Raw genomic sequence first — 72,089 nt, 5'->3', positions numbered from 1 at the left:
CGGCGTTGCCAGACTCTCTCTCTGCCATCTGCTGATGAGATACAGTGACGGCTCTCGTCTGAGAAGAGGATTCTCCTCCAATGCTGTCGGCGCCAATGCTGGTGCTGTGTTGCCCACTGAAGACTGTGACAGTGGAGGTGTCTGCTCGTCAATCGTCGATGCACTAATGTGTCACTGGTGTGTCCCCATGGTCTGTCGAGCAGTTTCAGCAGCAGTAACAAAGCGATCTTGAAGATGCTGTCACACAATCTGACGATCCTGACGTCGGTTGGTGAACCTTGGTCTTCCACTACGTGGTCGGTCATCTGTGGTGTTGGTGGTCTAGTACCGTTTCTGGAGCCTGTATATGGTCCTTATGTGGACTTGAAATGCGTTGGCTACTTGCCGGCCCGTTTGTCCAGCTTGCAATCGTCCAAGGGCTTGGTGTCGCTGATTTCTTGCCAATCTTGGCACGTGGTAGCAATTCAATAACGAATGAATGTTATCTGATCTGGGTGGATTTTTATAGGGCAAGAACTGGGGAACGCATGTGTATTTCAATTTGCACGGAACTCACGTGCATCGGATTACCATGGCCGTTGCCGTGATGCGTATGGGCGATCGGTGTTATTGTCATCTGCTCTGTTATTTTATCATCAAATTTATTTTTTCCGCACAAGGTAATGTTAATTTTTAGAAACTTTGACAAAAATAACCTAGATATTTAAATGACAACTTTTCATGCAATGTTACATGGGGTGACGAATCTTTTGTGGGTGAGTATATAATATTCAGCTCACATTAATAGTGCTTTGCTGCTTTTTAAAAATATTTTGACACTTGTTTAAGTTAGCCTTACACTAAGCTAGGTAACGTTGCTCACTGGTCGTGTTTGATTTAAAGGGCTTATATAATTATATATGCATTGCTTAGCAAACTGTCAATGAGTAGATCACACAAACACAAATATTAAATTAAGTTCATTATTACAAACATATACTCATACATCGAAGGGGGTCACATATTCTCACGATATTACGACAGTGTGCTATCCAGAAATTACTCAAATGTGTCCAAAGTCTCATGAAACAAGCACTTAGGTTGATGCATGTGATCGTATCCCAATTGCGTAGACCGATGCTCATGGACGTCAATCACTTGATTGTCTGGTCCAGACCCGATTATTTACAGAACGTCATCATCTGGATGGCACATTGCTGAGTGCGGCGTTAAACATTAAACAACCAAATACACTTATAAATTAACCTCTTCGGCGAGATCGAGAACGATTTCGTGCTGAAAACCCCACCATCATGATAAAAGACACCATTTGGCGGAGCCTCAGACGAGTGCTTGTGTTACCCAGCGCCACCAAAAGGATTAAGACATCAGGCAAACAGTTTCTCAAAATTCTTTGAATGAAGACATCATTTCGTAACTGTATGATAAAGGTTGCTTCACAAAGAATAAAAAAATGGTACAATTGGCGAGTACTGGCCAATCAATACGATGAAGTAATTTCAGCAATATTTATGTCCCTGATCAGTACATAGTTTCTATATTACATTAGATTCATTAAATGTAAATGCGAGACCATGTGAGCTGCAGTACACTCATAACGTTGACACACATAACCACAATAGACCCGTATATTGTGCAGGGTCTGAAAACAGTGCGCCCTGTGGGCTGGTAAAATAAGTTCAAACTAAGCCAAATAATGGCGGAGCACAGCCACAAACTACATGATCCCCCTGGTAATCAGACCAGTACTCCGAAAAAAAAACCTGATGAACAGAGACAATTGGAACTATAAAAGAGAAAGATCGATTCAACCAACCTAGCGGACGACGACCAGCATGGCCCAGACACTGGCTCTGACGACATTATGCTGAAAACAAGAGTCCTGAGGGTACAGAAAAAATCAGTGAATTGAAGTCCCGCGAGTACAACGAAATGAAAAAAATCTGTCGAGTTGATTCATAATTCCATAACTGAAATCAGAACACAGGTCCTCCTCGAAGAGGCGTCAACTCTACATAAGGAAAACTTGCAGTAATGGAAACTCGATTAACCAGACTAGAAAATGAGGTTCTGGGGCACGAACGATATCAGTTACCATTAATCTACTCTTCTATGGTCTTGACGAAAAGCGAGGTGAACAATTGAAAGAAATCGTACAGTCTTAATATCTACTAACTTGAAATTGAAAACAACAAAAAAAAGAAAACTTAAACAGATTGGGTAAGCCAGTCTCTCTCGTCGACAAGACACAAAGACAGAGAGCGATTATTTAAAATATAACCATTTCGAACTTTTTGAAGTTACAACAACCTTGGTTTGGGTAAACAGCATATAGTTGAAACAGTTATTCTCCTTGTTCCCACATGCTGAATGGCAATGAATAAAGTATAACATAATGCAAATTTCAATGACTTAATCTAAAGAGAAAATAAAAGCTAGACATTGGAATGAAAGGGAAGTGACTAAACAACTGTCAGTTCATGACACCGAACAGGTACATGTACGAAGTAAAGATGAAACACTACAGCAGCAATATGTAAAAGCACAAAATGAATCGGAAGACATTTATTATTTAAAGGCAAAAGTCTCTTTTATTAGAACGAGAAGTAATTGATTTAAGAAGGTGAAAAGTGTAAAAAAATATATTTTAATAATTTAGAAGGATGTCACAAAGAAAAAGTAAATATACCACAAATAAAAACTCAAAAGCGGATGAAATATCAATTGAACGAAATGCCCCACCAACTTCATATATTCTATAAAGATGAACATTCACATCAGAAACTGAATTGGCAAATGACTGAGGTGCAAAAGGAATGTTTGGAATTTAATCTAACAGAAAAGGATTTACGACATTCATTGTGTAACATTAAAAGTAACAAGTCCCCAGGATGACAAGGCTTGTGTACAGTGTTTTCTCAATTTTTTTGTTGAAATGTCAAAAAGCCTTTCTTGAATTATGTCAACCATTCCTTCCAAACATGTAAGTTAACAATATCTCATAAAGTGGAATTAATACACTTTTAGATAAACACGGAAAACACGTTACTGATTGATAACAAGAGACCAATTACATTGTAAAATGTATATTATACAATAATTGCAAAGCTCTTACAAATAGACTAAAGTCTGTCATGCCAGTTCATCCTCTCAAATTTGGTTTATTAAAGGCAGATATATTAGGGAGGATACTAGATGTTTGTCAGATCTGTTGGAAATGTACGATGATTCTGAAGAAGGTATTATTGTGTCTTCAGATTTTCCAAAGGCTTTTGATTTTAGGGAAAAATGTTTTGAAAAGTTCAAATTGGATCGAAGATGTGTAATTTGGTTTTCTATATGTTATTTTCCCCCAGAAAGTTGTTTTATTAATAAAGGTAGATCTACACAATTGATTCTTTCAGTTGCAGGAGTTAGGCAAGGCTGTACCTCAAGCCCATATATTTTTTATTACATGACTAGAAGCCTTCAATATAAAATTATCGAACATTAACGATATACGAGGATTTGTATAGGTAACAAAGAAATAAAAGGATCTTTTTTGCTGACGATACCAACTTAACTCTTAGATATATGAAATCAGTTGAAAAAAGCTTTTGAATATTATAATCAAATTTGAAAGGTAACTGGTTTCAAAATCGATCCCCCCAAAAGTAGTATCATGCTAATTCAGAATCTCCCACAAGAAATATGTATTAGTGGAAGTAGTATATAATGGATTTAAGTGTGTCAGTATTCGAAATAATAATACCTTGGCTGCAGAAAATCTAAGACCGCAAATATGGCCATCTAGAAATCTAACAATATATGGAGGGCTTTACTTTCTAAAGGAAAAGGTTTCTCTTGATTAATGTATTGAAGTAGTAGGATGCAAGTACTATACTCAATAAGAAAGAAAATTAATGCTGAATCACTTAAGATAACTTGGAATTATAAACGAGAAAGGGTTGAAATAACTACTAAAATAAACTCGAGTGATAATGGAGAAGCATCAATATTTAAATTGGATAATATGTGTAAATCCCTATGTCTTGCATGGATTCCAAGACCTTTTTCAATAAAAGGTTGTTGGAAAATTATTCTTGATTTGCCTTTCAAAAGAGTAGAGGGATTAAACTACAGGTATTGGTTCCATCATCTTATGAATATTCAAAATCAGAAGTCCTTGACCACGCGCATATGGATGGTTTGTTGTAAAAGCGAGGTTAGTATCCATGGTAATGAAACCAAACAAAAGAAAAAATGCTTTCAAGATGCCCATACTACACTATTAAAGCTGGAGAAAGAAAAAAAGAAAGTCAGTAATTCTATTGCTTTAGTATGCACCAAGTTGACATACTGAGACAAAGTTTGTAACGTTGTTTTTTCTTACCCTGTGATTGAGTTTCATCAATTTATTAAAACAGGAACTGCTCAACACATTCGCCAGCAAGTGCTTACATCATGGTATTCCTATATTTGTCATTGAATCATCCGTTCTGCGGCACCTGTTGTGTGAAAATGAGTCGGAACCTGGCTGTATCCTGTGCTCGGCTGGAGATGTCATCTCACTGGGGGTGTTTGGAGCAGACTGGGACAAAGGGGTATGTTAAAACCATAACACATTGCTAAATTTATTGAGGGCAAAGACACTTTTCTCCATCAATATTACCGGCCCATGTAAATTGTCAAGTTGGACACCAGAGCCTTCGTAGCTCATCCAAAATGGTTCATGCCCAGAGCTCGGACTTTGTAACATGTTACCATGTTGTCTGGTCCATCTACACTGAATTATCTTGCCGAATAGTTAATTGCTGGAATATCTTCTCATACTCAGGTGATCTTTCCATACCACCCTTTGATAATTTGATTGAGTGAGTGAGCGAGTTAAACGTTAACGTCACATCAATATTTCAGTCATATCGTGACGATATATGTATATATCCTCATTTAAAAGAAGAAGGTATTTTTTTATTAAAAACACAAAATAAAATTGGCTATAGATCGCCAGCAACCAAAGTCAGGCCACCATACTAGGGACCGTGGGGACTTACGAAACCTCCTCGTCCTGCTCGGTTCCGCAGCAGGATTTATATCATTCCTTCAGCTGCTGGTGATGTATGCAGTTTTAGCCATCAATGTAAAATGACAAATATACTACTTCTATAAGTTGGGGGGACACCAACAATCTAAGTTACTATTAAGCAGCTCCAATAAATATAATAACACACTTTGTACATCAACATTTATGAATCAATTTCATTTCTCTTAAAAAGCACAATATAAATGAGAAATAACATTACTGGAAAGGTTCGTGGACGTTTTATAATGAAATATGTATCCCTTGTGATGGAAAAAAATCAATACAGTCAAGCAGGACATGCTTGACCGTGATTCTTTAGTCATAAGTTTACAGACAACCAAATGTTTTCCCATAGACTTCTAAAGTAAAGTTATAATTTTTTTTAAAAATAACTAAGCATTCAACAGCTATTACCTGTACGTGTGTGCACAGTTTGGCTTTAGAGCAGCAATAAAAACATAAAAAATAAACAGCTTAGCCAGCTCCTTTTCCGAGTACAGGAAGCTAAACACACCACCCCCAGTTTTGCACCAAATGTCACCTACTTGAAAATAGCTGTGGTCACATTCAGCATAAGTCATCATGTTGAAAAAGACAGTACTAAATATAGAAAAACATGGTCAGTTTTAATAACTGGATGGATGTACATTTAAAAGACATGAAAATCTTACAGAATATCCTCCAATCACAGCCTGCGGATATATCTCGATCTGCACAAAAGCCGCACTGTCCTAACTGGTTCTGATTTGGTGTAGTAGAACCATGAGGGGTACACAACGGAGGATCCCCATCTTTCAATAAATATTCATGTTTATATCTGCAATGACCATCATCACATTATGACGTCTTGAACTCTTGACTGACAGCCCAAGTGAGTGTAACCCAGTAGAGGGTTTAATTCCATGGAATGTCTTAATATCCATGTGGGTGCCCCACTTCTTTTGTACTACAATGTAGATATCTCATGATTACAGATGTATAGCCAATGTATGGGATCAGAAGTGATATCACAGATTTGTTGAGTGCTGCTTTTGCAGAAGCATTAGCCATTGTGTTACCATTGATTCCAACATGACTAGGTAACCAACAAAAGACGATGTCATATTGGCCAGTAACAAGATCGTTAAATATATATTGTTTTTAAATCAAATAAAAGAGGATTTTTACTGGACATATTTTTAATAGCATAAGGCACGGAAGAGAATCTGAAAATATTATGCACTGTTTATGTTTAGATTGGTTATTGATATATTTTAGAGCTCTTAAGAATAGCATTTGCTTCTGCTGTGAATATGGGGCTATTATCTGGTAATCTTGAAGATATTGAATCTCATTAAAATCAGATGAGAGTTTTCACTGCCGCTAAGCAAAGATCTGAGGACATACCATTATTGGTCACGTCAGAACGACCTTTCGCGAACTTTGACCGACCATTGAAACGAATAACAAGAAGTCGACATCTGCCAATGAGAAAGCAACTTTCTCGAGCTTTACGGCACTCATATCAACCTGGCGACTTCTGACTACGCTTGAAAAATATGTTGACACAGTTCTCGATTAAAATTTTGAAAACAGAACAAACGAACAATCCGGAATGTCTTATATATGGTTGCGATTGTATGGCAGGGCTTTCCTCGTACTTTGCAACGCCTCCTCGATTCAAATGTTTATCCCACAGAAGCGAGAGTCATTTTACAGAATCATTCGTACGGGCCGTAACTGTCGTTCGGAATATCCTGTGCTTACATTTTTTAGGTTGCATGATTCGAAAACGCATTCCGACTGTCACTTTCATGATCTGGTAAGCAACGCTTTGATTGGTCGGATGAAAGGTCGTTCTGACGTGACCCGTAATGGGAGGTCCTCAGATCCTTGTTTAGGGATACCGAGAACTAAGATCTGATTTAAATGAGATTGGAAAATATTATTCCGGACCCAATGACAGTGGCACTAGCAACTGTGCCACCATCCTTGGATCCTCCTGTAAATGTAGTGTCACATGTGTTTCTTAATTGATGGTATTCTTGTTGATAAATTAGTCGGTTTGTTTCTAATTTCTAAAGTTTGGTTAATGTCAAACCTCCTTTTGACTCTACTAAATGGCCAAGGAGGCGATGGCAAAAGCTGAATGGGGGCTATATCTTGAAGGTTAATATGCGCAAATGAAATGTCTTTTTTATTCTGATTCCGAGTGTTGGGATAAGAGATGATTTGTTAATGTAAATATCTGCGTAAAGAGGATTAAATACTCAAAAGCTGGATATGACTGGTTTGAATATAATTTAGTGATGTTTTGTAAAGATAACTTCAGACGGCTTTGGTCAATGAGTAGTTCCTCTGCTGCCTATGAATGGGAGAAGATCTAAAGGTTCCAAAGCAAAGCCTAAGGCCTTGATGATGAAGAGTATCTAGTTTTTTTGTAAATTACTTTTACATGCTCCACTATAGACGATGGAGCCGTAATCAAGTTTTGAACGAATCAGTGACATGTACAAGTGTAAGAGGGTTAGGTCTTTGAAAGGCATTTAGTAGTGATATACATAAGGAAGAGAATTATATGGATGTCAACTTCGTAATTATGAGGAACATGATAAAGTAGTTGACATTAATATATTCTCTTCCTTATGTAAGAGTGTTTTCTGATCCCTTACCCACTCTAAATTAGAAACTTCTTTCAACAAATCACCTTCAGGCATTTGCTTTAAGGTATTCTATATAAGGAAGTTAAATGGCTGTCAAAAATAGGTTCCAATAACTTGGCCTCCTTTACAACTTTGATAGGGGTGTCATTGGAAAATAGTTCAGGGTCCTTATGCAGCTTACATTGTCTTCAGGATTGTATAAAATTATTTTTCTATTTCGAAAATCTGTTTCTAAAGAAACCACTTGTGAATTTTAGACAGATTTGTAACTGCCTCTCTATTGTATGCATATATTTTTTACCACGACAAGAAATATTAAGATCATCCAAGAACAGTGATCCATCTACTGAATCAGTAAACACCTTTGAAAGACTAAACATTTTAATATTAAACAATCTGACAGACAGAATTGTGGGACGCTCAGATACTGATAATAATGGCCAGACAAGGTTGAACCCTCTCGGACTTGTAATTGCCTATCCGCAAAAACTGTGACATAAGATGAGGTAAACAACCACAATAATAAAAAATCCTTTAAATTGCCATTCTTCCAGGTAATATAGCATACTTTCGCAAGATCAAAGAAAATTTATATTGATACATTTACTACAGCATTTTAACAAAGGATTCTACTCATACAATGATCAGTTTTGTACCATTTGTAGCTCATGTAATGAAGATACTTCACTTCAATCTCCACCGTTTGAATCAAAATTAACTTTTTTTTTATTTTCCTGCTGTTTCTGATATCTCTCAGGGACGTAATTTGATGATGAAGAATATTTGGCTAAGGTTTTGCCAAATTTATTTGCATTATCAGATTTATCAGTTGTTAATTTGCCACCTTCTTTAGGATGGTGTACATATGTTTTTTAAGCTTGATTTTTTTATTTTTCAACCATGTTCCACATCTTGGACGTAGTTGTAGTTTTGGAGACATAGTTCCTGCAAGAATGCCGCTTATTGTGTTGATATGCACCTCATGCCTTGGCACTAGTAGTAATCTTAACTTCATCAAAGTTCTTGGATGTGTATATTCATTATTAAACCATGGTTTACGAATGTAAGGATTTGCAGAGGACTTAGGAATTGTAAGGTCAGTAAATTCATTCAGTTCAGCCGAAAAGAAGTGTATGGGATCTGATACATTTCTGAAATTATCGAATCTGGACCAGACAATCCAGTGATTAATATCATGAGCATCGATCAACACAATTGGGATCAATGACATGCATCAACCAAGTCAGCAAGCCTGACCACCCGATCCCGTTAGTCGCCAAATAGAATAGGTCTTCAGCAACCCATGCTTGCCGTAAAAGGGGACTTTGATAGTCGTAAAAGAAGACTAACCGGATCGGGTTGTCAGGCTTGCTGTATTGGTTAATGCATGTCATCTATCCCAATTGCGTGAATCTATGTTCATGATGTAAATCACTGGATTGTCTGGTCAAGACATGATTATTTACAGACCGCCCTCATACAGCTGGAATATTGCTGAGTGCGGCGTTAAACAAACCAAACCAAACCAAACCCAATAGAGGGTTATGCCAATATAAATCTCCCTTGATGATGCAAGGCTAATCATATAGATTCGGAAGATCAGAATGCCAAAGAGCAGATGACAGGGGGGATATACAATGAGCACAAAGTTAATACAGTGTGCAAGGCGGGTAGCAACAGCTTGAAGATTAGTATTTAAATAAATAGCACTATGAATAATGTCCTACTTGATAAAATAGTGGAGCCTCCGGTCGCTTATCACCTGGAATTCACATAGTTGGAAACTGATAACAGCGTTTCAATATTCCTGAAAGTCAGGGTTCTTGAGCATTGTGGTTGCTCGTGTTACAGGTACAGCTTCAACACTATATGAACTGTGGTCAAGGTTGTATCACTGCGAACATTCCCAATCACACTATTTTAAGAAGCAATTACATGTATGTATCGATTATCAAGCTAAACGTTTTAGGCTGAAGATATAATTTTCGTCACAGGAATCACTCCTTCTAGAACTCAATGACCTTGATATTGTACTGAATGAAGTGACCGCTCCTGATCCCCGCCTGTTGTCCTTGGAGCGGACCACTGTCCCCAGTGTTCCTACACATTACCTCGTCCGCCAGTCGGGAAGCCTTCCTCTGCATCTGGTGGTATTCTACGAACGGGACGACAACTACTGGTGGCACAGTTCGCTTGAGCCCTCGAATACCAGGAACAGTCAGATCTTTCAAGGATTCAACACGACGTTTGGAAACAGCGCAGGAGCATATGACAGGTACAAGACGTGACCTTTACCACCTGGGCACATTGCATCGGACAACTCATGTGTTGTATTTATAGTATGACTCGTGCTACAAACGGGAGCTTATTACGTCGAATACTGTATGTTTTCTTCTGATTCTTGCTGTCTTTTCTTCATATTAAAGTTTTGTTATAGAAACTGTTATGTAACTATTTTGGGAAAGGGTTGTTTAAGTTGTGAAAACTTGTGCCCAATCCTTTTCCTTGTGAATAACATATGTTTAAATCATAACTAGATTCGATGTCCGACTGACGACGGTGGACGGCATATGGCTCTACCTCCCGCACCCAGTAGGGGAGTTCCTGGTCCAGATGCCGAGGTCCAAGTTCATTGAGTGTGACTATCAAGGGGCGCAGACATATCTCAGTAAAAACCCTCCAGAAAGAGGTCTACTAACATTACATGGGGTAGAAGTCCTGTCTCAAGCGAAGAGGGCTCTGGGTCACCTTGGCGTTCCTTTCTGGCTCAGTTGTGGGACGTGTCTTGGTGAGAGCATCTATATGGCATTATGTTACGTCACCCACCACCAGTAAGGGTCCCGTTGTTTCTCAATCTGTGTGTGTGTGTGTGTGTGTGTGTGTGTGTATGTGTGTGTGTGTGTGTGTGTGCAAACAAACAAATCAAACACTCGGTTCTGGTCACTTTCACCAAAATATACAGCTATACAGATAAAAGTCTAATAACAAAGCTTCTGGACGCTTACATAGGAACTCGATAAAAGTATCAATATCTTGTGTGACATTCTCCGGTGGTCAGACAGGCCTGGGCCCCTTCCACAAAGCGATCGGAGCTCCCATACTTTAACATAGACTTACGACAGTCTCAGCGCTAAGATTGCTTTGTGGAACGGGGCCCTTGGCACGACGCTTTATGGATAATGTTAGCCGCCCGATGGCGTCATTGGAAACGCGATCGCACTCCTCCAATAACGAACGTTCCAACTGAGAACCTTGTTTTATCTGTCTCCAAAAATGATCCCAAATGTATTCTAAAGGTGAGAGGTCTGATGAGCGTGACAGCCAGCATCATGAGGGTACATTATTTATATTAAGAAAGCCCTGCATTATTCGAGCAGTGTGAGTTCTGACATATTAATTTTGAAACACTATCGCCCGTGGTTATCTTCTGACACAGGAAGTGAATAAGTGAGTGGTTTGGGTTTAACACCGCTTTTATCACTATTCCAGTTATAACACGGCGTGTCAGCTTAATGTGGGAGGAAAGCACGAAGTGATGCAGGTCTCAGACGTTTACCACTTCGGTGAAACCCACGAGCACTGGTATGGTGCTTACAAACCTAGAAACATAATCGGGGCGAACTGGGATTCGAACCAACAGTCATAGGTTTCTGGCGAGCCCAAGGGACGCAACTCCGCAAATAGCTTCGCCTAAGACGGCTAGGCCACCCGTGTCCCACTGACATGGAAGGACTCCTCGAAGGACAGAGACCACTGATGTTTATTATGCAGATGTTGACAGGTTTCTTGCTGCAAGTCATCGCCTTGATATTTGTGTTTTATGGTGCGGCGTCACAGTCCCGTCAACGCCAATGATGTCACCGTCAGGAAGCGGTTGACCAATTGCCACACCTTACTCTGTACGGTCACACGTCGTCAACGGCACTGTGGCTTGTCCCTCCTTTTCGGATCAACCGGATCCACAAATCAAAAGATGTTGAGTGTCTTTGTACAAACGTTTTCAGCCTGACTTCAGTTTGCCTTACTTGAGGTTTTAAACCTATTCACAATCTAACATTATGTGGATCGATAATATGATATCAATCACTGGATTGTCTTGTCCAGACTCGATTATTTACAGACCGTCGTCATATAGCTGGAATAGTGCTAAGTTAAGCAAGAAACAACAACAATATAACAATATATACTTTCTTTTGATCGACAGTTTATTTCATATATATAATCAAGATGTGACCAGGCTACACTATAAGAAACATACATATAATGAGTTTTAAGCTGAATTTCTAATACACAGATGTATGTTTTTCCTTTTCTTTCCGAAAAGCTAGTCAGTTAAAACAGCACCAATCAGATATAACAACTTGTATCTTACTGGACTTCTGTTATGCATAAGATATTGACAGTGAACCGGACGTTGACATTGTGCCAAAATACATACTCCAAACATTGTATTTATCAGGTTGGTATCGACAGTGTGGTTTCATTCCCTATGCCGGTGACATAGACATAGAGATTCCCATTCAGAACTACAGTACAGGCATCCTGCAGGCGTTTTTGATAGCTGGATTTCAACTCCTGCATGTCAAGGGGAAGGTGAGCCTTATGGTCCTTTATTAAACTCTTCTTTATGGTATTCGGGTTTTAACTGTTCTTTATTGTATTTTATGGTATAAGGGTTTCAACCTGTTCTTTGCCTTATTTTACGGCATTTGGGTTCAGCTCATCCTTACGGTGCCTTTGCCTGTGTTTGTGACGGGTGCCACCAGTGGGGCAGGATAGGCTCCCCATTTCGGGAATACCTGGTATCATTACTATTTGATAGCGATTCATATACACATCTTCATGGTATCGATTATACAATTCCATTGGATATGGAAAGGGTTTTGTCGCTTTATTTACAGTGTTCGCGCTTCAACTCTTTCTTTACGCTATTTCATGGTGTTTGGTTTTTAACTCTTCTTTACTTTATTTGAGTATTTAAGTATTCTTTGTGGTATTTTACGGTATTTGGGTTTAATTTTTTCTTGATGATAATTTATGTTGGTATTCCATTTCTGACTCTTCTTTACGGTATTTTGAGGTATTCAACTTATAGCTCTTCTACACGGCATTCGGGTTTCAACTCTTCCCTGTGGTATTTTATGGTATTCGGGTCTCAACTCTTCTTTGCGGTATTCGGGTTTCAACTCTTCTTTATGGAGTGAGTGAGTGAGTATGGTTTTACGCCGCTTTTAGCAATATTCCAGCAATATCACGGCAGGGGACACCAGAAATGGGCTTCACACATTGTACCCATGTCGGGAATCGAACCCGGGTGTTCGGCGTGACGAGCGAACGCTATAACCACTAGGCTACCCGACCGCCCCTCTTCTTTATGGCATTGTATGGTATTCAGGTTTTAACTCCTCTTTGCGGTAATTTATTGTATTTGGATTTCAACTCTACTTTACGCTATTTTATGGTATTCAGGTCTTAACTCTTCTTTGTGGTATTCGGGTTTCAACTCTTCTCTTTGGCATTGTATGGTATTCGGGTTTCAACTCTTCTTTATGGTATTGTGTGGAATTCGGGGGTCAACTCTTCTTTGCGGTATTGTATGGTATTCAGGTCTCAACTCTTCTTTGCGGTAATTTATTGTATTTGGACTTCCACTCTACTTTACGCTATTTTATTGTATTTAGGTTTCAACTCTTTTTTGTGGTAGTTGAACGTATTCGGGTCTCAATTTTTTTATGGTATGTTGAGGTAATCGGATTTCAACCCTTTCTTCAGGGTATGTTATGCTTTTCGGATTTCAACTCTTTCTTCAGGGTATGTTATGGTATTCGGCTTTCAAATCTTTCTTTACAGTATTTAGAGGTATTCAACTTATAGCTCTTCTACACGGCATTCGGGTATCAACTCTTCTCTGCGGTATTTTATGGTATTCGGGTCTCAATTTTTTTATCGTATTTTAAGGTAATCGGATTTCAGTCCTTTCTTTAGGGTATGTTATGGTATTCGGATTTCAACTTTTTCTTTAGGGTATGTTATGGTATTCGGCTTTCAACACTTTTTAACACAATACAAGGGAGAGGAACGTCCAAACACCGCCATCCTAAAACCAAAGATGAAATAAAAAAAACAAAAACATGTTGACACTACGGAGTCTCTGAACTGTTAATAAACCTATTCTGTCTAAGTCAGCTGTCATCCAAAGTCTGGCTGTCCTACATTAAAAGTATGTAGTTCTTCCCACTGACAAGGCCTCAAATAACAGCCATTGTATGTAGCATCACTATATTAATTGTTTGATCAAAGAACTTGATATGACTGACATGAAAAATGCCATTTATGAAGTCAGGGTGTTAATTGAGGAAGAAATCTGCTAAACTCAAGCATCATGACTTTCAACTTTTTGCTTGACGCTAAAATCTGAAGACATATCCATTCCTCATTTGTACTGGATGCTAAAGCTCTATAAACATTATGGCCAGGCACGACTTGAAGAAGGAGAAGAAGAAGAAGAAGTCTTTTATTTGTATCAAGGCCACTGGCCCATATACAATCCATACATTTGAAATAGTGTGGTGCATGAAAAAAGGTAAAGTCAGGTATAAATTGACAGATTTACGTAATCTAAGTAAAATATTATTCAATTAGTAAGGAATGTTAACATTTGAAATATCCGTGCAAGTAGTAGATTCTTTTCTCACTCCATTGTAGATGTCTGATAGTATCATAATGGCTTTTAAAGCTCATGGCATCAAGATCAATATGTGCTTCGTGTATGAGGAGAAGACCCATCTATGGCTAGGAGCAACCGACGCCCTCAATGGCCAGAAGTATAAGTGAGTGATAATAATACGAATCTCCTACCCCATCCTGCATAATTCCATTTGTGCTTTTTCAAAACGTGTTTCCTTTGCAGTTGGACTAGCTTCTAGCCTAACTATTTAAGAACAGACTTCAGTATGTTTGCTTGTGTATTGTAATGCGTTAATCTGCGTGTGCACATCTGGGTTTGTGTTCATACATGAACGCAAAATAATAATATGAATATAATATGCAGTACAAGCCCCACCCACTCTATTATCAGCCACTCATGAAACAGTAGTCTTCTAGTGGGCGTGGCCTATTTTTCAGGTTCATGAATACATAACGCACAAACAATGCTTGGTTAACCAATCAAATGCCATGGAATCACTTCCAATTATATGTATGTGCACATGACGCTTTGCTCTGTGGTTCACTGGCCTTCATTGGTAGCTTCTTAAAGATTACGGGGCGGTCGGGTAGCCTAGTGGTTACATCGTTCGCTTGTCACGCCGAGGACCTATGTTCGATTCCCGACATGGGTACAATGTGTGAAGCCCATGTCTGGTGTCCCCCGCCGTGATAATGCTGGAACATTGCTAAAAGCGTCGAAAACCATACTCACTCACTCTGAAAGATGACAGTTTGCAGGCAACACTTATGGCTGAGATGAGGCTGATGTCATATGTTGACCTTTTTACGTCACTAACTCACACATGATGCTCATCACTGCATGCTACTGGGGCCTCATGCCTATTGAGCGGCCCTGCTTTGGTTGCTGGTGGTCTTTAGTCCGTTCTGCTGGTAATTAATGTTGATAGTATTTAAATACGTTATACATCTAATAATAACACTCAGGTAGAAGGATATAAGCATGACTATTATTCCAGATACATTCTTCCAAAGTTTGACACTTGCTGGACTGACTTCATGGGTTGCCGACTGCGCATCCCCTGCCCTACTCTGCCCTACATCACTGCCGCCTATGGCAAGAACTGGAACACTTCAGTGAAGCATTGGGACTGGAGGGGAAGCGCGGGTAACGTGCAGAAGAACGGGGTCTGACCGAAGGAAGAATGGCAAACTGTGATACAGATCACATACTAGTGGGTCAATATCAGTAAATCAGAGCTACTGTACTGGAGGTCAGCTCATCATTAAAATGGGCAAACGTGTCGGCATGCCTTCATGAATATATCTTACACGTGTACCGTGTCTTCAATTCAGTCTGGAAACACGACAGACCGACGATGTTCACTTATTTAGATATTACACTTCAGTGAAGTAGTGGGACTGGAGGGGAAGCGCGGGTAACGTACAGAAGAACGGGGTCTGGCCAAAGGAAGAATGGAAAATTGTGATACAGAGGTGGTGAGGTGAAATGGGGTTTAACGTCGCGTCCAAGATTATGCACTTATATAGCGACGTGCATGCACGTGTATGTGTGTGTGTGGCTGCCTCTACTAGATACCTACCGCAGTTTAACATGAATATCCCACTCAGACACAGTATACTGCCTCCGAGCAGACCAGTCCTTGTTTAAGCCCCTTAATGCCGAGCGTCAGACAGGGTAACAACAAGTACCATCTTTTAACGTCTTTGGTTTGACGCAGCTGGGGATCGAACCCCGGATCGAACCACGGAGGCTATCTTTGTGATACAGAGGACATACCAGTTGGTCAATCAAAGCTACTGTACTGGAGGTCAGCTCACCATTAAAAAGGGCAAACTAGTCTGCATGCCTTCATAAAAATATCTTACACACGTTCCGTGTCTTCAATTCAATCTGGAAACACGACACATCGACGAAGTTCACTTATTTAGATATAACAAGCCAAGGCAGGAAAATAACAAATGACACATTAACGGAACAGACAAGTATATGAGATAAATAAGTATTCGCTTCCAGACGCCATGCCACAAGGGATATCACAAGCTTATTTGTCATTTTATTTTATTTTATTTGTGTAACATTCATCAATGAGTTTAAGAGATTAACATTGATGGAAATCAGTTACTTTTTGTATATTTGTCCTCAATTTGTGCAAAAAGCGTATGAAATAAATCTGTCTTTATTTCACGCTTGCAGATAAAGTACTGTGACACTTTAAAATGTTGAAACAAATTGCAGACTTTTATCATTTTTGTGACAAAAAATGGAACATTTATTTGTCCATCGGGTTGTAATAAATAAAGTGACACAGAGAGCAGGGGGTGGCGGTTCGATGCCCGCCCTCGTCATACCAGAAGATGTTACTTGTTGTTACCCTGTCTGCCGCTCGGCAATAAAGGAATAAAACAAAGACTGATCTGTTTGGAGTTGGTATACTGTGTCTGGGTATTCATGTTTAAATGCGGCATGGTATTTCAGTGGACTAGCAATACTCTGTACAAGAACAATGACCACACACGCACGCACGCACGCACACAATCATCTTTAACGCAAAAAATACAATTTTACTCCTCTGCATATAATTACATGAACAGGAGTTCGAGATGACACTTAAGACTTGTGTCATCTTGACCTTCTCTTCACGTCGAGCAAATGTTTAGTGAAGCAGAAAACCATAAAAAAAAGAATTCCTGAAGTTTAGAGACATACTCCAACCCCGAAATATACTATATTGTTCCACTCACTAGTAACAGCACTGCCGAGTTCCTATAGAGTTGCCGGAGGGAGGGGGTGGAGGGTGGGGATGGGGGTATGCATTTATTTCCACATGTTAGTTCTGGTGGCCAGTCTCCATGCAGACAATAGTCTCCTCTCCTGCTCTATGTAGACATCAACGACCCTGGTTCGATGAGGCCGTACGGTATCGTCCATGAGGAAGTCCGATCCGATTGCACCAGCATAGGTTCTCACGAACACAACCCTAATGTGGTCCCTGTAGAACGCACCTGTCATCGCTGTAGGACATGGAGACCAGATCTGCTGATCCTACCCAGAAATCATGACTGAGCCACCCCCGAAGCGGCTATGTTCGGCTACGTTGGAGTTCTGGAATCTGCTTGTCTATGCAACACTCGGACACGACGATCTGTGAAGTATGACACTAGCTCGATTCTTCAGTGAAATGTACTGGAACCCAGTCCTGGGCCCACTTGCACAAAGCGATCTTAGCGCTAAGCCTATGTTAAAGTATGGGAGTTACGATCATCTTAGCGCTAAGATCGCTTTGTGCAAGTGGGCCCTGGTCTATCCAACTGACGTAATCTTCAGCACAATCAAAACGTGTCTGCCTACGGGTCATTGGGATTCGAATGCACGCCCTTCGTGATCAGCCTCACGGAGACGACTATGCACTCTCTGAGTAGGAACGTTAAAGTCACATGCGTTACACAGGTCGTTTCTGAGTGTGGTGGCAGTCACGAAGTGATGACGTTTTGCTGCAATCAGGAGAAACCCGTCTTCCCTCTATCTGGTGGGGCGCTGTCAACCACGTGCATGTCGCTGGATGGCTGATCCAAACGTCTGGTATTGATTCCATTCCCTGATTACACTTTGGATGAAGCAAAAGACGTTTGCAACGTGACGTTTGTTGACCAAGTTTCAAGTATGCCAAGTTTCATCTGCTTAAATATTCGGTTATTGAGGGGGCACACGTGCATTCAATTCTTGCTGTCCTCAGTAGCAAGTGTTACTGTGCTCTCTGATATTGATGTGCAACATCTGTCACCATACATCCAAACACACTCATGTTTACAAGCACCTCGTGCATATCGTGTCCATGACCACATGCCTCTGTCCATTCGATTTGAAACTGAGGTGTTACCAATCATTATGTACCAGCATATTCTAATCTTTGTGTATTGGGGGGGTCGGGTAGCCTAGTGGTTAAACCGTTCGCTCCTCACGCCGAAGACACTGGTTGCCGTGATATTGCTGGAATATTGCCTACAGCGGCTTAATACCAAACTAACTTCCTCACTCCCTTTTCGGTCATAGCCCATATCGTCAGATAAACCCGGTTGTCAGCTCCGCCGTTCGTCATATACCCCATTAGTCAGAACCGCCTCCGTGGTCTAGTGGTAGAGCGTCCGCCCGGAGAGCGGAAGGTTCGGGGTTCGATCCCCGGCCGCGTCATACCAAAAGACGTAAAAAGATGGTACTTGTTGTTACCCTGTCTGACGCTCGGCATTAAGGGGCTAAAACAAGGACTGGTCGGCTCGGAGTCAGTATACTGTGTCTGAGTGGGGTATTCATGTTAACTGCGGCATGATATCTCAGTGAGCTAGCACTATAAATCGGCATCAGTCCGGACTAGTACAAGCAGCCACACAAACACACACACGTACATGCACGTCGCTATATAAGTGCAATAATCTTGGACGCGACGTTAAACCCAATTTCACCTCACCTCACCATTAGTCAGATACTCAAGTTGTCAGATACCGCAGTTGCAGGTATCCCAGTTGTTACACAGTGGATAAGAGATGGCTTGTATATGAGTATATGAGATTTACCTTTTGTGGTAAAGGACCAGTCCTAAAAGACTTAGCTTAATCCTGAGGTTGGGATGACAAGACTGCGACAGTATACTGTTCAAAGATCAGTTCATGTATCATCTTGACGGCTCTGACTGTCGTGCATCGGTTGGCCGGCGTCCAGAACGTTTTAGCGGGCGTTACTCAACGTCGTCAATGTGGAGGTGGAAGTGTAATGGTATGGGGTGGCACCACAACTCAAGGGAGAACATACCTCATCATTGTTAATGGCAAGTTAAATGGTACAGGCTACAGGGCAACATTTTCGAGATCATGTTCTATCCTTTGCTGCAGCAGGATAATACCCGCCAACGTGTTGTACTGTTGTAAAGCCGTCCGAATTTCCCCGTCTCCCGCCAGACCCGATATTCATTCTGACGTGAAATAATAAAATGTTTTCCTCGCCGCAGTGTAAAACTATGGTGCGATGTGATAACAAAAATACAAATAAATAATACTACCATTGCACAAAAACCCTGGCGAGCTTGATCTTTCTTCAGCTATGTTTATTAAAAATTCGCTTCCGAAGCAAAGCGACTTGATCAAAGTGATAAATTAATTTGAAGACTTGTAACAAATAACAACTTTAAAATGTCAAGAAATAAGTTACACAATTAGAAAATTAGTTTATGCTCATGTTGCTATTATTTGTTTTACATGTTATTTCGCACGCTCGACCTCTTCCTGATTGAGGCTGGAGATGAAAGAAAACATAAAAAATATGGACGGCCAAACAGACGTTTTAAGGCGACATAAGATTGTTGATTGTTTCTCTAGGCCCCTTCCCTGTAGAACATGGCTGGGATGAGACGCCTACGACAGGCCCAGAACCAGCCGGTAATGCTATTCAGTTTTTCCAATCTTTGGTTGATATTTGGAAGAACATCCCACGGGCTCATGTGGAGTCTCCAATGCGCCGCCGCTGCCTGGCCCGTATCAACGCAAATGGTGGTCACACCTGACACTGACATTGTTGTAAGACATTCCCCAGGGACGGGGTCATGGACGACAACTCATGGCAGAAACAGATATAAACATAGCCCTCTAAAAGTCTAACACCAGCCCACCAAGATACAGATATATTCAATGTATTCATAGATTTGTAAAGTAGCGGAAGTTTCCGGAGAATAGGGTTCCACTGCAACATTATTTCGCAACCTACCACGAATATATCAAAGCATTCGCGGACCTTGTCAACAACGATGTTATATGTAAATGAAGTGTAAGTGATGTACATGAATTATTTACAGCCTGTTACAGAGAGGACACGTATCTTGGATCAGCTGCTGTTGTGCCATCCTCACATACCATCCGGTGCTCCAAACATTACCCTCGTTATCACTTCAGGATGTGGTCATTGAGGTGATTTACCGTACAAGGTAGTGACATAGCACTGGTGTAAAAATATACCTTCATTAGTCATTAGTGTGAAGCTAGGTTGTTAGGTCACTGCTGTTTTATGTGGCGCGGACAGACCACGTGTATGTGATTAAGGAACTTTAATTTAGAAACACTATTTATAATTTACTTCAGTGTGAAAGACTGAGTATTCTGAAGTTGAGAAAAGTGATATTTTCACTGATGTGAAAATAACACTTTGAGGGAACTATTGTCATTCAAGAGTGACCTCCCCTACACAAACTATTGACGTCCGTTTTACGTTAATTCCACATTGACGAGGCAAAATAATTGACAGATGGTCATTTATGAAGTTAAAATCGTTTCATGGCGTTTGTTATTCTTTTGAAAATGTTCCGATACAAACTGTACATTTCTCACTTAACTCGTCAATCAAGACCTTTCGTTTCACAAAACGCCATTTTTCTTATTTGACCAGTGTGTATTCTTTCGCTTGCAACAGCGGTCTCCAAGTTTTCAAGAATATTTTCTGTTAATGTTGATTTTGTATATAGAGATATCTATATGTATGATACAGAATTTTTGTGCTACTAAATATTTTTTGTACCTTTTGTTTATGTTATTTTAAGATTTTGCAAACATGAAACTACCTTTTTAGTCTCAAATACAAGGGGTGGTAACCGTCCTTGTGTGTTAGGTAGGGAGAATTTACGTTTCAAGGTTTCACATTTGTAATGGAATAATAAAAGTTCCGATAGACAACTTCACGAAAAGTATATAATAAAGAGGATATTTCATGTGTGGAGTGAAATGCCATGTTTCTCTCATCTCGTGACGGGTGAAAAGCAGATTTTTCACAAGTGGCTACGTCATTCGTGAGCATATCTCCTCCCCTACCCCGTCACGAGATGAGAGAAACATGGTATTTCACTCGACACATAAAAGATCCTCCATATATTTTTACCGATTAGATGTTGCCTTTTGAAAGAGTGGTGTTAGTTGCGCAGGCGTTTAACATCATTGCGATACTCTTACAATATGTACAATCAATGCAATATCATTGCTTCATTGTGACGAGTACTTCGTAGGTCCAGCAATGTAGATTTTCACTGGAGCAGGATCTGCACATCTTTTCCCGAACACCTTGTGTCGTCACTACTGGATTATTGATAAATAAACACCTGCTCTTGAAAGTCGGAATCGTAAAATCGATTTTTTTTATGAATATGAAAATGGCTTGGTCGCTTTGATTAACATTATGAAAGCTGAAGTCGTAGGTACCAAAGCCAAGATTCAACAGAGTCTTTGGGGCACTCTTGTGAAATCGGGAGTTGCCCTTGATCGTTTTCTGACAGATAATATGAACACTACGTTGACAGTGTGAGGGGCGTTATCCATGCAGTCAACACATAGTAAAACATAATGTGTCCACAGGTTAAATCTCCCAATAGTAATAGTCCGTAGGGCATGCTCAACGTCCTGTAGAATCTGTCTTGTCAGCAAAATACCAATGTTCGGTTCCTTCTTTCAAAGCTGCATGTTCAGAAACAGTTTTGAAATAACCTGGCATATGAAAGTATACCGAGTTTGTTTTTATGTAATTAATTGTAACTGTTGTTAATTTTGACTCATTGTGTATAAATAAATTGGTTCAAGAAAGACTTGGTTAGAAATAAATTTGCAACCACACGTGTTTGAAATGAAGGGCCAGTGCAGTTAATTTAAATATCTAATAAAATCAGCTGAGACGTATAATTTTGTTTGCCCCCCGGTTTATCATGTCTCATGATCAGTCACAATAATCTGGGTGCATGGGTTGCCCTGTCTCCTAAGGCGCCGCGATTCGCTGTGCAGAGTTGCGTTCCTTGGGCACGCCAGAAATCTATGATTGTGGGTTCGAATCCCGGTTCGCCCCGATTATGTTTCTAGATTTGTCAGCACCATACCAGTGTTCCTGGGTTTCACCGAAGTGGTAAACGTCCGAGATCTGCATCACTTCGGGCTTTCCTCCCACATTAAGCTGACACCCGCGATATAACTGGAATACTGTAAAAAGCGACGTTAAACCCAACCCACTCACTCACTCTAATTAATGAAAGGTGATAATATTTGTTTGGTCCTTATGTAGATACTGATCCTCACAACAGAACAAGAGAGGTACACAGTACGACTGTGAAATGTTTGGTCTTAAAAAATGACTTCATGTTGGCTTTGAATAATATTTACTGAGGCAGTTTTCCAGAATTTCACGCAAATGTACACGCATTTCCAAGGGTACATGTAAGTACTTGTGTACAGTACTTCAGTACAGTACCGTACCAAGATGGCGGCACTTCCGGTCACGTGACAGTGCATGATGGGTCCATCGTGCGCATCCATGATGGCGGCACCTCCGTTTCCGGTGGCGCACGCATCCAAGATGGCGTCGCATCCGTTTCCAGTGGCCTGCGCACCTCCAAGAGGGCGTCGCATCCGTTTTTTCCGGTGGCGTACGCCTCCAAGAGGGCGTTGCATCCGTTTCCGGGGAGGAGGGGAAAACCCGGAGAAGCGCACGTAAAAGGTGAACAGGATCGACATTGAAAGAAGGGCGTCAAAAATCTTTTGTTGTTGTTGTTGTTCTAAACATAGAAAAGGTGGTGGTGATGGTGAAGGGAGGGTGGTGGTTACACAACTACTGTCAATACTTCACAGATCGTCGTGTCCGAGTGTGGCGTAGACAAGTAGATTTCAGGACTCCAACGTAGCCGAACATGGCTGCTCTGGGGGTGGCTCGATCATAATTACTTGGTGGGATTAGCAGATCTGGTGTCTATGTCCTACAGTGGGGCACGATGACAGGTGTGTTCTACAGGGATCACATTGGGGATGTGTACGTTAGACCGTATACTGGTGCAATCGGACCGGACTTGATCCTCATGGACGATAACACACGACCTCATCGTGCCAGGGTCGTTGATGTCTACATAGAGCAGGAGACCATTGTCCGCATGGAGTGGACAGTCTGGCCATCAGACCTTAGCCCTGTCTAACACATGTGGAACTAAATGCATACGGTCATGTAATAAAGAAATAATCACTTATATTATCCACAAGAAAACGCCATGTCCTTCTTTCGAACATTTAAGTTTGAATTAAATTATGAGTGAGTGAGGTTTTTCACTGCTTTTGTCAATATTCAAGTCATATCGTGGCAAGGGGCACCAAGAACTGTTTTATTCATGTTGGTAGCTGTGAATTTCTATAGAACAATGTGATGACGCGGTTGGCCCCGTCGTCTAAGGCGCCGCAATTCTCTTTGCAGAGTTGCGTCCCTTGTGCACGCCAGAAACCTATGATTGTGGGTTCGTGTCACGGTTCGCCCCAACTACTCTTAGGTTAATCAGCACCATACCCTTGCTCACTGCATCACTTCAGGTTTTCCTCCCACATCAAGCTGACACGCCTTGACATAACAGGAATACCGTTTAAAGTGGCATCAAATCCAAGCCACTCACTCACTCAGTCATAAAGGATTGCTATTATTTCCCTGTATGAGTTCCTAGTTAAGTAAAGTCAACTATTTTTACCCTTGTTTTCGAGTGAGTGAATTGGTTTGCCTTCGTGTCATCGCATCGTGCCTTCGTACTCTCACCCTCATTAGGTTACGCAGGATGGAGGATTAGGATAGAACAAAATCACTCGATAATACGAAGATACGAAATGACAGCTATCAGCCACCCACCCGTGAAGATGCGTGTTAGAATAGGTCTTCAGCTTGTCGTATAAAGACGACTAGGTTTGTTGTGAGAGGATTGACAGGTTCGGGCGGTCAGGCTCGCTCACTTGGCCGATGCATGTCATCGTATCCCAATTGCGTGGATCGATGTTCATGATATCAATCACTGAATTGTCTGTCGCGATTCGACGATTATTGCTGAACGTAATCATCCACCATGTATAAATGAGGAAGGACCATACCGATAAACCCAACCTTCATGTGAATGTTTATGCTTGTAGGTAGTTTCAATGCATCATTTACACAATCATAACCTTCCGCAATGGATATCGTGCGAATGCAGTAAACATGTGTTTCTTTTTTTATTAGAACCAGATGGACCAAATAAATATCAGGGTTTTTTTTCATCAACATGAGAAAAGTCTGCGATTTGTTTCAACATTTTAAAGTGTCACAGTACTTTATCTGCAAGCATGAAATATAGCCAAAAACAGATTTGTTTCATACGCTTCCCGCACAAATTAACAATTATGAAACAAGTAACTGATTTTCAGCAATTTTAATCTCTTAAACTCATTAATGAATATTAAAAAAATAAAATGACAAATAAGCTTGTGATATCCCTTGCGGCCTCCATCGCCAGGCGGGAGTACTACTGTGCGGCGTCAGGAAACGAATACTTATTCATCTCATGTACTTGTCTGTTCCGAACCTGTGTCATTTGTTATTTTCCTGCCTTGGCGTGTAATATCTAAATAGTCAACATCGTCGGTCTGTCGTGTTTCCGGATTGAATTGAAGACACGGTATTCGTGTAAGATATATTCATGAAGGCATGCCGACACGTTTGCCCATTTTAATGATGAGCTGACCTCCAGTACAGTAGCTCTGATTTACTGATATTGACCCACTAGTATGTGATCTGTATCACAGTTTGCCATTCTTTCTTTGGCCAGACCCCGTTCTTCTGCACGTTACTGCTGCTTCCCTTCCAGTCCCACTGCTTCACTGAAGTGTTCCAGTTCTTGCCGTAGGCGGCAGTGATGTAGGGCAGAGTAGGACAGGGGATGCGCAGTCGGCAACCCATGAAGTCAGTCCAGCAAGTGTCAAACTTTGGAAAAATGTATCTGGAATAATAGTCATGCTTATATCCTTCTACCCAAGTGTTATTATTAGAAGTAAAACGTATCTAAATACTATCAACATTAATTACCAGCAGAACGGACTAAAGACCACTAGCAACCAAAGCAGGGCCGCCCAATAGGCATGAGGCCCCAGTAGCATGCAGTGATGAGCATCATGTGTGAGTTAGTGAGGTAAAAAGGTCAACATGACACCAGCCTCATCTCAGCCATAATTTTGGCCTGCAAACTGTAATCTTTCAGAGTGTGTGAGTATGGTTTTACGCCGCTTTTAGCAATATTCCAGCAATATCACGGCGGGGGACACCAGAAATTGGCTTCACACATTGTACCCATGTCGGGAATCAAACATAGGTCTTCGGCATGACAAGCGAACGCTTTTACCACTAGGCTACCCGACCGCCCCCGTAATCTTTAAGAAGCTACAAATGAAGGCCAGTGAACCACAGAGCAAAGCGTCATGTACACATACATATAATTGGAAGTGATTCCATGGCATTTGATTGGTTAACCAAGAATTGTTTTTGCTTTATGTATTCATAAACCTGAAAAATAGGCCACGCCCACTAGAAGACTACTGTTTCACGAGTGGCTGATAATAGAGTGGGTGGGGCTTGTGCTGCATATCATATTTATATTATTATTTTGCGTTCATGTATGAACACAAACCCAGATGTGCACAAGCAGATTAACACAGTACAATACACAGTACACAAGCAAAACATACTGAAGTCAGTTTTTAAATAGTTAGGCTAGAAGCTAGGAAACACGTTTTGAAAAAAGCACAGATTGGATTATGAAGGATTTGGTAGGAGATTCGTATTTTTAACACTCACTTATACTTCTGGCCACTGAAGGCGTCGGTTGATCCTAGCCATAGATATGTCTTCTCTTCATAAACGAAGTATACATCGATGTGAATGTGATGAGCTTTAAAAGCCATTTGGAAACTATCAGATATCTACAATGGAGTGAGAAAAGAATCTACTACTTGCAAGGATATTTTAAATACTAACATTCCTTACCAATTGAAGGGTATTTTACTTATACTTACGAAAATCTGTAAATTTGTACCTGATTTTACCTTTTGTCAAGCACCACACTATTTCAAATGTACAAATGAGGAATGGGTATCTCTTCAGATTTTAGCGTCAAGCAAAAAGTTGAAAGTAATGATGCTTGAGTTTGGCAGATTTCTTCCTCAGTTAACAACCTGACTTCATGAATGGCATTTTTCTTGTCACTCGTATCAAGTTCTTTGATCAAACAATTAATATAGTGATGCTACATACAATGGCTGTTATTTGAGACCTTGTCAGTGGGAAGAACTACACACATTTAATGTAGGACAGCCAGACTTTGGATGACAGCTGGCTTAGACAGAATAGGTTTATTAACAGTTCAGAGATTTCGTAGTATCAACATGTTTTATTTTGTTTATTTCTACTGTAATTTTTAGGAAGGCTCCGCCCCCATGTATTGTGTTGTGAACTTTTCTTGCAATTTGAACTGCGTTTACATTGAAAACATGTATACCATAAAATACAGAAAACAAAGCGTTGAAACCCAAATACCATAAAATACAGCAAAGAAAGTGTTGAAACTCGAATACCATAAAATACTGTAAAGAAAGAGTTAAAACCCGAATATCATTTAATACCCAAAAGAAAGAGTTGAAACCTGAATACCATAAAATACCGCAAAGAAAGAGTTGAAACCTGAATACCATAAAATACCGCAAAGGAAGAGTTGAAACCCAAATACCATAAAATACCACAAAGAAAGAGTTGAAACCTGAATACCATAAAATACGGCAAAGAAAGAGTTGAAACCCGTATAACATAAAATACCTCAAAGAAGAAATGAAATCCGAATACCATAAAATACCGCAGAGAAGAGTTGAAATCCGAATACTATAAAATACCTTAAAGGAGAGTTGAGACCCAAATACCATAAATATACCATAAAGAAGAGTTGAAATCCAAATTCCATAAAATACCGTAAAGAAGAGTTGAGACACAAATACCATAAAATACCATAAAGAAGAGTTGAAACCCAGATACCTATACATACGAAAGAATTATAATACCCCGTACCGTAAAGAAGATCTAAATTCTGAATACTTTCATAAAGATGAGTTAAAACCCAAATACTGTAAAGAAGAGCTATAAGTTGAATACCTTAAAATGCAATAAAGAAATGGAATTCCAAAATAAAATATCATAAACAAGAAATGAAACACATATACCGTAAAATACCGTAAAGAAGACTTAAAAACTCAAATATTGTAAAGAAGAGTTATAAATCGAACACCATAAAGTAGCGTAAAGAAAGAGTTGAAACGCAAATACCAAAAAACAGAAACAAATTCCTTTCCATATACAATAGAATTGTATAATCGATTATACAATCCCGACTATATCACGAGCATGTGTTTATGAATCACTATGAAACAGTAATGATACCAGGTATTCCCGAAATGGTCAGCGTATCCTGCCCCACCCGTGGCACCCGTCACAATCACATGCAAAGGCACCGTAAGAAAGAGTTGAACCCCGAATATAGTAAAATACTGTGAAAAAGAGTTAAAACCCGATTGCCATAAAATAAGGCAAAGAACGAGTTGAAACCCTAATACCATAAAATACAGTAAAGAACAGTTAAAACCCGAATTCCATAAAGAAGAGTTAAAAAAAAAGAACATACAGGCTCACCTTCCCCTTGACATGCAGGAGTTGAAACCCAACTTTCAAAAACGCCGGCAGGATGCCTGCACTGTAGCGCTGAATGGGAATCTCTATGTCTATATCACCGGTATAGGGAATGAAACCACACTGTCGATACCAACCTGATAAACACATTGTTTGAGAATAAAGTTTGGCACAATGTCAACGTCCGGTTCACTGTCAATCTCTTATGCATATCAGAAGTCCAGTAAGATACAATTTATTATATTAGATTGGTGCTGTTTCAACTGAGTAGCTTTTAGGAAAGGAAAAACATAAAGCTGTGTATTAGAAATTAAGTTTAAAACTCATTATTTGTATGTTTCGTATAAGAGGAGCCTGGTCACATCTTGATTATATATACTGATGGAAATGACTAAGGGAACACTTATTTTCAGAGTAAATGAGTAAATGATATGCTATCGTGGGTTCCCAGGCTTGTCTACCAAATACACATTGGCAACAAGGCACACAAATACATCTCAACATTTGATTCTGACTTGTTCTGAATTTGTATGCGCGCTATTTCAAATGTACTGAAAGTAAAGCTTATTCCCTATATTTGTCATTGTTCCCTTATTCGTTTCCATCAGTATATAAGAAATAAACAGCCGATAAAAGGAAAGTATGCATAGTTATATAGTTGTTGTTATTGTTTGTTGTTTTAGCACTATTCCAGCTATATGACGGCGGTCTGTAAATAATCGAGTCTGGACCAGAAAAAAACTTGAAATTTATTTGGTCCATCTGTTTCTAAAACATAAAGTAACACATGTTTCCTGCATTCGCACGATATCGATAAGGTAATGATTGTGTAAATGATGCATTGAAAGTGCCTACAAGCATAATCATTCGCATGAAGGTTGGCCTTTCTGGGTATGGCCCTTCCTCTTTTATACATGATGGATGATTACGTTCAGCAATATTCCAGCTACACGACGACGTTCTGTAAATAATCGAATCAGGACCAAACAATCCAGTGATTGATATCATATCATCGATCCACGTAATGTTAGATTGTGAATAGGGTAAAAAAAACTTGGGTAAAGCAGGCTGAAAACGTTTGTACAACATCTTTTGACTGTAAAAAGGTCTGAGGCGCCGCGATTCACCCTATGATTGTGGGTTCGAATCCCGGTTCGCCCCGATTATGTTTCTAGGTTTGTCAGCACCGAAGAGGTAAACGTCTGAGACCTGCATCACGTTGTGCTTCCTCCCACATTAAGCTGACACGCCGTAATATAACTGGAATACTGTTAAAAGAGGCATTAAACACAACTCACTCAGTTACTTACTCCCTATATCAGAAGATAACCACCGGCGATAATGTTTCAAAATTACAATGTCAGACCCACACTGCTCGAATAATACAGGGCCTTCTTAACATAAATAATGTACCCTAGTGACGCTGGTTGTCATGAGACCTCTCACCGATAGAATATATTTGGGATCATCTTGGTAGACAGACAAGACAAGGTCCACAGTTGGAACGTGCGTTATTGCCGGAGTGCGATCGAATTTCCAATGACGCCATCGGGCGGCTTACATTATCCATAAAGTTTCGTGCCAAGTGCCCCGTTCCACAAAGTGATCTTAGCGCTAAGACTGCCGTAAGTCTATATTAAAGTATGGGAGCTCCGATCGCTTTGTGGAACTGTCTGACCACTGGAGAATGTCATACAAGATATTGATACTTTTATCGAGTTCCTATGGAAGCATCCAGAAGCTTTCTTATTTGACTTTCATCTGTAAAGCTGTATATTGTGGTGAAAGTGACTAGACCCCAGTGTTTGATTTGCTTGCTTGCTTGCTTGCACACACACACACACATACACACACACACACACACACACACACACACACACACACACATGATTATCTAAAGAAACGACGGGACCCTTAACGGTCGTTGGTGACGTAACATAATGCCATACAGGTGCTCTCACCAAAACACGTGCCAAAACTGAGCCAGAAAGGAACGCCAAGAGGATCCAGAGCCCTCTTCGCTTGGTACAGGACTTCTGCCCCATGTGATGTTATTCCACTTCTTTTTGGAGGGTTTTTACTGAGATATGTCTGCGCCCCTTGATAGTCACACTCAATGAACTTGGACCTCGGCATCTGGACCAGGAACTCCCCTACTGGGTGCGGGAGGTAGAGCCATATGCCGTCCACCGTCGTCAGTCGGACATCGAATCTAGTTATGATTTAAATATATTTTATTCACAAGGAAAACGATTGGGCACAAGTTTTCACAACTTCGATGGCCCTCTCCCAAAATATACTCAACAACAAAAGTTCCTGTGACACCAATATTTTAGTGTATTTTTCAAACAAGTTAAGTTTGGTTTTCAATATTGTAGTACATGTATGGAATCAAGTCACAAAAACGCAACTGCTACAGAAAAGAATGCATTCCATGCAAAAGTTGACTTTTATGCAAGCCCCATGCATTTCACTACCAAAGAATGGGAATAAAAACATGTGCGTTAACGGGATTCCATATGCATTGTTTAGCATCGTGCTGACAACCACTCGGAAAAACAACAAAATTACGCAATTATTCAACATTACGCAATGCCACGCCTGCCCGGCTCGCATCCCTGATCTCTCACCATTCGAGCACATGTGGGATGAGGTGGATCGGTGCCTTCGACGTCAACCACGTGTTCCACAGACACTCCAGGAACTTCGAAACATGCTCCAGCAGATATGGACAGATATCACACAGGACTTTGTGTGACGCCTGGTCCATTCCATGGGAAGAGGTGTGTTGCTTGCATCGCAACCAGAGGTGGACACACACGCTATTGATTTGTAAATTCACATTTTGGCATGTTCATGTTTTTTTTATGAAAACACACCTTTTCTGAAGTCAGTATGGAACATTCAACCATTTTAACACTTACAGGAGTCTTTTATCTGTTGCAAACCGAACTTGTTTCAGATTTGGTAAAAAACAGAACTTTTCATTAAATCTTATTCAATGTCACAGGAACTTTTGTTGTTCAGTTTAGTTACATGATAAGGTTTTCTATAACAAAACAATTTTAATATGACGAAAAGACAGTGTATATACAGCAAGAAGCAGAAGGGAACATAGTTCCTGTCCTAGCTGATGAAGGAGTAAGCATATACTCCGAAACGTTGTGTTCCTCAATATCAGAAGTTGACATCCATATATTCTTGATATTCATGTGTATCACTTCTAAATGCCAGTATGGGGCTTTGATTCTGTCTCTCCATTGGAGGACAATAAATATCAAATGTTTCAGGGCATTATTTTTAAGAAATATTCAACGACAAATAAATCGCAAATGCCAAACATTATAAAGATAAATGTTAGTACATGTGTTGTTTACAAATCAGTCAAATAGCCAAAAAGTGCAACGTCTTCCCCTTCATGTCGAGCAATATTCCCGCAGCAACATAAACCTTCCCCTCGGGTGAAATACGTTTAAAATGAATGAGTTGCTGGTAGATATTTGTTCTTTATAAACTGGGGAGCTGAAGGAACTACAAAACCCAGTTAATTTCATCATATGTTTGATTTTCAAAGGAAAATATCGTTATTGATATCATGTAACACATTTAACTATACTTTGGCTTAATCAGCACTCGAAGAATACTTCTACATGCTTTTATTTATTAACATATAATTTCCTGTGTAATTGACTATATTATAGCCTCTTCTCCATTATTTGACAATGTTGCAGACTTTGGTGTAGAATCTCGCGCAGATTCAGTTCACCTTCCAGTTACTATGACATTAAGAGTTCCTGAAACACACCAACCCTCAAAAGAAAGGAATGATCAGGCTACTAAATCTTCTAAGTTTGTCTGGGATAATGACAAATCACAAAATTTTAGAATCAACTCTTTGCTGACCAAGTTCAAGTTTTACTTGATAAATCAGTAAATACAGCATTGTCCAATATTGATGTAAGTATTAATTACTTAGTGGATGCCTTGAAATTAGCGGGCTCAGACATGCAAAAAAAGGTTAGAAACCCAAAGCTAAATCAATTGTGTAAATGGTATGATGCAGAATGTGAGGGTCTTAAAAAAAGAAGATGTAGGGCACTCAATAAATTCAGGAGATGTAAAGATAAGGACTCATTTAGAGAATATAATAACATAAGAAACAAATATATAGCTGTGTGCAAAGAAAAGAAACAAGAATATTTTCATGATAAGCAACAATCCTTAGAAAATAACATTCATGACCCTAAACTATTTTGGTCAGAACTGAAAAGTCTAAGCAAACATCAAAAGGCAAATAATATCAACATTAGGGATTGGTACATCTACTTTAAAGAATTATTTACTTTCACAGATATTGATCAGAGCCCTGAAAATCAGTTCCAGGAGTCACAAGATAATACTCAGACTCAAACAGATACTCAGTTTGCAAATGATATATACCCTTTTCATCAACAATCAAAGGACTGCAGTGTCAAATTAATGAACTTGAACGTTACTGCAATAAATGGAAGCTAACAGTAAACATGAGTAAAGCAAAAGTTTTGGTATTTAAGAATGGAGGTCATTCAGCAAGTAAAGAATATTGGTCCTTTAAAGGACAAAAAATAGAAACTACAGGATTTTATAAATATCTTGGTGTTTACTTCAGTAGAAACTTGTCATGGCATAAACATTTGTATCAAGCTGCCTTACAAGCAAGAAAGGCCTTTGTAAGTATCCATAAGAGTTTGAAAGATTTAGAAACCATTTCTCATAAATCATTCTTTAAAATATTTGATATAAAGATACTCCTCATTTTGTTGTATGGGCCAGAAGTCTCGGGTTTACAGCACTTTGATGCCATACAAAAGATTCATTTATATGTTTGCAAAAAGTATCTAGGTGTTAAAATAAACACTTCCAGCTTGGTGGTGTATGGAGAATGTGGAAGATTCCCTCTCTATGTATATTCAAATATAAAAGTTATTAAATACTGGCTGAGACTTATTGACATGCCCTCATGTAGATTGCCAAAAAAAGTGTTATAATATGATGATAGTTTATGATAATAATGGGAAAAGAAACTGGGTTACAGGTGTTAGAGAATTACTTTTCAGTTGTGGCTTTGGTGATATTTGGCAAAACCAAAATGTGTATTCCAAATCAATGTTTATACTTTCATTAACCCAGAGATTAAAGGATATTTATTTACAATCTTGGACTGCATCATTGACTCTAACAAACAAGTGCTCTTATTACAAAATGTTCAAATCAGAAATAATTATGGAAGATTATTTATCAAAAGTTAATGTTAAAAAATTTCGAACGGCTCTTTCACGTTTTAGATGTTCTTCTCACGACCTTTTAATAGAAACAGGGCGCTATGCAAACATTCCTCGTGAAGGAAGAATCTGTAATCTATGTAGTTTAAACTCAGTAGAAGATGAATTTCATTTCTTACTTGTATGTCCAGTGTATTTACACCTTAGAGAAAAATACCTGCAAGCTTATTATTACAGGTACCCTAATATTATTAAATTTGTTACACTGCTGTCAAACACAAAAAGAAGTAGCTTACAAAATGTTTCCATGTACATATATCATGCCTCTTTTTACCGACAGAATCTTATGAAAGAATAATCTTAGCTGCTTGGTATTAGGAAACTATAGTGTATATACATTAAGTACACTTTTATAGATATTTGCCATATGAATAAACTACAAACAAAAGAGTTAGAAATGGTATTTAACTATTAGGCTGTCATATGATATTGTTGGATGTGATATTACAAATGGTTTATTATAGTTATATGTATATGAAATGATATGATGTGACATGACATGATGTGATATGATATGATAAGTGTTGTGGTGTGATATGATACATGAGGGGATGTGATGCAATATGTTATGTGTATGATAGAAATTGGGTAAAAACTGTTTCTTTAATTGTACATATTATATGGCTTGCGGTCTTCCAGTGTTGAATAAATATTGATTGATTGATATGATATAAATTGGCATGGAATGACATGGAATTATATGGTATGATATGATAAGATATGATGGGACAAGCTATGAAATTGCTAATGTGTTGTGTGATATGACATGTTGAAATGTGATATACTATAGGTGTGATATATGGTACGATGGTATGTATGGTATGTTATGATGTGATAATGGTATATGAAATAATACTATATAGTATGATCTTATAATAATGATACAATGTGATATGATGTTATAGAATATGTTGTATGATGTAACAAGTTGCGGTATGTTAAAATAGAAATTATGAAATTACAGTGTATGGTATTGTACTGTATGTGTGAAATTATGTGACTGTGTTGAGATGGGATGTGGAATGACGTGAGGTGTTTTGTTGAGATATGTACATACATTGTATAAAATTGTATATTCTACAAATTGTACTATAGGCCTGTGGCCTCTTCAGTACTTGAAATAAAAGATTGAACATATAATTTCATTTGAAACATTTGATCAATAAAAAGAAGCTGCACGATACACAAGTGCTGATGGGTATCTTACACATACAGTCTTTTCGGCGCTTCACGCTTCTCTCCCATTAAGCTGACACGCCGTGACATCGTTCAAAGCGGCGTTAAACCCAACTCACACACTCACTCAAAATGTAATACTTGATTTTGAAATGTGTTTGTAGCACGAGTCATACTATAAATACAACACATGAGTTGACCGATGCAATGTGCCCAGGTGGTAAAAGACACCTGTCGTGTACCTGTCATATGCTCCTGCGCTGTTTCCAAACGTCGTGTTGAATCCGTGAAAGATCTGACTGTTCGAGGTAGTTGAGGGTTCAAGCGAACTGTGCCACCAGTAGTTGTTTTCCCGTTCGTAGAATACCACCAGATGCAGAGGAAGGCTTCCCGACTGGCGGATGAGGTAATGTGTAGGAACACTGGGGACAGTGATCCACTCCAAGGACAACAGGCGGGGATCAGGGGCGGTCACTTCATTCAGTACAATACCAAGGTCAGGAGAGATTCCTGCGACCAAAAATATATCTTCAGCCTAAAATGTGTAGCTTGATAATCAATACACACATGTAATTGCTTCATAAAATAGAATGTTCGCAGTGATACAACCTTGACCACAGTTTATATAGTGTTGAAGCTGTACCTGTAACATGAGCAACCACAATGCTAAAGAATCCTGACTTTCAGAAATATTGAAACGCTGTTATCAGTTTCCAACGATGTGAATTCCAGGTGATAAGCGACTGGAGGCTCCACTATTTTATAAGGTAGGACATTATTCATCATCCTATTTATTTAAATACTAATGTTCAAGCTGTTGCTATCTGCCTTGCACGCTGTGTTTACTTTGTGCTCATTGTATATCCCCCCTGTCATCTGCTCTTCGACACTCTGATCTTCAGAATCTATATGATCAGCCCTGCATGATCATGGGACATTTAAATGGGCATAACGCTCTATTGGGTTTGGTTTGGTTTGGTTTGATTTGTTGTTTAACGCCGCACTCAGCAATATTCCAGCTATATGACGGCGGTCTGTATATAATCGAGTCTTGAGCCGACAATCCAGTGATTCACATCATGAACATCGATCCCAGCAATTGGAATAGATGACATGCATCAGCCTGACCACTCGATCCCGTTTGTCTCCTTTTACGACAAGCAAAGTGGCCTTTTACAGCAAGCATGGGTTGCTGAAGACCTATTCTACCCCGGATCTTCATGGGCCAGGATGGTTTGATGAAGACCTGTTGTATCCCGGATCTTCACAGATCCCCTCTATTTGGAGCAATAAGGGCAAAGCCATTGAAGATTTGGTCTGTGCCTGATGACCTTTGAGGAAGAGATCACTTCCCTATTGTCCTCAAAACTGTAAAACCAGATGATAACACCCTTCATCATGGTGGAATTTTACAAAGGGGAATTTGTCCGTGTACGAAATAGCATGTGACAAAAAAGTAAAACCTGACAATTTCAGTAACGTATCAGATCCCATACAGTTGTTTTTGGCTGAACTGAATGAAATTGCTGACCTTACAATTCCTAAGTCCTCTGCAAATCCTTATATTCGTAAACCATGGTTTAATAATGAATGCAAACAAGCAAAAACTAAGATGAAGTTAAGATTACTACTGGTGCCAAAGCACGACGTGCATATAACCACAATAAGCGGCATTCTTGCAGGAACTATGTCTCCAAATTAATTTTACGCACAACTGCGTACAAGGTGTGGAACAAGGTTGAAAAATATAAGGCAAAGGTTATAAAAATCATCTGTACACCATATTAAAGAAGGTGATAAATTAACAACTGATAAATCTGACAATGCAAATAAACTTACGTCCCTGAGTTCGAGAGATATCAGAAAAAGCAGGAAAATATAAAAGTTAATTTTGATTCAAACGGAGAAGATTGCAGTGAAGTATGTTCATTATATGAGCTACAAATAGAAGTACAAAACTGATCATTTCGTACGATTAGAACCCTTTGTTAAAATGCTGTAGTAAATAAACAAGTAGTATCAATATAAATTTTCTTTGATCTTGCAAAACTATGCTCTACTACCTGGAAGCATGGCAGTTTAAAGGATTTTATATTTTTGTGGTCATTTACCTCATCTTATGTCACAGTTTTTACAGATAGGCAATTACAAGTCCGAGAGGGTTTAACCTTGTCCGGCCATTATTATTATGTTTTTTAGATTGTTTAATATTCACATGTTTAGTCTTTCAAAGGTTTTAACTGATTCAGTAGATGGATCACTGTTCGTGGATGATCTTAATATTTCTTGTCAGGGTAAAAATATGCATACAATAGAGAGGCAGTTACAAATCTGTCTAAAAATTCACAAGTGGTTTCTTGAGAACAGATTTTCGAAATAAAAAAAAACTAATTGTATACATTTCTGCAGAAAATGTAAGTCGGATAAGGACCCGGAACTATTTTTGAATGGCACCAATATCAAAGTTGTAAAGGAGGCCAAGTTATTGGGACTTTGACAGCCATTTAACTTCCTTATATTAAATACCTCAAAGCCAATGCCTAAAGGAGATTTGTTGAAAGAAGTTTCTAATTCAGAGTGGGTAGGGGATCAGACAACCCTCTTACATAAGGAAGTGACTAAATTGATGTCAACGTCTTTATCATTTTCCTCATAATAAAGAGGTTGACATCCATATATTCTCTTCCTTATGTGTATAAATTCTAAATGCCTTTCTAAGACCTAACCCTCTTACGCTTGTACAGGTCACTGATTCGTTCAGAACTTGATTACGGCGCCATCGCCTATGGTGGAGCATGTAAACGTAATTTACAAAAAAACTAGATACTCTTCATCATCAAGGCCTCAGGCTTTGCCTTGGGGCCTTTAGAACTTCTCCCATTCATAGGAAGCGGAGGAACTACCCATTGACCAACGCCGTCTGAAATTACCCTTACAATACAACACTAAATTATGTTCAAAACAGGCATATCCAGCTTTTGATTGCGTTTATTAATCCTCTTTACGAAGATATTTACAACAAGAAATCATCTCTTATCCGACTACTCGGAATCAGAAAAAAAGGCCATTTCATTTGCACATATTGACCTTCAAGATATAGCCCTCATTCACGGTCAAGCATGTCCTGCTTGACTGTACTGATTTTTTTCCATCACAAGGGATACATATTTCACTATAAAACGGCCAAGAACCTTTCTAGTAATGTTAATTCTCATGTATATTGTGCTTTTTAAGAGAAATAGAACTGATGCGGTATTCATTAAAGAACTTAAGTCTTGAAAAAAACTAAGGGTTTTTAACTTTTCTGACTTAAGTTTTAAGATTTGACTTAAGTCATATTCATGAACCGACTTAGGCTTAAGTTTTACCAATTTCTGACTTAAATCTTAAGACTGGGTAGGGGTAGGCTTAACTACAAGGTGTTGACTTAAGTCAGTAAACAAAATGGCTGCCGTACCGCTAGGTCGTCGTTCGTTTCATCGAACAAGACAAAGTCTTGTTGAATACAACGATGAGGAGTTAATACGGCGATACCGTTTAGATGGAAATGGCATTAGGTACGTATATAATTTAATAGCAGCTGACGTGGAGCCTGCAACTAACCGAAACCACGCACTTGACGAGATACAAAAGACGGTGATCACATTAAAAGGTACTTTGCAACGGGAAAGTTTCAGTTGTGTAATGCAGATGATCAAGGTGTCACCCAGCCCACTATTTCCAGAGTTGTAAATCAATGCATCGCCAGTTTGTCATCTGACAGGATTTTGAAACAGTTTGTCCGCTTCCCCCTGCAACTCGGGGACATTAGGCGTCAACAAACCAACTTTTATCACATTGCGAACTTTCCCAGGAGTTGGGGGGGTGATCGATGGAACCCACGTACTAATCCAGGCTCCAACAGAAAATGAAAATGAATATGTAAACAGACATCATTATCACACTATAAATACGCAGATAGCTTTTGACAGCGACGACGTCATTGATGTTGCTGTCCGTTGCCCGGGATCGACACACGATTCACGTATGTTGATGAACAGCGGGCTCTACCAACTATTCGAGCGCAATGTTGTCCCCATCGGATGTCACCGTTTCGGTGACAGTGGTTATCCCTTCAAGAAGGCCCGTAAAGATCCAGGGTAGAATACTTGCCATAAAAGGTGACTATGCTTGTCGTAAAAGGCGACTGACGGGATCGGATGGTCAGGCTCGCTGACTTTGTTGATGCATGTCATCGATCCCAATTGCGTGGATCGATGCTCATGATATTAATCACTGGATTGTCTGGTCCAGACTCGATTATTTACAGACTGCCGTCATATAGCTGGAATATTGCTGAGTGCGGCGTTAAACAACAAACCCTGCAAGAAGTGGCTACTTACCCCTTTCCTAAGACCATTGCCGGGATCACAAACAAACTACAACAGGTATGTAAAGTTTCGTGTTACGTTGCCGATCGTATTTAACAACTTAGAGTGATGTCCCTTGTATTTACCTCGATTACGCATTTGCCCATCTTTCTTTCTTAGAGCACAAACGCAATATTTGGTCTGGATTATCGAAGCAATTACAAAAACATTCGTAATAAAATACGGAATATTATTCACACCATAACCGTATGATTTATTTTAATATCTATTATTATGTCTATGTTAGTTCTTCTAAATGTACAAGTAATCATGTGCTGTTTTGGTAAACATGCTGAATATTTGTGGTACTAAGAAATTATTTTTTTTAAACATTACCAGTTTGAATTTCCAAAATAATCTAAAGTGTAAATTATTGTTTTCACATGATCAAAATTATTTCTTCAACAAGTGACAGTTATCAATAAAAAGATAAATATATATTTCTTAAACCCTGTTGAAGATTAATGTTACAGGTTACACTCTGATATGTTATGTTATTTTCAGGTCACACAAAAGAACCAGGAGCAGAGTAGAAAGGGCCATCGGTCTCCTGTTCTCCACGGGGAAATCAGGTTAAAACCTGAGAAGGCTTGTAAGGTAAATATTATGATCAACAAATGTTAATTTGTGTGCACTATTTATTTGCCACACAAATAAGTTCAACAGAACAAAAATGTAACAAAGCTTAATGACAATAAATATATAAAATACCAATTCCTAAAGAGGAAAGCAATGATTGAAAAAAGCAACAAGAGTTTATTGAGTTACATAATAATTTCAAACATGGTTGTTTGAATTTATGTTAACAAATGCGACCCGTGAAGATTCCGGGTTAAAATAGGTCTTCAGCAACCCTACTTGCTGTAAAAGGCGACTATGCTTGTCGAGAATATGAAAAGAACAATGCAGTGGCTCATCATCTAAGTTTGTACATGTTTTGTATCTAAATCAAGTGAATATATATATATATACAGTTATGTCTTTAAGGCAATAAGAGTGCAGTTGTAGTTTGGTAATGACTAGGAGCAGATAGGGGAAATTCATAAATATTTGAAGTATAGAATTGTTAAGGTGCATGTGGAGATGATCAGGAAATGATGGGGTTGTATGAACTTATTCGTTATTTACAGTAATATTTGTATGTTCAACTGAGGCCAGGTAGAAGCCTAAATGTTCAGCGTAATGATGTTAATTTATCATTAATGATTTCATATTTTAGGTGATAATAGCATGTCCTGTCCTACACAACATATGCAAGGACAGACATATCCCAGTTCCACCCACTGATGGGCATGATGGACTTGGCAGGCTTGATTGGCAGAATGGAGCTCAACCAGTGACTGCTCAACCAGTAGCTGCACTCAGATACCAGGAGCACTTTGCCAATACTAACTTTCCATGAAAGAATATTTTATTTTAATTTTCAACATTTCCTCATAATAAATCGAATTTGTATCAGCAGTACATTCTTTGCAGAGTATCTTTTGTTTTTAATCATCTTAATTATCCCTCGCCCTCTTAAATATGCAATATTCTAAATGCAATGTACTATTTCTAAAAAATGTTCCACAATCGTCTTTCTACCAGAATCTGTTGTATCATAACATTGGGCTTAGTATGTATTGTGACATTTAATATTCAAATATATAAATAATTGTTTAATCCCATAACAACATGTATGATACTTTTAACTAATTCATTTTCATGATTTTCAATTTAAGGTATTCCTTTTTCAAAGTGAGGCATTCAATTTCAAGCTTTTATTTTTTGCTTCAACAGAGTTTCCACGGTTGGTGAAGTGAGGGACCCTGTGGCGTCTGGCTCCTTGGAATACATGTTGGCTCCTTTTGGTTGAGAATGTGGATCTGACATGGCGGTGTCATAAACCTCACTGCAACAAAAAATATTTAAGTTTTAATTGTAATTTTCACATAAATGTTCTTTTCAATTTCAACAAGCCTGTTGTTTTGTGTTATTATAATGAGAACATTTACATTTATAATCATATCACAATTGTTTAAATAGCAATTGACTTAATTTGTGCACAATTGAGGTGTTGATATTATAAAAAAAATATATACACTTATACTAAGTTTTCAAATAATAATAAGATGCACAGCAAACGGTTTTATAAGTTATTCATGGTGTAACATTTATACCAAATTTCATATGATTATAGAACAGCAAGTTATACATATAAGGATCCAGGGAAAATGCAAATACAGAATATTAGTAGTTTCAGTTATAGCTTTTTAGATAGATGCTAGCCTAGCTAAGGTAACATGAATCCATCTCCCAGACATACTACTCAGCAAGACAAAAGTTACGTATACATAGTTTCATTATTTCCTCCACCAGGCTCCCTCTCCAACCCCACCCCACAATAAATTGCAAGTCCCTTAATCATGCATTTATAGTAGCTTGATTGGCGTACTATTATATCTCGGATAAGTTAAATTAGTAGATGTACACTGCTAAAATATAACTTTATAAAACTCGTGTCTGGTGTAAATACTACATTTGTGTACAACGACTGCCTGAGTGACAGACAACGACAAGTGTCACTGTACCTGCCACGCCTCTTGACGCCTCGCCGATGTCACGCCCGGACCAAACTTTCCTTCCAACACATGTACATTTGCTTTCACTAGTTCCGTCAACAGTAAAACCTCCTCTTTCGTCCAGTTAGGCTTCCTCTTCTTCATATCTGTCTCTGACATGACGTTGGCAATGTGGACAAAGTTTCGCTGTGTGTGTCGTCTGCCGTAAATAGCAGCCGGGAAATCTCACCGAAAAAGACGTTCACACCTTTGTTTTTTAAAGAGTTCCACCGGAAGTTTAAACATAGCTGGGATTCCCGCTGGTGATCACGCGGGCACGTACTACGAAACTGACTTAGTTTTTCTTTTGAGACTTAGCTTAGTTTCGGACTTAGCATCATTATGAATATCAACTTAAGTCTCAGACTTAGCTAAGTCAGATTTCAAAAACTTAAGTTTAGACTTAAGAAAAATCTTATTTTTTTATGAATACCGCCCCAGATTCATAAATTTTGATGTACAAAGTGTGTAATTTTATTAATTGGAGCTGCTAAATAGTAACTTAGATTGTTAGTGTCCCCCTGAGTGGGTATATAAGTTTCACGTCATTCAAAGTATTTTTATGCATGCCATGCTTATAAAAGTAGTATATTTGTCATTTTACATTGATGGCTAAACTGCATACATCACCAGCAGCTGAAGGTATAAATCCTACTGTGGCACCGAGCAGGACGAGGAAGTTTCTTAAGTCCCCACGGTCATTAGTATGGTGGCCTGACTTTGGTTGCTGGCGATCTATAACCCTTTTTTATTTTGTGTTGTTGAACAATAACTTAACATCACTTGACGACATGATAGCCAATTACCTTCTTGGCTTGAACCATTTTGGATGAGCTACGAAGGCTCTGGTGTCCAATTTGACAATTTACATGGGCAGGTAATATTGATGGAGAAAAATGTCTTTGCCCTGAGTTAATTGTGCAGTGTGTTATGGTTTTAACATACCCCTTTGTCCCAGTCTGCTCCGAACACCCCCAGTGAGATGACATCTCCAGCCGAGCACAGGATACAGGGAGGTTCCGACTCTTTGGCAGACAATAGATGCTGCAGTACGGATGGTTCGATGACAAATATAGGAATACCATGATGTAAGCACTTGCTGGCGAATGTGTTGAGTAGTTCCTGTTTTAATAGATTGATGAAACTTAATCATAGAGTAAGAAAAAACGACGTTACAAACTTTGTCTCTGTATGTCAACTTGTTGAAAACTAAAGCAATAGAATTATTGACTTTCTTCTTTACTTTAATAGTGTAGTATGGTCATCTTGAAGGCTTTTTTTCTTTTGTTTGTTTTTTGTTTGCTTTTATTACCATGGATACTAACCTCACTTTTACAACAAACCATCCATGTGCACATGGTCAAGGATACTAAATAATATCCTTCATAAGACTTTCAATTTTAATGTTAACAAGAACTATCTCAATTTAGCATTCTTAGTTGATCTTATCATATGATTTGGAAATGAAACATTTCACATTTAAGTTAAAAAAGTCAAACACATTATCTGATGATCCATATATGTACATAAAAGTTTCTAAAGACCATCCTCACAGACTCCACAGATGGGGCTATCTACACAACTAATTTGGAATAACCATTTTCTGCAAAGTACAATATTATCAAAATTCGTGAACGCCAATTCTTTCATCTTGTTTTGCACAGGTAACTTACACATATCAGCAAACATAACCTTAAAATTAGGAGTGTTATGAATTGTATATGGCAAAGTAACTTTACTGTTATTCAAAACCTGATAAAACATTGTTGATCTAATTTCTTTTTATCGTTTCCCCTCAATTTCTGCCAGTTTATCAAGATCTCAGTCAGGTCTTCTTAGTCTATGGATATAACATATCACAACCAACTGCTCTTTGGATAGATCTTATTGTAGAACTTGCAGTTCATGTTTACTCATTACATTACCACCATCGTAATATATATTCCTGACGAAAACAACACCCGCTTTAACCCAGCTTTCATTATAAAAAGTTTTTCCATTCACAATAACCAAATTATCATTCCATAAAATATATATTATCTTTGTAAACAGTATTCTTTCATGAATTCAACAAATATTCATGAAATGATGGAACCAATACCTGAAGTGTAATCACCCTACTCGATTAAAAGGCAAATGAAGAATAATTTTCAAACAACCTTTTGTTGAAAAAGATCTTGGAATCCATGCAAGACATAGGGATTTACACATATTATCAAATTGAAATGCTGATGCTTCTCCATTATCACTCGTCTTTACTAAAGTAGTTATTTTACTCTTTTCTCGTTTATAATTTCAAATAAACTTAGGTGAATCAGCATAAATTTCCTTTCTTATTGAGTATAGTACTTGCATCCTACTACTTCGATACATTAATCAAGAGCAGCCTTTTCCTTTAGAAAGTAAAGTCCTCGATATATTGTTAGATTTCTAAATTTGTGGTCTTAGATTTTCTGCAGCCAAGATATTATTATTTCGAAACAGTTACATACTGAGACACTTAACTCCATTATATACTACTTCCACTAATACATGTTCCTTGTGGGAAATTCTGAATTAGCATGGTACTACTTTTCAGGGGATCGATTTTGAAACCAGTTACCTTTTGAGTTTGATTTTCCACTGATTTGATATATCTAAGAGTAAAGTTGGTATCGTCAGCAAAATAGACCCTTTTATTTCTTTATTACCTATACAAATTCCTCCTATAGCATTACTGTTCGATAATTTTATATTGAAGGCTTCTAATCATGTAATAAAAATATATGGGCTTAAGGGACATCCTTGTCTAACTCCTACAAATGAAAGAATCCATTGTGTAGATCTTCCTTTATTAATAACACAACCTCCTGGGGAATTATAACAAATAGAAAACCAAATTACACATCTTCGGTCCAAAATTGAACTTTTCAAAACATTTTTCCCTAAAATCAAAAGCCTTTTGAAAATCTGAAGACATAATAATACCTTCATCAGAATCATCATACATTTCCAAAAGATCTGAGAAACATCTAATATTCTCCCTAATATATCTGCCTTTAATAAACCCAATTTGAGAGGAGCAACTGGCAAGAGAGACTATGTTCTCTTTCTTGTTTCTCTCTATTTGTAACAGCTTTGCAATTATTTTATAATATACATTTAACAATGTAATTGCTCTCTTGCTTTCAATCATTGACGTGTCTTTTCCGTGTTTATCTAAAAGTGTAATAATTCCTCTTTTTGAGATATTGTTAACTTACATGTTTGGAAGAAATGGTTGACATTATTCAAGAATGGCTTTTAGAGATTTCCACAAAATATTGAGAAAGCTCTACAGACACGCCATGACATCCTGGGGTCTTGTTACTTTTAATGTTACACAATGAATGTCTTAAATCATTTTCTGTGAGATTTCATTTTGCACCTGTAAGTTTCAAATTCAGTTTCTGTTGTGAATATTGATATTTATAGAATATATGAAGTCCGTGGAGCATTTCAATTTCATCAACTTTTGAGTTTAAATTTGTGTTATCTTTCCTATATTATTTTTACTCTTTTCACCTTCCTCAAATCAATTACTTCTCGTTCTAATAAAAGAACCTTTTGCCTTTTAATAAATATATCTTCCAATTCATTTTATGCTTTCACATATAAATATTGCTGCTGTAGTGTTTCATCTTTACTTCACACCAGTGCGGTGTCAAGAACTGACAGTTGTTTAATCACTTCTCTTCCCTTCCATTGTCTAGCTTGTATTTTCTCTTCAGAATAAGTCATTGAAATTGGCATTATTTTATACATTATCCATTCCCAATCAGGAACAAGGAGAATAACTCTGTTTCCACTATATCCTGTTTACCCAAACCAAGGTTGTTCTAACTTCAAAAAGTGCTAAATTATTAAATTTTAATAATCGGTCTCTGCCTCGTTTTTTTGTTAAGACATTGGAAGAGTTGATTAAATCCGAGCTGATTCTCCAGAACCTCATTTTCTTGTCTGGTTAATCGAGTTTTTATTGCTGCAAGTTTTTCTTCAGTAGAGTTGACGCCTCTTCGAGGCGGACCTGTGTTCTGATTTCAGTTATGGCATTATTCGTTGTACTCGTGGGACATCAATTTTCTGTTTTTCTGTATCTCCAGGACCCTTGTTTTCAGTGTAATATTATTGTCAGAGCTAGTGTCTGGGTCATGCTTGTCCTCGTCCGCCATGTTGGTTAAATCTATCTTTCTCTTTTATAGTTACAGGGGGATTACCAGGGGGATCACGTAGTTTGTGTCTGTGCTCCCCCATTATTTGGCTTAGTTTTGAACTTATTTTACCGGCCCGTGGCGCGCCCTGTTTTCAGACAATCTACGGGTCTTATGCCATCTTGAAAGCTGGTTACCAGTGTCAACGTTATAAGGGTGTTGCTGCTCACACAGTCTCGCACTTACATTTAATCAATCTAATGTGAGATAGAAACTATATACTGTTCAGGGACATGAATATTGCTGAAATTACTTAATCGTATTGACCTGTACTCGCCAGTTGTACCATTATTTTTTATTATTTTTGAAGCAGCCTTTATCAACACAGTTAAGAAAACGATGTCTTCATTCCAATATTTTGAGAAACTGTTTGCCTGATGTCTTAATCCTTCTGGTGGCGCTGGGTAACACAGGCGACAATCAAGTGATTGACGTCCATGAGCATCGGTCTACGCAATTGGGATACGATGACAGGCATCAACCTAAGTGCTTGTTTCTTTGAGACTCTTGACACAGTTGAGTAATTTCTGCACAGCACACTGTTGTAACATCGTGAGAATATGTGACCCCATTCGATGTATGAGTAAACGTTTGTAATAATGAACTTAATTTAATATTTGTGTTGGGGTGATCAACCCATTCGTCAATAGCGTTCGCTAAACAATGCATATATAATTATATAAGCCCTTTATGTCGAAACACTATCAGTGAGCAGCGTTACCTAGCTAAGTGTAAGGCTAACTTAAACAAGTGTCAAACTATTTTTAAAAAGCACCAAAGCCCTATTAATTTGAGCTGAATATCATATACTGAACCGCAAAAAAACCCGTCACCCCAAGAAACATTGAATGAAAAGTTGTCATTTAAATATCTGGGTTATGTCAAAGCCTCTAAAGGTTAACATGGAAAAATGAAATTTGATGATAAAAAACAAAGCAGATGACAATACAACCGATCGCCCAAATGCATCACGGCAACAGCCATGGTAACCCGACACACGTGAGTTCCGTGCAAATTGAAATGCACATGCATTTGCCCAGCAACGGTACCAGACCACCAACACTACAGATGACCGACCACGTAGTGGAAGACCTAGGGTCACTACCCGATGTCATTATCGTCAGATTGTGCGACAGCATCTTCAAGACCGCTTTGTTACTGCTGCGGAAACTGTTCGGCAGACCATGGGGACACACAAGCGACACATTAGTGCGTCAACGATTGACGAGCAGATGGAACTGGTCTTGCACAGAGGGTCGGCCCTGTGGTCTTCCAGAACATCGCTCCAGGGAGAGGCAATGGTGTCACAGTAACTCGGTTCATTCATCAAGTCTTGAGACGACACGACATACCAGCATGATAACGCCCGTGCGCACACTGCGAGAGTAACAAGAGTCTTCCTCCAGCAGATAGTAACGGAACCGTGCATTGGCATGCCCTCAGTCCCCGTTAAAACCAGTTGAGCACCTGTGGGACGATATTCAAAGACGGCTGAATGACATCCGACCAAGGCCGACACCTGCAGCTGAACTGCGTCAGGCGTTCCTCAAAGTGGGGGCTCAAGTGAATATAGGCCTTCATCAACCACCTCATCCATTCCATGTATCGAAGTTACACAGCAGTTATTCATGCACATGGCGGACACACGAGATACTGACTTGTGATGCCATTTTCTCAGAGACTGGTGTTGTGTTTCACTTTAAGAATATTTGACACTTTAATTTCAACCTTGATGATCAGCTTTGCCAAGTTTCATCAAGTGAGAAGATCCTGGCTGTAAATTGTCTTTGTAATTTATCCTATTGATCTCAGACGTCAGTATAATATGAATGTATTGTTATTATTTCATTTTAATGTTAACGCGATTCACAACAACTGTGACAAATACTGGACATTCTGGAGTGCTTATGTATTTAACGCTGTTGCCACATATTTGAGCCATTGTGTTGCCTTTTGTGATTGTAACGCTAATCCTGTCTATTCAGAATAAGTTGTGTATTGTTCATTGATCTTGTGGTTTTTTTTTTACTGATTTGACAATGTAGTTCTATACGTACCAATTTCTGCCTGTCACCTTGGGAATCACCACGCAACGGCAACCGAGGGCTCGTCCGGGATCTGAACTCAATTTGCTGAAAAGAAAACATTTTCAGTTGGAAATTTGTCAGTGTTCAGTGCATCTTCATATCATTGGAAGGGGTTATTGTGGAGAGTGTAACTACAACATGGAGATAAACCTTGAGACATTTTTTAAGTCTCCAAGTGAGGACCAAATCAGGTTAGCTACAGCCAAGACTAGAGGTCAGTGGGATATGAATGTACATATATTATTATTTCATTGTTATTTTAACACAGCTTTATGTAAAAAGCTCGGAGTGGCAGCTTCTGAAATTGTATGATATTAAGCTTTTGCAAGTTTGCCATGCAGTGGTCAAAGGCGAGTGCAGTTGATCATTTCCATTCAATACACCAAAGACTCGTACACAGATGTTGGTAGATTCTCTCAAGTGCTTGCTTGTATGGATATTGTGATCCACAGAATGATCTCGGGGCACACTCCTTGTTTACTGCATTAATGATTTTGACAATGACCAGTGGTGCCACGTCTATAACCAATTATCATTAATTTTCCATCATAAGCAGATATTATAGTTTGACTGCCGATGCTACAAACAGGACAAAATGGTCTCAAGGTGTTGTTATCAAAAACTGTTGCTCTAAATTATGATTATATTATTTTCGTTACCACCGATACATGAAAACAGAAACAAAATTGTGAATATTTCATGTGTCTATTGACACAATAACTAGTTGTACAAACACACTTGTAAATAACGAACCATGTATTGTCTTACAATTGCAGTTCCATGCATAAATAACATATACGAAATATTTAGATCGTATGTTCATTTGGAAAATCTAACTTTGAAGAACGGAAGATCCGGGGTTCGATGCCCGGCAGAATCATACCAAAAGACATTGAAAGATGGTGCTTGTTGTTACCCTGTCTGGCGCTCGACACTAAAGGGCTAAAACCGGGACCCGTCAGGTCGGATTCAGTATATTGTGTCAGAGTATTCATGTTAAACTACGGCATTGTATCTCAGGATGCTAGCATCATTTCGGACGAGTACAAGCAGCCACACACGCAAATGTTGCATGCACGTTGCTATATATAAAGTGCAATAAACTCAAATTCATCTCACATCACCTAAGAAACAGACGACGAATGGGAGTTGTTAATCATATAATATAACACTTGAGGGAGAAAAAACCATGGGTTAGTTCCCAGCCAGCTCAAAATATCATTTTTCAGCTCAAATGCAGTCAGCTGTCACGCAGGTGTTCATTGGCTGAACAAGGGGGGCTAATAGTTTATAAAAAACAAAAAAAAACAAATGGCACATTAAAGGTCAGGAAGTCCATGGGAGGCAGCATCCAGATAACACTTGGTATATTCTTGTACAGTATGTAACTGGAATCACTTCTTTTAACTAGCACGCTTCTTCGTGTTGCTTATGAAGGCCCTAATGTCTACTTTTGACCGGTCTGCGTGATGGTTGTGGAGATACTTATACTTATCTAGTATATCTGGATCGTTTCCCATAATGGTTCTGATATACACTTACTTACTTACTTACTTACTTACTTACTTACTAGTTTATTTTGTGGGTTTAGTATTGCTTCTAGAGTGAGAGCCTTGTTTAGATTGAGGGTGGTTTGTAATGCGGTTCGATGTGTTAGGTAATGTGTGCAGTGGATGAGTGCGTGTTCTTGGGTTTCTAGTTGTTTGCAGTGTGGGCAGTTACCTGTAGTGTGTGGTTTTTTTTAGGTGGTTATTTTATTTAGGTTGATGTGTCCTGTTTGGAGTTAAGTGATTACTCTGTCGATTTTTTTTGATGGATGGAGAATTTTTGGTTTGCTTAGTGGTTTGCTGAGTACTTTTCTGATTTGGCTATTTGAGTTTAGATATAGGTTATGCCATTTTATGTGATTTTTTGCTTGTTTACGCTTTTAATTTCTGATTTTGAGATGGGTAAGTTTAAGCTTATTTCTGGGATTTTGAGGGAAAGTTTGGATGCCTTATCGGCGTTTTCATTACCGTATATTCCTACGTGGGCGGGTATCCACAAGAAGGTTATTTGTTTGCCTGCCTTGTGAGGTCGTTGGAGCTTTTAAGTATTTGATTTATTAATTAAGGTCGGTTTTTGGTATTTTTGTTTTGGAGGGCTTGCAGTCCACTTAAGGAGTCGGTAAGTATTAGGATTTTTTTTGTGGTTTTTGGATTCTTGATTATGGAGGGCTGAGGCCATGCCCATTAGTTCTGCCGTGAATATTGATTGGTTGTTTGGGAGTCGGAAGGATTGTGTGGTTTACTGTGGATTGATGTGTTTACTTTACCTTCATGTAGATATACCTAGTCACTTTAAGTAAGTTGATACTAACCACAACACAACTTGGTCATGTGCTCTAATAACAACACAAAATTCGATTGGTAATCAAAACTTTTCTCGGTGACAGGTGTTCACTCAAAATTCAAGTGTCAGGTGCACTAATAACAACACAATACTCGATTTGTAATCAAAACCTTTCTCGGTGACACGTGTTTACTCAAATTGCAACTGTCAAATGCTGTCTTCAGCTTCTAAACTTTAAAACTGATCTAGCGTTCATCCGCCAGGAACTGACTATAATCCAATAGCCCTAATCCCCTCAATCCTCCTGAATTTCAGTTTTGAGCTAACTGCGAAGACCCAGCCCTGATTAGTTTATTGTCCCTGCAGTGTTTTATTGTAAGATACACACGACCACGAGTCGTTTATTTCTTATATGAGATGTCAACATAATGTAAGCCTCTCCAAGGATGTTGATCAAATGCACAAGCTATAAAAAATATTTACCCTAATTTTAAAGGACGACTCCCTGAATAGAATCAACAGGAGGGTTAAGTTTGGTATTTCCCGCATATTTTCACAATCCTCGCGTCGATTTTCTGTACCATTTCTCCAAATACCGATTCTCGTATATCTTCCTCGTTTACGTGCGTCTATGGGGAACAACTCATGAGACATTTCCTTCTCAAAACTAACGTCGTCCAATTTACGACGTCATCAATTTTCGAGCGCATGTTTGAATCTCCAAAGATGATGTCGTGATAGAACAATTTTATCGGGAAATAAACCACACTTTGATCTTGATTGTTCATTTTGTTTGATCGCGTATGTGTACATGAAGCACAAGACGTTAAAATGGCCGACTCATGACGGTAGAGATCCCCGACGTTGTTTGTGGACCTATGGCGGTAACATTTATCAGTCATCGTTGATCAATGGATCCATCTTTGAAAGGGGAGTATAATGATCTGTCACATAGATTAAAGAATTGATTTTCACTTTGTGTGAGTTCATTGGAATATGAATATTCATAGAGAGATGGTCCATCTATGGAAATCGGAACTTGCGACGACGTTAATACAATGGCTCTCACCCTGAGTTGGTTTAAACATATTTTTATTTCAAAAGAAATCTGGATCGGTAAACAAGCAAATCTTGCTTATGTAAATACCTCTCCAGGTAATAACTTTACAACAGCTGGTTATATATAAGATTATATGTAAGATAGTGCTAAACATAAACATACTAAATGCACAAATGAAATATATGAAGCCAATACAAGTGGTGTCTGTGAAATAAGATAATGCAGTTTTCCATTACTACATGCACAAAATTAAGCTACTTGAATCTTTTGCTTTTGACAATGAAATCGTGAACTGATTTAAGAATACTCTGAGTTCAATATTACACAACGTTTCTGAATCTGTTCGTGCAATGGAATTCCTAGGGGTTCGTAACTGAATGTTATAGTTTTGGTCTTTTCGGGATTGAAACCTAGCTACTTGCCATTTTCGGGCACAGTTTGAGATTTTTGCCAAATCATTGATATAATTTGCTGCAGAGATTTGATCATCAATGATGACATATATAGATGTATCTTCCTTGTTTATGCGCGTAGCCCACCTACATCTATGGGGAACAACTCATTTCAAGAGTTTTCCCTCTAAAAAATAACGTCGTCTAATTTACGACGTCATCATTTTTTGAGCGCATGTTTAAACCTCCAAAAATGATGTCGTGACAGAACAATGTGTTATTGTGAATAAACCACTCTTCGATCTTGATTGCTCTTTGTGATTTATCGCGTATGTGTACATGAAGTGCAAGACGTTAAAATGGCCGACACGTGACGTTGTTTGTGGACCTATGGCTGTAACATTTTACAGTCATCGTTGATGAATTGGACCATCTTGGAAAGGGGAATGTGTAAGTAGTGTGTCAGTATTTAAGTCATTTACCGCTGTCTCTTGAAAAACGTATTAACGCCAATTGTGTCGTCAATATACGTATTAACTTCAATTTCGCTTTCACGTGACCCACCTCTCACCCAATGCAAAAGCCGGATATCGAGTAAACTTCACATTAAAAAACTAAATATCCGTACATAGCAAAAGTCATGAGTTATTAGGGTTTATTTTGTGAAGTATTGAAAGAAAGTGTTCACTCTCCATGTGCTCTTGAGATTAGGAACAAATACATGTTTTTGATAATAATAAAAAGCATTACAAGGTCGTATGTCTTACCTGTATGTGATGCTTTCTAGACGTGCAGTAAAAACAGACACAGCCAAGGAACAGCACAGTAATGATGATGCATGATTTACGATTCTGGTAGCATTCGCTGAACCAACGCATTCTTAAATTTCCAAAACGCACCCTTCAGACAAAAAGTTCTTCTAATAATGTAATGTTGAATGGGTATATGACTCCAATAGAGCTGTTCGGTTCTTCGTGTTTGATGAAAGCCACACAGACTGGATGAAGAAATCAGCAGTCGTGTAAACTTACAACGTCAGTTGCAGAGAATAATCAGACTCGCGTATCTCTAACCCTAAACGGAAATTAAATCAATGATACGGGGTACAGCTGTTGCAGATAGTACGATATATTAGTTGAAACAAATTGTTGTCTATCCAGAGGCGACTGCTGTTGCTCTATATATTAGTAGATAACATTTAATAACTACCCATCCAAAAATCCACATTTGATGACGTCACAAGTGCACCTAGTAACCTCACGTGACTGATGACGTCACATAACCTTGACCTTGGGGGTGGGGGGTGGGGGTGGGGTGTTGTCAATGTCATTGCCTCATTAATATGCAGAATAACTCATTAATATGCAAATGTATGCATGACATCACAGGTCGATTAGGTTAATAAAGGGTCAACTGACCAGATGCAATCATGCAATTAATGACTTGACCATTCGTTAACCGTACAACACGGGATAGTAATGAATGTTCCTATATGGACATGTTACTACGACCGGGGTTGGGTTGGGTCTTGACTCACGCGGAATGGAATGTCATTGTGAGACCATTTTGGCGCGAGAACATGTGGTGAACATTTGAACCTTTTGCTTTGAAGACATTTCTCTGTGTACATTCGGTGGCCGGTTATGTGTGGTAATATTTAAAAGCCCAGGAACAGGTGCATGTAGAAAGATCTCCCGATATTCAATTACATTCATTAAGGGTCAACTGACCGGATGCAATTAATTACTTGACCATTCGTTAAACGTAGAACAACACGTGTCTAAAAACAAGATGGCGGACGTTGCCATGAACGCTCACGGGCTGTCACGTGTCCTCGGTTTGAATCTCGCGCCTGACCTACAAGTCAGTTCTATGAGGCCCCATTCCACATCTCAGGCTAAGTTGATCCATAAGTGCAATAACTCATTCATTGTGAAATATAATCATGACGTCACAGGTCAGAAAGAGTAATGAGAGGTCTGTTGTTCCAATGCAAGAAGGAAATGTGTTAATGAGTCCTTCATTAAGTGAGAACAAAGCGTAGTAATGAGTGTCCCTATATGGAAGTGGCTACTACGAGGTTCAAATGTGATTCACGGGGAAAGGAATGTCATTGTTAGACATATTCCATTGATGCATGTATTTCGTGTAGTTATGACTGTCACATGTGGCAAAGAGGGGTGTGAGTTGAATTTCCATAGAAACCACATGTCCAGTTCTTAACTCTTCTAGTGTTACCTCTTATAAGTTCCTTGTAACATTCAGTTGCCATGACAACTAAATAAAAAAATAAGGGTTAACAGTCTTGACTCCAAGAGGTCAGCTCTGAGAAATATAGAGTCGGTATCGCGAAACCCGTGTGTTGAAGACTGCAAAGTATGCCAGTCTGATCTGAGACGTTTTAATACTGTAAAATTACATTCTTTTTCTAAAAGATGTTTGGAGTTCAAAATGTCGATTCAGTTTCCTTTTTTCAATGGAAAAATACTCGTTTAACCCATACCCAGAATCATTTTCATGAGAAAAAATAGAGTGAAATAACGTAGTTTAGTGGATAACTTCTGAGAGATAAGATTACTTGAGCATCCATTAACAAAGAACAATAATTTACTTTTTATGAAATGTAACAAAGTGATTTCTGATACAGACTATACTTTGGTGTGCGAGCGGCGCACAACTTTTGGGTACATGCTATGGCATTGCGATTCCTGGCTGTAGATGTTATAGTCTGTTTCTGCATGATGTATGATGTGTATGAAAAAAAACCTTGATTGAGTTTATTATGTTATCATGAGTCCAACGAATTCTCATTTAGGAAAAAAAAAAGTACATGTTCAAATTCAATGTTCCCTTTGTTCAAGGATGTGTGCACCACAAATGGCGTCCCATTGAAGAACCATCATAATTAAGAGACATAGTGATGTAGTTACCTTTACCTATGTGCTCTTTAATATAGTCAGACATGATCGATCAATGTATTCTTATATTGTCTTTTTTTTTATCTCTTTTTACAAAACAGTTACGATTAATCTTAAGGTTTTAAAAAGGTGATCTTAGCATAGTGTTAGTTAACCATTGTCATGATACATTTCTATGACTCGAGATAAAGTTAGAATATTCTGAATTTAGCATGATTAGTTTTTTAAAACCTTAAGATTAATCGTTTGGTGTATTGTGTCCTCTGTCAGTGGTCAGGAAGATAACCCGATGATCAATTCAACGCAAGCTTCACCAAGTACATATTCGCTGGGGAGTCACGTGATCACCTTCTTTACAGCGCTCAATGGGCATAGTAATATTTCCATATTTAGTTAGTGTACTATGTACACAGTTGTCGACGCATCTAACAGTAGATCACATTGCTTATATTGTTACAAGTGAGGTTTATTTTACAACACTCCGAATGAGTTCGTATATGCTATACACATAACACCTTGTTTTGTCCGTGTTCTATGAGGCACCATTCCACATCTCAGGCTACGTTGATCCATAAGTGCAATAACTCATTCATTGTGAAATATAATCATGACGTCACAGGTCAGAAAGAGTAATGAGGATAACTTCTAAGAGATAAGATTACTTGAGCATTCATTAACAAAGAACAATGGATAGTAATGAATATCCTTATATGGAAACTTAGGTCACCAATCCCTCATTAATATGCAAGATAACTCATTAATATGTAAATGTATAAGTGATGTATCAGGTGAATTAGATGAATACAGGGTCAACTGACCAGATGCAATTTACTTACATTAACAAAGAACAATGGATAGTAATGAATATCCTCATATGGAAACTTGACATCGCACGCGAAATGGAATGTTATTGCGACTGAATTTTGCCGCCTTTTTGCCCCCTCTCTACATGCTCATTCGGGGGGCTGCGTCTGCTGAGATTATCAGCCCAGGAATAAGAGTGTGATTTATGTCAATATGTGTTATAAAACTCAACGGTCGTGTTGACGTCACAGGTCAGAAAGAGTAATGAGAGGTCTGTTGTTCCAATGCAAGAAGGAAATGTGTTAATGAGTCCTTCATTAAGTGAGAACAAAGCATAGTAATGAGTGTCCCTATATGGAAGTGGCTACTACGAGGTTCAAATGTGATTCACGGGGAAAGGAATGTCATTGTTAGACATATTCCATTGATTTTGTGTAGTTATGACTGTCACATGTGGCAAAGAGGGGTGTGAGTTGAATTTCCATAGAAACCACATGCCCAGTTCTTAACTCTTCTAGTGTTACCTCTTATAAGTTCCTTTTAACATTCAGTTGTCATGACAACTAAATAAAAAAATAAGGGTTAACAGTCTTGACTCCAAGAGGTCAGCTCTGAGAAATATAGAGTCGGTATCGCGAAACCCGTGTGTTGAAGACTGCAAAGTATGCCAGTCTGATCTGAGACGTTTTAATACTGTAAAATTACATTCTTTTTCTAAAAGATGTTTGGAGTTCAAAATGTCGATTCAGTTTCCTTTTTTCAATGGAAAAATACTCGTTTAACCCATACCCAGAATCATTTTCATGAGAAAAAATAGAGTGAAATAACGTAGTTTAGTAAATAACTTCTAAGAGATAAGATTACTTGAGCATTCATTAACAAAGAACAATGGATAGTAATGAATATCCTTATATGGAAACTTAGGTCACCAATCCCTCATTAATATGCAAGATAACTCATTAATGTGTAAATGTATAAGTGATGTATCAGGTGAATTAGATGAATACAGGGTCAACTGACCAGATGCAATTTACTTACATTAACAAAGAACAATGGATAGTAAAGAATATCCTCATATGGAAACTTGTCATCGTACGCGAAATGGAATGTTATTGCGACTGAATTTTGCCGCCTTTTTGCACCTTTTCTCCATGCTCATTCGGGGGGGCTGCGTCTGCTGAGATTATCAGCCCAGGAATAAGAGTGTGATCTATGTCAATATGTGTTATAAAACTCAAGGGTCGTGTTGAGTGACTGACATTTTCACTCTAACCTTGCTGACAGATAAGACGTCCGTTTTCAAAATGAAGAGAGTTTCAGAGGATATATTTGGACCTACAGTCATTTTCACAAAGCATAGCAAGACCAAGTCGAGAAAAACATGTCGGAGAAAATCAATGGCATCAAAGGGGTCACCGAAGAGACTGGTTGCATCTAAGAAGAAAAAGATGACAACCAAGAAAGCGAAAATGACTATACTGAAAATGCAACCCCTGTCGAAAGTAAAGGCTGCATAAACACCCTCCTCCTCCTCCTCTTCCTCCTCTAGATAAACACCCTCCTCCTCCTCCTCCTCCTCTGGATAAACACCCTTCTTCTCCTCCTCCTCCTCCTCTGGATAAACACCCTCCTCCTCCTCCTCCTCCTCTGGATAAACACCCTCCTCCTCCTCTGGATAAACACCCTCCTCCTCCTCCTCTGGATAAACACCCTCCTCCTCCTCCTCCTCTGGATAAACACCCTCCTCCTCCTCCTCCTCCTCTGGATAAACACCCTCCTCCTCCTCCTCCTCCTCCTCCTCTGGATAAACACCCTCCTCCTCCTCCTCCTCCTCCTCTGGATAAACACCCTCCTCCTCCTCCTCCTCCGCCTCTGGATAAACATCCTCCTCCTCCTCCTCCTCCTCCTCCTCCTCTGGATAAACACCCTCCTCCTCCTCCTCCTCCTCCTCTGGATAAACACCCTCCTCCTCCTCCTCCTCCTCTGGATAAACACCCTCCTCCTCCTCCTCCTCCTCCTCCTCTGGATAAACACCCTCCTCCTCCTCCTCCTCCTCTGGATAAACACCCTCCTCCTCCTCCTCCTCCTTTGGATAAACACCCTCCTCCTCCTCCCCCTCCTCTGGATAAACACCCTCCTCCTCCTCCTCCTCTGGATAAACACGCTCCTCCTCCTCCTCTGGATAAACACCCTCCTCCTCCTCCTCCTCCTCCTCCTCTGGATAAACACCCTCCTCCTCCTCCTCCTCCTCCTCCTCCCCTGGATAAACACCCTCCTCCTCCTCCTCCTCCTCTGGATAAACACCCTCCTCCTCCTCCTCCTCTGGATAAACACCCTCCTCCTCCTCCTCCTCTGGATAAACACCCTCCTCCTCCTCCTCCTCTGGATAAACACCCTCCTCCTCCTCCTCCTCCTCCTCTGGATAAACACCCTCCTCCTCCTCCTCCTCTTCCTCTGGATAAACACCCTCCTCCTCCTCCTCCTCCTCCTTTGGATAAACACCCTCCTCCTCCTCCTCCTCCTCCTCCTCCTCCTCATCTGGATAAACACCCTCCTCCTCCTCCTCCTCTGGATAAACACCCTCCTCCTCCTCCTCCTCTTCCTCTGGATAAACATCCTCCTCCTCCTCCTCCTCCTCCTCCTCCTTTGGATAAACACCACCCTCCTCCTCCTCCTCTGGATAAACACCCTCCTCCTCCTCCTCCTCCTCCTCCTCCTCCTCCTCCTCTGGATAAACACCCTCCTCCTCCTCTGGATAAACACCCTCCTCCTCCTCCTCCTCCTCCTTTGGTGTTTATCCAAAAGAGGAGGAGGAGGAGGGTGTTTATCCAGAGGAGGAGGAGGAGGAGGGTGGTGTTTATCCAAAGGAGGAGGAGGAGGAGGAGGGTGTTTATCCAGAGGAGGAGGAGGAGGAGGAGGGTGTTTATCCAGAGGAGGAGGAGGAGGAGGAGGAGGGTGTTTATCCAGAGGAGGAGGAGGAGGAGGGTGTTTATCCAGAGGAGGAGGAGGAGGAGGAGGGTGTTTATCCAGAGGAGGAGGAGGAGGGTGTTTATCCAGAGGAGGAGGAGGAGGAGGAGGGTGTTTATCCAGAGGAGGAGGAGGAGGAGGGTGTTTATCCAGAGGAGGAGGAGGAGGAGGAGGGTGTTTATCCAGGGGAGGAGGAGGAGGAGGAGGAGGAGGGTGTTTATCCAGAGGAGGAGGAGGAGGAGGAGGAGGAGGAGGAGGGTGTTTATCCAGAGGAGGAGGAGGAGGAGGAGGGTGTTTATCCAGAGGAGGAGGAGGAGGAGGAGGAGGAGGGTGTTTATCCAGAGGAGGAGGAGGAGGAGGGTGTTTATCCAGAGGAGGAGGTGGAGGAGGAGGAGGGTGTTTATCCATAGGAGGAGGAGGAGGAGGAGGGTGTTTATCCAGAGGAGGAGGAGGAGGAGGGTGTTTATCCAGAGGAGGAGGAGGAGGGTGTTTATCCAGAGGAGGAGGAGGGTGTTTATCCAGAGGAGGAGGAGGAGGAGGAGGGTGTTTATCCAGAGGAGGAGGAGGAGGAGGGTGTTTATCCAGAGGAGGAGGAGGAGGAGGAGAAGGGTGTTTATCCAGAGGAGGAGGAGGAGGAGGAGGGTGTTTATCTAGAGGAGGAAGAGGAGGAGGAGGAGGGTGTTTATGCAGCCTTTACTTTCGACAGGGGTTGCATTTTCAGTATAGTCATTTTCGCTTTCTTGGTTGTCATCTTTTTCTTCTTAGATGCAACCAGTCTCTTCGGTGACCCCTTTGATGCCACTGATTTTCTCCGACATGTTTTTCTCGACTTGGTCTTGCTATGCTTTGTGAAAATGACTGTAGGTCCAAATATATCCTCTGAAACTCTCTTCATTTTGAAAACGGACGTCTTATCTGTCAGCAAGGTTAGAGTGAAAATGTCAGTCACTCAACACGACCCTTGAGTTTTATAACACATATTGACATAGATCACACTCTTATTCCTGGGCTGATAATCTCAGCAGACGCAGCCCCCCCGAATGAGCATGGAGAAAAGGTACAAAAAGGCGGCAAAATTCAGTCGCAATAACATTCCATTTCGCGTACGATGACAAGTTTCCATATGAGGATATTCTTTACTATCCATTGTTCTTTGTTAATGTAAGTAAATTGCATCTGGTCAGTTGACCCTGTATTCATCTAATTCACCTGATACATCACTTATACATTTACACATTAATGAGTTATCTTGCATATTAATGAGGGATTGGTGACCTAAGTTTCCATATAAGGATATTCATTACTATCCATTGTTCTTTGTTAATGAATGCTCAAGTAATCTTATCTCTTAGAAGTTATTTACTAAACTACGTTATTTCACTCTATTTTTTCTCATGAAAATGATTCTGGGTATGGGTTAAACGAGTATTTTTCCATTGAAAAAAGGAAACTGAATCGACATTTTGAACTCCAAACATCTTTTAGAAAAAGAATGTAATTTTACAGTATTAAAACGTCTCAGATCAGACTGGCATACTTTGCAGTCTTCAACACACGGGTTTCGCGATACCGACTCTATATTTCTCAGAGCTGACCTCTTGGAGTCAAGACTGTTAACCCTTATTTTTTTATTTAGTTGTCATGACAACTGAATGTTAAAAGGAACTTATAAGAGGTAACACTAGAAGAGTTAAGAACTGGGCATGTGGTTTCTATGGAAATTCAACTCACACCCCTCTTTGCCACATGTGACAGTCATAACTACACAAAATCAATGGAATATGTCTAACAATGACATTCCTTTCCCCGTGAATCACATTTGAACCTCGTAGTAGCCACTTCCATATAGGGACACTCATTACTATGCTTTGTTCTCACTTAATGAAGGACTCATTAACACATTTCCTTCTTGCATTGGAACAACAGACCTCTCATTACTCTTTCTGACCTGTGACGTCAACACGACCGTTGAGTTTTATAACACATATTGACATAAATCACACTCTTATTCCTGGGCTGATAATCTCAGCAGACGCAGCCCCCCGAATGAGCATGTAGAGAGGGGGCAAAAAGGCGGCAAAATTCAGTCGCAATAACATTCCATTTCGCGTGCGATGTCAAGTTTCCATATGAGGATATTCATTACTATCCATTGTTCTTTGTTAATGTAAGTAAATTGCATCTGGTCAGTTGACCCTGTATTCATCTAATTCACCTGATACATCACTTATACATTTACATATTAATGAGTTATCTTGCATATTAATGAGGGATTGGTGACCTAAGTTTCCATATAAGGATATTCATTACTATCCATTGTTCTTTGTTAATGAATGCTCAAGTAATCTTATCTCTTAGAAGTTATCCTCATTACTCTTTCTGACCTGTGACGTCATGATTATATTTCACAATGAATGAGTTATTGCACTTATGGATCAACGTAGCCTGAGATGTGGAATGGTGCCTCATAGAACACGGACAAAACAAGGTGTTATGTGTATAGCATATACGAACTCATTCGGAGTGTTGTAAAATAAACCTCACTTGTAACAATATAAGCAATGTGATCTACTGTTAGATGCGTCGACAACTGTGTACATAGTACACTAACTAAATATGGAAATATTACTATGCCCATTGAGCGCTGTAAAGAAGGTGATCACGTGACTCCCCAGCGAATATGTACTTGGTGAAGCTTGCGTTGAATTGATCATCGGGTTATCTTCCTGACCACTGACAGAGGACACAATACACCAAACGATTAATCTTAAGGTTTTAAAAAACTAATCATGCTAAATTCAGAATATTCTAACTTTATCTCGAGTCATAGAAATGTATCATGACAATGGTTAACTAACACTATGCTAAGATCACCTTTTTTAAAACCTTAAGATTAATCGTAACTGTTTTGTAAAAAGAGATAAAAAAAAAGACAATATAAGAATACATTGATCGATCATGTCTGACTATATTAAAGAGCACATAGGTAAAGGTAACTACATCACTATGTCTCTTAATTATGATGGTTCTTCAATGGGACGCCATTTGTGGTGCACACATCCTTGAACAAAGGGAACATTGAATTTGAACATGTACTTTTTTTTTTCCTAAATGAGAATTCGTTGGACTCATGATAACATAATAAACTCAATCAAGGTTTTTTTTCATACACATCATACATCATGCAGAAACAGACTATAACATCTACAGCCAGGAATCGCAATGCCATAGCATGTACCCAAAAGTTGTGCGCCGCTCGCACACCAAAGTATAGTCTGTATCAGAAATCACTTTGTTACATTTCATAAAAAGTAAATTATTGTTCTTTGTTAATGGATGCTCAAGTAATCTTATCTCTCAGAAGTTATCCACTAAACTACGTTATTTCACTCTATTTTTTCTCATGAAAATGATTCTGGGTATGGGTTAAACGAGTATTTTTCCATTGAAAAAAGGAAACTGAATCGACATTTTGAACTCCAAACATCTTTTAGAAAAAGAATGTAATTTTACAGTATTAAAACGTCTCAGATCAGACTGGCATACTTTGCAGTCTTCAACACACGGGTTTCGCGATACCGACTCTATATTTCTCAGAGCTGACCTCTTGGAGTCAAGACTGTTAACCCTTATTTTTTTATTTAGTTGTCATGGCAACTGAATGTTACAAGGAACTTATAAGAGGTAACACTAGAAGAGTTAAGAACTGGACATGTGGTTTCTATGGAAATTCAACTCACACCCCTCTTTGCCACATGTGACAGTCATAACTACACGAAATACATGCATCAATGGAATATGTCTAACAATGACATTCCTTTCCCCGTGAATCACATTTGAACCTCGTAGTAGCCACTTCCATATAGGGACACTCATTACTACGCTTTGTTCTCACTTAATGAAGGACTCATTAACACATTTCCTTCTTGCATTGGAACAACAGACCTCTCATTACTCTTTCTGACCTGTGACGTCATGATTATATTTCACAATGAATGAGTTATTGCACTTATGGATCAACTTAGCCTGAGATGTGGAATGGGGCCTCATAGAACTGACTTGTAGGTCAGGCGCGAGATTCAAACCGAGGACACGTGACAGCCCGTGAGCGTTCATGGCAACGTCCGCCATCTTGTTTTTAGACACGTGTTGTTCTACGTTTAACGAATGGTCAAGTAATTAATTGCATCCGGTCAGTTGACCCTTAATGAATGTAATTGAATATCGGGAGATCTTTCTACATGCACCTGTTCCTGGGCTTTTAAATATTACCACACATAGCCGGCCACCGAATGTACACAGAGAAATGTCTTCAAAGCAAAAGGTTCAAATGTTCACCACATGTTCTCGCGCCAAAATGGTCTCACAATGACATTCCATTCCGCGTGAGTCAAGACCCAACCCAACCCCGGTCGTAGTAACATGTCCATATAGGAACATTCATTACTATCCCGTGTTGTACGGTTAACGAATGGTCAAGTCATTAATTGCATGATTGCATCTGGTCAGTTGACCCTTTATTAACCTAATCGACCTGTGATGTCATGCATACATTTGCATATTAATGAGTTATTCTGCATATTAATGAGGCAATGACATTGACAACACCCCACCCCCACCCCCCACCCCCAAGGTCAAGGTTATGTGACGTCATCAGTCACGTGAGGTTACTAGGTGCACTTGTGACGTCATCAAATGTGGATTTGTGGATGGGTAGTTATTAAATGTTATCTACTTATATTGCATTCTGTTAGATAGATATTCTATATTCTTTATTTCCTCCAGATATTGAAGATACATATCATATATGATATTATGTATAATAACAGAGTTGTACAGTAGTACAATTTAACAATATTATGAGAAATGATCACTACAAAATGCATGACAATCAAGCATTCTTATAACTGTTTTGTAACAGATACAGCCGTTTCATACAGTATCTTGACACGATAACCATAAGTTCACCCCATAGACTTTGAGATAAAGAGCTAACACACTCAGGCATACCGCCAAGTAGTACAGATTGGATTATATCATCGTCCTCACTACATAGTCTTGCAAATGTTGAGACATTTATCACATCACAAATGATTTCAAATAGTTCTTTTCTGTCATTCATATTCAATGTACAATACAAAAAGACATGCTTAATAATATCATGAGTTACAATTCTACATCGACATTCCCTAGATTCTATATCTAGGCATCCCAGTCGTACAAGATAAGACAGGTTTGGGAACTGTTCAGGACAGTCAAGTGCAAGCAGCCAGAGTCTGTGTTCTCTATCATTACGTAGCGAAACACATATATTTAACTTAAGCCTAGCTAGCAGCTTAGAGCATACAGCTTCCTGGTCTGCCAGAAACAGCATCCACATTTGATGTCAACACAGGCCGTTCACCTGACTAATAGCAATTATAATCAGTTGACTGATATCACATAGCACTTCCACGCGTTAATGGGAACCTCAATGCAGACAAACCTAATCTCGAAATAAAAATAAATATCTTGACAACATCAAGAGATGATACCGAGGTATATTTAATTTCGATTTTATTTTGACCTACGGAAGCCTCTTAGGGCCATTTGCTCTTTATTTGTTTCGATATGATCTTGAAATTTCAAGATACCAAGTTGAAATTTCAAGATACTAAGTGATTATATTGAAATTTCAACTAAGTATGTATCTTGAAAATTCAAGTTAGTATCTTGAAATTTCAACGTAGCATCTTAAAATTTCAACGTAGCAACTTGAAATTTCAATTGAGTATCTTGAAATTTCAACTTACTATCTTGAAATAAACATGAAACTAAATAAACTTAAATTTTTCAAGAAAAAAAGAAGAAAACAAATGGCCCTAATCACAGGGCTAGAAACTTAGAGTTTTAGTCCACTGGCCCTTATAATGATAACAAATGGCAAAACCCTGATACCTCAACTATTGGGCAATTTGTCAAGGAGTATTTGGCAAGGACTTGGATTCTGTTGATAAATTAATATATCTTTTTTCAACGTTTGTTTGTTTGTTGTTTAACGCTGCGCTCAGCAATATTCCAGCTATATGACGGAGATCTGCAAATAATCGAGTCTGGACCAGACAATCCAGTGATTGACATCATGAGCATCAATCTTCGCCATTGTTTTGTTTGTGGAGGTGATGTGTATGCTAGTATAACGAGTCAATATCAACGTGACAATTCTCTGGCGTTACGAGCCTCTCCTCCTGATCTTGAAGTATATTCCCGGCGTAGATCTGCGCAACTACCTGCCCAGACGCCGCCCTGCCTATGACAAGACCTTGAAGAGTCCCCTTAGTGTGCAGGGGAGCCCCTAGCGGTAGAGGAAATTCTCAAAGGTGGAGAAGACTGGGAGCTGACCGCCAAGGATCTACTGTCCTTTGCTTTGCAGACAGCTCTGGGAATGCAGCACCTGGACGCTACCTGTGTAGGTTTGTTTGAATAATTGTCTAACCAGGGAATATGTGTAACAGGGGAATAAATCTCATCAAGGAATATGTATAACTAGGGAATATGTCTAACTAGGGAATATGTATAACTAGGGGATATGTGTAATCGGGGGATGTGTATAACTAGGGAATATTATAATCAGGGAATATGTATAACTAGGGAAAAGTATAATCAGGGAATATGTGTAATCAGGGATTATGTATAACTAGGGGATATGTATAACTAGGGAATATGTTTAACTAGAGAATATGTATGAACAGGGGATATGTATAACTAGGGAAAAGTATAATCAGGGAATATGTGTAATCAGGGAATATGTATATCTAGGGAATATGCCTAATCAGGGAATATGTATAAATAGGGAATATGTATAACTAGAGAATATGTATACTCAGGGAATATGTATTCTAGGGAATATGTCTAACTAGGGAATATGTCTAACTAGGGAATATGTACAATCAGGGAATATGCATAACTAGTGAATATGTATAATCAGGGAGCCTGGGTAACGAGTGAATACGTATGATCAGGGAGTATGTGTAGCTAAGGAATAGGTATAATAAGGGTTTATGTATGATCAGCGAAGAAGTCTAATCAGGGATTATGTATAACTAGGGAGTATGCATAATCAGGAAATATGTATAACTAAGGAGTATGCATAATCAGGGAATATATATAATCACGGAATATGTATTATTAGGAAATATGTATAATCAGGGAATATGTCTAACTAAAGAATGTGTCTAACGAGGGAATATGTACAATCAGGGAATATGTATAACTAGTGAATATGCATAACTAGGGAATATATATGACTAGGGAATATGTCTAACCAAGGAATGTGCCTGATCATGGAATATGTCTAACCAAGGGATGTGCCTGATCAAGGAATATGTCTTTCTAGGGAATGTGTATGATCAGGAAATATGTCTTACTAGGGAATATGTATGATCAGGAAATATGTCTAACTAGGGAATATGTATGATCAGGAATTATGTCTACCTAGGGAATATGTATAATCAGGAAATTTGTATAACTAGGGAATATGTGTAATCAGGGAATAATATGTATAATCAGGGAATATGTAATATGAAATGTGTAGAGAATAAATATAATCTCTGAATATACATAATCCGATATGATCTTAGAGTGAATGCAGTGATATCTCGGGATCATCCCATGGCGACCAGGGACCGTAGTCATGAAGACTCTTGGATTTGTCTTAACTCTTGCAGTTAAACATCTTGCAGTTAAGTCTATCCTTGCCCAGAAGAAAATGCTGAGGCGCAACCTGAAGTCTATTTATGAATATGACTTTGGTAAAATATCAAAATCTAAGTTGAAAAACGTAGTTTTTTCAAGGCCTCATTTTTAATGACTTCCTCTCCAGGGCTAGAGTGGGCCCCAAACTGACTGTTGCTTGTGGAAATAGGCCTCTAAATTAGATCGGCTTGTCACTCTCATTAACATGGTTGACTGTGTGTTATCGTACCCGCACCAGTGTAGATCGTTGCTCATTATATCAATCACTAGTTATTGTGGCCAGGACCTCCTCCTCCTTCTTCTTCTACTTCTTCTTCCTCTTCTTCTTCTTTCTTGCTGACTGTGGCGCAAAATAACTCCTCTTACTCGTTCTTCTTCTTCTTCTTCCTCTTCTCCTTCTTCTTCTTTATTGCCGACTACGGCGTAAAATAACCCTCCCTCACACCGTAGTTTGACAGTGATTTGATTTATGTGACCATGCCGTTCCAGATTGTGCATCGTGACGTCGCTGCTAGAAACGTGCTGGTTGGCTACAACTGTGTGTGCAAGATCTCGGACTTCGGTCTCGCGAGAGATGTGGAGGGTGTGGACGTGTACGAGAGGACGTCTAAGGGGCCGCTCCCTGTCCGGTGGATGTCCCCCGAAGCCTTGATGGAGGGGTTACACAGTCACAAGGCAGACGTCTGGGCCTTCGGGGTGCTGCTGTGGGAGATAGTCACACCAGGTAGCTTAAAATATTGATTTAATCCATAAATGGTTGACTGCATTCAGGGGGCACCGATGGCCAAGTCGTCTGAGGCGCCGGTATTCGCTGTACAGAGTTGCGTCCCTTAGACACGCCAGAAACCTATGATTCCACTGGGTTCGAATCCCAGTTCGCCCCGATTATGTTTCTAGGTTTGTCAGCACCATACCCGTGCTTCGTTTCAGCGAAGTGGTAAGCTGACACGCCGCGATATAACCGGTATATTTTTAAAAGCGGCATTAAACAAAACTCATCCACTCGCTTGATTGCATAAAACTCGATATTACATGCTGCTTATTCAATGATTTCAATTCAGTATTTGGTTATAACTGACAGATATCAAGAAAATGTTAACTTTGGTAATGGCATCCCTCGTCCCTTAATCCTTTATTCCGCACTCCTTTAATCCGGACACCTCAATTAAAGGAGTACCTCCAGGGATGTTTTCACGTTCACAAAGATCCAGAGGATCATATCCATAGCTTCTATAATCCTGGGCCTATGTCAACACATACAATCACTACTTCGTTTATCCGGAAATTTGTTTAACCGAACGAATGCCTTGATGTTGCCCTGGCTGGCGCTCGTCATAAAGTGATACAACAAGGACTGGTCGTGTCGGAGTCAGTTTACTGTTCCTGAGTAGGGTATCTGCTGTGCGCTATCTCCGTGGGCTAGCCACCTTTCATTCTGGCATCTTTCTCGGTATTTTACACGCCTCCAGACATCGCTATATAAGTGCCATACTCTTGAACTCGACGTCAAACCCTGTCTGTCTCGGCAATTACAAGCCGCCAGACGTCGCTATATAAGTGCCATACTCTTGAACGCGACGTCAAACCCCGTCTGTCCCGGCTATTACAAGCCGCCAGACATCGCTATATTAGTGCCATACTCTTGAACGAGACGTCAAACCCCGTCTGTCTCGGCTATTACAAGCCGCCAGACGTCGCTATATAAGTGTCATACTCTTGAACGCGACCTCAAACCCCGTCTGTCCCGGCTTTTACAAGCCGCAAAAAGGTGCAATATAAGTGACATACTCTTGACCTCAACCTTCTTGGTTATCAAAAGTGTAACGTGATATTGTGTTCGGTAGTGTGTTATTGTGATATGATTTATGTTGCTAAAAGCACTCACCCACTCATGCACGCACGCACGCACGGGTAAACGATTAATTTTTCCAGGGTAAAAAAAGGTCCGTGGTCTGCTGGATACAACGTCTGTCTGGAGACCGCCTCATAGATCTAGTGGATACAACGTCTGTCCGGAGACTGTCTTCGTGGTCTAGTTGCATCGAACGGCTGTCCGGTGACCGCCTCCGTGATCTAGTGGATACAACGTCTGCCCGTGAAGCGGCCCCGTGTGGTTTATTCTCTTTTCAGTGCTTTATTGAACGATAAACAACTCTCAATCGTCGTTTATTTTTTATATAGGATTAACATTATCTACACATCCTTAAGGGTGATGATAAGATGTACACAAAGATATAATAAAAATATTAAAAATGTTTAACCGTGTCTTAATAATGATGACTCAATACAATCCGACCTCGGCATTGTCGGTCAAGTCCATTCTATGCACAGGTGGATATTCCCTGCACATTCACACAATCATCACGTCGATTGCCTGTACCTTTTCTGTCATTACCGAGTGTCGTACGGTATTATTTATGGCGCTAAAGCTTTCAATTATAAAATTCAAATATAAAGCAGTGACATTATCCATTTTATGAATTCATTAACTTTTCGGTACTGTGTCGAGATATTGTTCTTATGATATATACCTTTATGTACGTTATATTTACTTGAAATGTATATTTCTTTTTACAATGGACAATAGTACGCATAATGTTCTTGTTTTTTATTTCTTGTTTATATCATACTTGAATAAAAATGTTTCAACGATAATCGCTTTTTGCTTTTTTCATCCATTTCCTTGTTTGTGAAAATTGCAATTTTAAAAAAAAAGATAAAAAAAATATGTTTCAGCTTTATGACAAGCACATAGTCTGAAATGAATTTTCCCCCTTTTCGTCGGCGGGGATTGCGAACAAATACGTGTACGTCCCAAGTGTCTTTGTCAAATATATACCTTCAATGCCAGCAAATAACCAGTCTCGACCTTTCGTCGAAACAGATTAATGTTTCTGATTTTATGGCAGAAACATCGACCCAGTTCAAGTAAGTATAAAATTTCAACGCCCGGGAATTACCAGTCCCAACTGAAAGCTGACTAAATTGATGATCAGTTGGCCACTTCATCATGCTAGCAACCATCAATTAATGGGAAATGTGATGCGGCAGAGATATAATTGAGTGAAGCGTAATACCTCGAGCACTTCTCTCCGTCCCCGCGAAATATTATACTCTTAAAAAGTAGGGGGTCATGAAAAATCGTACAGTTGTGATTTACTTCAAAAGGCGACCATACTTGTCGTAAGAGGCGACATACGGGATCGGGTGGTCAGGCTCGCTGACTTGGTTGACGCAAAAGATATGACATCACAGTCGTATATAGAAAAGCGCCAAAATTCCAAGCTCTCTGTTGTCTCCAAAATGTAAATACATTCCCTTTGTTGATTTCTGTCGTGTTTTTCTGCACGAAATGTATTGCCACACATCCTTTGAATATTGTAGTAACCGCATCTGTGCATTTTGTAACCTGTAGATATAATTATTTAAATATGCCTACCGACAATGACTGCAAATAGTACTATTCTATGAATATTAGCTTCGGCGGTGATGCGGCCATCAAACCAGCTGTTTCAATCAGAGGGGGTTTATTGTGATTTAATAGCCTCTGATTGACCAATCAGAATCGCGTAAATTCCAAATTCATGGTAGAATATGACATGATTAGTTTGACATGATTAGACATGGTTGCTATTTATGTAATTAGTATCAGCTCGTTATAGATAGGAAACGACTGTAGTTGGCTACCTCTTCCCTAAACGAGCCATGTAAACCAGTCCTTTTTTTATCCTCTTAATGCGGAAGGCCAGGAACTGGAGGTTTGATGTGGCCGGGGATGGAAGGAAAGCAGTGTCCGCCCCCTGGGCAGATGCTCTATCAACTAGAACACGGATGCCGTCCATTATAAAACAGACTTTTTACTTGAACGAAAGTTTCTGTACTAGTTCCTAAATCCTTCTAGTATGTATTTTCCCGTGAAAATCAGGGTTGGAAAAGGTCTCCAACAGTCCCTGCTTGTTGTAAGATCAGTTGGCCACAATGTGCCTGCATGGAACTTCATCATGCTATCAACTTTTGGCACCAATTAAAGGTCAATGTGATGCGGCAGAGGTATTATTGAGTGAAGCGTAATACCTCGAGCACTACTCTCCGTCCACGTGAAATATTATACTCTTAAAAAAATCGTACAGTTGTGATTTACTATAAAAGGCGACTATACTTGACGACTAACAGGATCGGGTGGTCAGATTCGCTGACTTTGTTGATGCATGTCATCGTATCCAAATTGCGTGGATCGATGCTCATGATGTCAGTCACTGGATTGTCTGGTCCAGACTCGATTACTTACAGACCACCTTCAATATAGACCCACCATGTTGATGATTGACCCTATTTAGGGCGTCTTAGGTCAACGACAAGAGTGCAGTATCGATTGATCTGAAACCAGGCTCTACGAAATCGAGTTCAAACTTGATAGGAGGCGCCCTGGTAGTGTCTGGTGACGTTGAAATGAACGTCAAGCCAACGTCAACCATGACAGATTTGTCTGTGGATCGGTTATGGCTATCACTATAACTGGGCGAACCCCACACCATATTGTGCAAGAAGTGAGGTTTTTTTAGAGAGCTTTATCAGTATTACAGTTATATCACGGCGTGTCAGCTTAATGTGGGAGGAGAGCCCGAAGTGATGCAGGTCTCACTTCGGTGAAACCCACGAGCACGGGTATGTATACATCGAGAAATGTCAGAGAGTTTGATTGCATGACCGTTCACCTTATCCTCGCTAAAACCCATCCTAGACAACAACACGAAGAAATGCACATCCAAACTATCGTAGTATCGACTGGTCTAGACTACAGTGACAGTCTACAGCAATCTATGTGTGGCAGATACATATTATTGTATTATATAGTTATGTAAATATTAGTTTTAAGTCATTTAAGTGTTGCATTGATATTTGTTTAATGACAATTGCATTATGAATTGCAGGTGTATTATTTCCGATTTTAACTAATGAATGTATTTTTTCTATCAACAGGTTTGGTCATTTTTGATACAGGCTATAATTATAAGGACACAGAAGGTTGAGTCTATTATTAGCTCTATAGTTAGTTTCATTCTAATATGATTAAGGGTAGATAGGTAGGGCTACCACATTATTACGTGGCCTGATTTCATGAACACCGATTGGATCATTCAAACTCTTGCCCTCTTTCCTAATTCAAAGCTGCACTTCACAGTCACTCTTTGCACCATCAGGATTGTTATGCCATGGAGTCATAAACAAATGCAAATACCTCACAGGTTAGTTTAATCTCTTACATTGGTTTATGAGTGTGTACACTTTATGTTATATTTGTATTGTGTGGATATAAATAAAACAAGTAAATTCAACCTTAATAATGGTAAATCTAACCTAAATGTAAATAACACTTCAGTCAGGTTCTAGTGCATTTCAGAGTATAGAATCAATACAAAAAACTATCAAATAACTCATATAATTCATTCAGGTAATTATATTTTCCCTATGAGTGAATTGTTGCATGTTTGAGTGTTTGATTGATTGACTGATTTCATATATGAGAAGAAGAATAGTGTATATGTGAATGTAAGTACGAATGTGATTTTAGCCTAAGTTGTTTTGATGTGTTCCAGGTGTTGGTAATGATAATAGCTATGTTGATTTGTAGTTACTGTAGAAATAATGTTGCATATTGTTTACACGGATTTTAGGTACGCTTGGTATATCTGGCTTGGCGGAGCTTGGTGAACGTCGTGTGCACCCTAGTGCCATACACCGGGTAGGAATTATGCTATTTTGCATCTCGTATGTTTATGTGATACTGAGTTTCACATTTATTCTATTTGATATGCGTATTGCATTAAGACGTCTGTGTCATATTTAATTTGAAGATATTTTGAAGATATGAGTTAATCAAGGAGTTATCTCCCCTTGTTGTATTGTCATACGATCTGTCATTTTTGTTTCACCTAATTTGTGTAATGGACTGTTTTTAAGCCTCGGGTATATTGTATGACGCTATATATATTGAATGATATATTGTTTCAGGGTGTGTTTAATTGACCGGGAATAAAACGTTCTCACCCCGTAACCAGTGTCTTGGACTTTTGATGTTGCCTCCACACTAAAATCGGTTACATATGCATCTATGTACACATCTTTACAATCACCATTCAATGATCCTACC

The 72,089-nt window shown here is 39.2% G+C and overlaps 2 protein-coding genes and 3 pseudogenes across 2 annotated transcripts; 4 read left to right on the top strand and 1 right to left on the bottom strand.

Annotated features, from left to right (window-relative positions):
* Positions 1–15,606, top strand: part of LOC139472885 (ribitol-5-phosphate transferase FKTN-like) — a 19,930-nt pseudogene extending 4,324 nt beyond the window's left edge.
* A 9,361-nt stretch (positions 15,607–24,967) lies between these two features.
* LOC139472866 (ribitol-5-phosphate transferase FKTN-like) lies at positions 24,968–52,393 on the bottom strand. The gene is made up of 8 exons (XM_071255333.1): positions 52,283–52,393; positions 47,703–47,777; positions 42,358–42,538; positions 34,650–34,935; positions 29,872–30,122; positions 27,914–28,047; positions 26,036–26,160; positions 24,968–25,184 (listed from the first exon to the last, which is right to left on the bottom strand). The coding sequence occupies exons 1-8, from the start codon at positions 52,391–52,393 to the stop codon at positions 24,968–24,970; spliced, it is 1,380 nt and encodes a 459-aa protein (XP_071111434.1).
* LOC139472577 (uncharacterized) lies at positions 32,356–33,529 on the top strand (annotated as a pseudogene).
* On the top strand, positions 37,852–40,236 carry LOC139472576 (putative nuclease HARBI1; annotated as a pseudogene).
* Positions 52,394–61,854: 9,461 nt separating the features above from the next.
* LOC139472665 (fibroblast growth factor receptor 3-like) lies at positions 61,855–66,679 on the top strand. The gene is made up of 3 exons (XM_071255128.1): positions 61,855–61,888; positions 64,531–64,652; positions 66,428–66,679. The coding sequence occupies exons 1-3, from the start codon at positions 61,855–61,857 to the stop codon at positions 66,677–66,679; spliced, it is 408 nt and encodes a 135-aa protein (XP_071111229.1).
* Positions 66,680–72,089: the final 5,410 nt, after the last annotated feature.

Source organism: Haliotis cracherodii, unplaced genomic scaffold, assembly GCF_022045235.1.
Source record: "Haliotis cracherodii isolate W230 unplaced genomic scaffold, xgHalCrac1.p SCAF_25, whole genome shotgun sequence".
In the NCBI taxonomy this organism is placed as follows: Eukaryota; Metazoa; Mollusca; class Gastropoda; order Lepetellida; family Haliotidae; genus Haliotis; species Haliotis cracherodii.
The sequence above is the reverse complement of the archived record's forward strand: the minus strand, read 5'-3'. Positions and strand labels throughout refer to the sequence as shown.

What these genes read in the sequence shown, in the direction of transcription:
- LOC139472866 (XM_071255333.1), bottom strand. Translation starts at nt 52,393, where the DNA reads ATGCGTTGGTTCAGCGAATGCTACCAGAATCGTAAATCATGCATCATC. An exon ending in AGCGCAGGAGCATATGACAG is followed by an intron (nt 30,123 to 34,649) that starts GTACACGACAGG and finishes AATCATAACTAG; the next exon opens with ATTCGATGTCCGACTGACGA. An exon ending in CAGTTTTGGCACGTGTTTTG is followed by an intron (nt 28,048 to 29,871) that starts GTGAGAGCACCT and finishes TGTGTTTATCAG; the next exon opens with GTTGGTATCGACAGTGTGGT.
- LOC139472665 (XM_071255128.1), top strand. Translation starts at nt 61,855, where the DNA reads ATGGCAACTGAATGTTACAAGGAACTTATAAGAG. An exon ending in TTACAAGGAACTTATAAGAG is followed by an intron (nt 61,889 to 64,530) that starts GTAACACTAGAA and finishes CTTAGTGTGCAG; the next exon opens with GGGAGCCCCTAGCGGTAGAG. An exon ending in AGCACCTGGACGCTACCTGT is followed by an intron (nt 64,653 to 66,427) that starts GTAGGTTTGTTT and finishes ATGCCGTTCCAG; the next exon opens with ATTGTGCATCGTGACGTCGC.